Source organism: Eucalyptus grandis, chromosome 9 (assembly GCF_016545825.1).
Source record: "Eucalyptus grandis isolate ANBG69807.140 chromosome 9, ASM1654582v1, whole genome shotgun sequence".
NCBI lineage: Eukaryota > Viridiplantae > Streptophyta > Magnoliopsida > Myrtales > Myrtaceae > Eucalyptus > Eucalyptus grandis.
In genome coordinates, this window is record NC_052620.1 from 13397270 (window position 1) to 13469358 (window position 72089).

At 38.8% G+C, this 72089-nt stretch overlaps 3 protein-coding genes and 1 pseudogene across 3 annotated transcripts; 3 read left to right on the plus strand and 1 right to left on the minus strand.

Moving 5' to 3' along the window:
• The first annotated feature begins 28367 nt into the window (after positions 1-28367).
• LOC104418347 (probable mannitol dehydrogenase) lies at positions 28368-31569 on the plus strand. Its single transcript, XM_010029671.2, has 5 exons — positions 28368-28550; positions 28677-28790; positions 30276-30789; positions 30936-31089; positions 31271-31569. The coding sequence occupies exons 1-5, from the start codon at positions 28453-28455 to the stop codon at positions 31471-31473; spliced, it is 1083 nt and encodes a 360-aa protein (XP_010027973.1). The 5' UTR covers positions 28368-28452; the 3' UTR covers positions 31474-31569.
• A 2892-nt stretch (positions 31570-34461) lies between these two features.
• Positions 34462-40100, minus strand: LOC104418349 (rhamnogalacturonate lyase B). The gene is made up of 17 exons (XM_010029672.3): positions 39722-40100; positions 39478-39628; positions 38733-38802; positions 38417-38538; positions 38259-38309; positions 38048-38167; positions 37830-37949; positions 37570-37705; positions 36913-37083; positions 36553-36708; positions 36329-36435; positions 36004-36094; positions 35723-35864; positions 35428-35587; positions 35217-35333; positions 35011-35137; positions 34462-34850 (listed from the first exon to the last, which is right to left on the minus strand). The coding sequence occupies exons 1-17, from the start codon at positions 39732-39734 to the stop codon at positions 34611-34613; spliced, it is 2094 nt and encodes a 697-aa protein (XP_010027974.2). The 5' UTR covers positions 39735-40100; the 3' UTR covers positions 34462-34610.
• A 24367-nt stretch (positions 40101-64467) lies between these two features.
• LOC104418350 (protein SRG1) lies at positions 64468-67762 on the plus strand. Its single transcript, XM_010029673.3, has 4 exons — positions 64468-64914; positions 65534-65781; positions 65997-66321; positions 67259-67762. The coding sequence occupies exons 1-4, from the start codon at positions 64648-64650 to the stop codon at positions 67511-67513; spliced, it is 1095 nt and encodes a 364-aa protein (XP_010027975.2). The 5' UTR covers positions 64468-64647; the 3' UTR covers positions 67514-67762.
• A 2116-nt stretch (positions 67763-69878) lies between these two features.
• Positions 69879-72089, plus strand: part of LOC104420298 — a 5198-nt pseudogene continuing 2987 nt past the window's right edge.

Genomic DNA, 72089 nt, shown 5'->3' on the forward strand with positions numbered 1-72089 from the left:
TTTTAATATGAACTTCCATAATAGTGGTGTGGATTTGTATTTGGATACAAATTATTATGGTTGTGGTTATTTTCTAGATAGTTTCATTATATTAAATATTAACTATGGTAATGCCAATGTTTGTTATTCCTTTTTCACGTCCCATAATTTATATGATAATTATGTGAATGTGTGGCATGCTAGACTTGGTTATATTGGTCAACAACGTATGAATAGACTAGCCACAGAGGGCTTGTTAGGCAACATTGAAAAATCGATTTGTCTATGTGTGATCATTACCTAGTAGAGAAAACGACAAGGAAACCATTTGGAAAATGTAAAGAGCTTAATTTCCTTTGCATTTAATCCATTCTGATGTCTGTGGTCCAATGAATGTGAGAGGAAGGCATGGGGCTGTTTATTTCATTACATTTATAGATGATTATACTCGATTCGGATATGTCTATTTGATTTCTCATAAATCTGAAGTATTGAGTTGTTTCAAAAGGTTTATGAACTTGGTAGAAAATCAATTAGACAAGAAAATAAAAGTATTGAAATCCAATCGAGATCGAGAATATTTGTCTGATGAGTTCAAAAAGTTATGTGATGAAAAAGGAATAGAAAGACAATTGTCTATTCCATATACTCCTCAACAAAATGGTGTTACGTAGAGAAGGAACAGAACTCTATTGGAAATGGTTAGGTCCATGATGGCGCATGCTAACTTACCTATCATTTTTTGGAGTGATGCGTTGTTAACTGCTGCCTATATACTTAATCGAGTGCCTTCCAAATAAGTTATTTCCACTCCATATGAGCTATGGACAGACAGAAAACCGGACTTAAGTTTTCTTAAACCATAGGGTTACGCTGCCTATACTCATGAGCCCTCTCACAAGTTTGGGAAATTGGGCCCTAGAGGAAAGAATAGTATTTTCATAAGATACTTTGAATACTCGAAAGGGTATGTGTTCATAGGTTGTCGTGACCCGATCTCGCCGCCCCTCTCGAAAAGTATCCAAGGTTGGGAAAGGTCGGGTTTAGGGATACTTGATCTCGAGAGTTTCCTCATGAGATCGCGAGCTCTCCCAAGCTCGTACCCCGCGTGACAGTAGGTTTATTTATGCGATCTAGTTGTTTATAACAACCTAAAAATATACAGGAGTCGCCACTAGCCTCATTTTCGGAGGTCAGCTAGAAACCCAATTGAGGGTTGGGAATGTTCCCTCGATTTCTACGCAACCAGATATCTAGGTTCGGGGACTTGGGTTACGCTAATATTGCTATTAGCGCCCTTTCGGTACCTAAACAATATGTTGTGTGTTTCCTAATATGTCAATGCGTTTCTTTTTACATTTTCAGGATCATCAATTCCTAGACTAAGTGATCATGCATGGTTGATCATTTTCATGCTATTCTATTTCTAAAAAAAAAGAAAGGAAAACAACCAATGAAATTAAAATTGCAAGACATGAAGTAAACAATCAAGAAAAGCAGTAAATCTATCATGCAAACCTAAAAGAAAGTATAAAAGAAATATATGGGAAAAAGAGAGAAAAACCCGCAACTCGTCGGGTTTTATACAACAAACGAATCCCGAGACATATGTCGGGAAAGTGGGTATTACATGAAAATGGTTGGAATGGACATCGACCTCCACCATCTTCACGCCTTCTCCATCTTCAAGGTCCTAATCTAAACCTAATCTAAGAAATTTATGACTAGGTGCATACAAATGAAAGAAACAATCATCACAACTAAGATCAAAGCAATTGGGGTAGAACCCATGTATGATTGGCTCTAAGAAAAAAGCACAGAAATCAATGCACTTTATAAAGAGCAACTTTCATGAATGGAATCTCCTGAGGTGTATCGAGTTCAAGTAAAGTCAAATTCATGGCCGAAAAGCAACAATTGCTAAAGCATGCAAATCAATCATAAGCAAATCAAAGAATGATGCATGACAACAGACTTACCAAGTCATCTAATCAATGCATGAAAATCATGAAATTTGAACATGACGTAGGGTTAAATGTGAAGAAAAAGTTTGATTTAGACATTCAACCCTAAATCTATGTGCAAAAGGTCACACAAATCCATTAACATTGATATGTGACTTGTCATTTAGAAGCAAAATGCATGACAATTTCAGTTGTGGTATACCGAGTTGATGCATGGTTTTTACATGGTCAATGATCTTCAAATGAGATATGCCATGTATCATTGCGAAGCTTATGATATGCTCTAAGTATGTCTAGAAAGCATCAAGCATCAAGTATGCTCTTAAGGAACTTGATTGAAGACATTTTCATAGAAACGCAATCAATTAAAATCACAGCAGGGATTGCACAAAACATGGATGACATTCATTGAAATGAAGACATAAAGAAAATTCATGAAAGTCCAAGTATATAGAAGGAAATTTCCCAATCATCTATCATGAGACATCGAAGTCCTACATTGTTCACAAAAATCTATATGAAAAAACAGAAAAGAAACAGGGCAAAAATCCAACATTACAGATTGCAGCAACTCAAACGTGACTTTATGGAAGTCATTGACCTTGCTAACGATGATCACTTGATTCAAGCTATACCTTGTTAGAAATTTTATGAAATTTCCAATGACTTTCATGAAAGATTCAACTCCAGAAAAGCATGTTCACTAACTCAAATTTGAGCACACGCATCAGGTCTTAAACATGACAGATTCTGGACTGAAATTTGGACATGTGAAAACCATATCAAATGAGATTCAATCAAGGCATTCTACAGCTCATTGGAAAGATATTCGAACCATCTTCAACTTTCATGAAGACTTTGAACACAGAAAAACACGATAATCAGCTCATATCAAGTTATTTGCACAGAAGGTCAGATCAGCGAAAGAAACAGAACACATCAGCAGATTAGTGCTCTTCGCAAGAAGCATCAGGCAGGGCAAATGATGGCCAAATTGCACATATAATATTTCTATGGAAAGCTTGAGAAGTCTATTACAAATCTCTAGAAGACATCAAATCCTAATAACATCATCTACCAGCTCAGTCCAGTTTAAACAACAAATCGCAGAACAGCAAATCAACCTAAAATTACTGCAGAATTGACAGATTCTGTAGGTGTTTTTCAGTTACCAAATGACGTCTGTTCAGGGCATACAACATATCAAATCGAAGCTCTAGAAGTGTATTTTATATGTCTAGAGGGGCTCGAAGTCAAAAAACCTTATCTAACACCTCGTTTCAGCCAAAACAGAAAGTTGCAGTAAGTCAAAACAGCAAACACACAGAATTGACACAATTCACAACACGGCTCATCACACATCGGTACAAACACAACAAGGTGACCACAATGTAACATGTATATTCGCGGCGAACTAGACAATCATAGATAGCAGCAAGCACAGTGATACAAACAATGCTGGTTCTTCATGTCTTACATCGAGACTATATAACATTCATGCATTACATATACACCTCATTTACACAAATCAAATCGAAAGAGGCACAAAAAGAAATGAACAAATCACGATTGGTGATACACACAACCAAATCAAAAAATTGCAGCTTGCCTACCATGCGAATGCCATTTATGGCCACGAATACCACCAACCTTCAACTTTGACAGCTGAGAACCAGTTACGCAGAAGCATAGCATGCGCACAAAAGACATCGAAACAAAAACATACAAAGCAAAAAGAGGCGGTAGACATCTATCAGAACTTATCTGACAAACTATGAACCCAGAAACACATAGAGGACTAAGAACAAAAGCGTAGATTTTACTCAGGCATTTCCCCAAACATGTGATATGCATTTCCATCAAGGAGTTTATACAAGAATATGAATCGACGATTCACTTTTATTTCCATCACAACAACATCAGAGCAAGCTTATTTTAGGTCGATCATGCTATTTGAGCACATCCTAATCTACGCCATCAGAATCGTTCAAACAGAGCACAGAAACACGTACCTCGAAAGTGTAGATGTCGAGTGATGGGATTGAAGAATGTATATCCCGGAATCGTCAATGCCACCGTTGTCGACACGAATCTAAGCCCTGTACTTTGAGCGACCGCCCAACGAGTCAGATCCGGCGCACGAGAGAGCAATTGAGAGGGAGAGACACCGATCCGGCCGGTCAAATCCGGCGAGAGAATCCCCGATCGAGAGAGTCACCGATTGAACTCCAGAGAGAGAGCGAGAGCCAGAACATGAGAGAAAACCTCCTTTGATCGAGCAATCCTACCTTCAATCGACTTCCAGAGAGCGAGCGATTGAGAGAAAAAGAGGGATCTGCCGAGTGAGAACCAGTAGAACGAGAACGAAACTAAACTTCTCTTGCAATCCCCGACTGCCAACCTTCGATCTCCGATCTTCGTTAATGAGAGAAAACTCTAGCCTTCGACTCGCTCAACGGAGAAACACTGGAGACAGAGGCGGAAGCTTCCTCTGGTGGACGGCACGCGAGGCCGGGATTTTGCCCGAGGAATGGTGGATTTCTACCGAGATTGCCCGAGGCTAGGGTTTCGAGATCTCCATGGAAGTTCCATCCATCAGTTACAGAGAGAGGGAGGAGCGAGAGAATCCCCCCATCCAGAGAATGAGAGAGTCTGTTCGGCCAAAAAACCCCCCGAGAGAGAGCCTCCGTGCAAGAGAAATCCCCGAGAGGAGAGAGAGAGACCGAAAAAGAAAGCCCCACGTGAATGGCCTCCTTTTTCTCTTTTCTATTATTTTTTTCTCTTTTATTTTACTTTTTCTCTCCTTTTTTTTTCTTTTTCGTTTTCCTTATTTCTTTCTCTCTCTCTTTTTTTTCTTTTCATTTCACTTCATTTTTTTCTTCTTGTTTTGTTTTTTTATTTTTCTTTTGTTTTCTTCTTTTTTTTCTTCTTTTTTTTTTTTTTTTTCTTGGCTCTTTATTTTTCTATATTTTTGCAAAATGGATGATTAAAATGTTAACAAAAAATTTCAAGTGTCAACATAGGTGAACAGGAAAGTGGAAGTATAACTGAATTCGAATCACGAGATGTCATATTCCTGGAGAATGAATTTTCTAAGAATGGCGAAATAGGTGAGGATCACTCCCTATTTGAAACCTTGGATTTATATAATGAATTTAGTGGAGTTCGTCTAAGTGGGAGTAACACGAGAAGTGATGAATTTAATTTAACTCACTCTCAATTACAACCATATGGTGAGACAACATCATTATTATCTAATCCGAGTGGGAGCATAAATGGGAATGATGTGTAAAGTGTACAATCTCCCATACGACGAACAAGTTGCAAAAGTATTCCCTGTCGACGCTTTGACATTGAAGGGGAAACTTTTATAATTGCTCCACGAGATGAAAATGAGCCAAGAAATGTTAATGAGGTTCTAAATTACCCTAGTAAGGAAAAATGGATACATGCAATGGAAGAGGAGATGGAGTCAATAAAGTCAAACCATGTTTGGAAACTGGTTGATCTTCCAAAAGACGCAAAGCTATTAAGAACAAGTGGGTTGTAGCACCCCCGAAATGGCCCTCGATCCGTTAGGGTCTCCATAGCCCACTTACCTTTCCTTTTACCCTAATAACATGCCATTTTGATACCGTAGAATTATAATGGATCCATAAATCCTAGGGGTTTATATCATTTAAATCGGTCCCAACGCAATTCATATAGCGGAAGCATATTCAAATTTCCCTATCCCACACATCTTATATAAGTTAGAGCTGAACACTTTTATTTACATAACTTTGATGAACATCATGAGTCGATACATCAAAAGGCCAAGGCTTTTCTAAGTTAGGCTATAACCAAAAGTACCCGACTCCCCAGCAGTCATGTACATCGGTCCATCATCCAGTGTCGGCGGTCAAAAAAGATTCATCCTCCCTCCATCGCGCTCAGTCACACCCAACTTGGTCCATCAACTAGCGGCGGCAATAGCATCCCCAGCATAACCCCATCGTGACGGACATGTACGGACAAGAACTCCTTAATAACAGGGCCAACAGGTGATCCAACATCGTACAAAACCAGAACTCACACACGAACAAAAACTAACCCCCGTATCTCGGGGTGATGATGCTCCGAACACTCAACCTCGACGTCGATCGATATGCCGTAGAAAGTACCGGGGGTGACTAGCGACAAAGACATAACTCCTAGTCTGAAATGTTAGTCCCAAAAAGGGGTGAGTATAACCACTCAGTAGTAAAAGATCCATCGAACTACACAATGCAACAAGCAATATAACCAAGATTTCATGTGAAATGCACATATCATCCATGCAATCATGCATATATCTCCATGAGATCCATTCAATGCCTTAATGACCACATTTTCAATGCCAAATAGTACCAACTCATATTCATAAACAATTCATGCACCATGACATATGCACACACATGCGCATGATTCATTTCCCATTTTGATATTCAAAAGGATCTCATTTTCCTAGGAACCAATCTTTGCATCCCTCCTGACTCTCACACCCAACCTAGCATCGCGAGACCTCCGGCACACACTTTCCGAGCATCCCGCACCCCAACTGGCATCACGAGACTTCCGACATATACCTTCGGGCATCTGGCACACACCCCCGAGCATCCGGCACACACCTCCGGACATCTCGACACTCCCGGGGCATCGTTGACTTAGCCATCCGACGGTATAATCAACATCACAATATATACATATATGTCTCACTTTAAAAACAACATTTGATGCAATACAATCATAAGTTTCAATGAGTTTACAAAGCCTCATCAATTTCATTTTTGATGTCATATGATATGCTAAATGTCACCACATATGCTGTCTAAATAACAACCCAAGATATCACATCTCATAGAGCAATCCATTTGTTCTTGAAAATAAAACAATTTTTGGATAAAACAAAATGCACTCCTTTAATTAAAATTCTGGAACAATTAGTAAACGATCTTAGTAAATTCTGAGCATTTAACATGTTATAAACGAGATCTAGAGAAATTTTTTTTATGAAGAACACCATGTCAAGAGAACTTCGTACGAGTCGCTATGGTCCATACATCACAGCCATTAAACTTCAAACATCACTATTGCATAATTTTAATAACAAATTCGCTATAACCCCTAAATAAACTCAGAAAATTTTGAAATTTTGATATGTTATAGAAAAAACCTAGATAATCACTATAACTCTCCCTAACCCTCGGTAACGATTTCCAGATTTAACACTTTCAAAGAAAAATCGTTTCACTGACCAATACTTGTCCGTTTCTTCTCAAATTTTAGTATGTTACTCCTCAAGATGTCATCTACAACTTTTATCAAGGACACAAAGTCAAATTTCAACTAGATAATTGCATAAAATTCATGGAGTCGCCAAAGGTCCAGCTGTTTTTCCATGAAATAATTTACTAGTCCTAAGGAACTACTTCCATCCTTTCGAATTTCCAACATCCAGCATCTCCAAAAACTATTGCTCTTCACACACAACCACAGCAAGCATCATGTATATCAATGGAGTTTACTTGCCTTAAATCCAACGCAACCACATCAAGCAAAATAGCAACTTGAGGACTTCGGGCGCGGTTCAATCGACGGCGAAACTAGGCGGCGTCAACGGCGACAGCAGGTGCACGCACGGCAGGGCTGGTCTCCTTCTTCCCCTCACTAATGCTCCCTCACAACTCTCTTTCTTCCAGACTTTCTCTCAGTCACTCTCCCTTTCTCTCGATCACTCCCTCGTTCACTCCGCCCCCTTCTCTTTTTCTTTTATTCTCATGATTAGCTAGTAATCATGAGGTTTTGCATGGAAAACCTCCGGTGAAGCAAGGTGTGGTGACACCTCATGAAGTCCCCCCGCCACTTGTTGATTCCATGCAATTGATAGGGCCTCATTTGGCCGGGCCTTGGTCGACCGATCCAAGAGGAAACGTGGGCTGGTTTGGGCATTTTGGGCCTTAAGAAATCAGCCCACATCTACTCCTAATATCTCACTTTAATCTCCACTTATAATTACATAATCACTAAGATTTGCACAGCTATAAATATTGCAACAATACACAAGGATAGTTCGGTTCGTAGAGTACACTGCCAAAAATTTCTTACCAACCCATCTTATAGTACAATCTCGATCTCTCAAGACCATATGATACATTTCCAACAAAGCAATAGCACATTCAATGTTCGGCCTTGTTTAATTGTAATTCATTGGTCTAAGGATTATAATATAGTCCGATGGCACTTCCATCACCTATTCATGGGTCGTAGTGCATTTAGATATTGTTATGAAATTTTAGGATACCACATGGGTTCTCAAAATAAAGTGTAAAACTGATAGCTCAATAGAAAGGCATAAAGCTCACCTTGTAGTGAAAGGGTATAATCAACAAGAATGAATTGATTATGAAAAAACATTTTATCCTGTAGTGAAATTTACCTCGATTCACATTATTCTGGTAATAATGGCTAGTATGGATCTTAAGTTACATCAAATGGATGTAAAGACTACTTTCCTCAATGGAGAATTAGAATAATAAATATATATGGAACAACATGTTGGTTTCATTATGGAAGGCCAAGAATGAAATGTATGTCGACTTTTGAGATCGATATATGGCCTTAAGCAATCGTCGAGACAATGGTATATACGTTTTTATAATGCCATAATAGCATATGATTTTACAATAATAGATGAGGATCATTGTGTATATATCAAAAGATCCAAATATCATTTTGTGATCATATCATTATATGTTGATGATATACTAATTGTCGAAAACCATATGGACTTTGTTAATACTGTTAAGAGTTAGTTATCTTCAACTTTGAGATGAAAGATATGGGTGAGGCTGCATACATTCTTGGAGTTAAGATTTCAAGAGATCGTTTGAAGAGGTCATTATCTCTTTCGCAAGAAACATATATAAATAATGTTCTTGAACGATTTCGTATGTAAGATTGTAAACTCATAGATACTCCAATTGCAAAAGGTGAATGATTAAGCCATAGACTGTGTCTAAGGACTCCATAAGAAAATGAACAAATGAAACATGTTCTTTATGCTAATGCTATGGGATGCTTAATGTACACTATGATGTGTACAAGACCTGACATATGTTTTACAATTAAAATAATGAGTAAATATCAATCCAATCCAAGTCAAGTACATTGGAAAGCCATTAAAAGAATACTGAGGTATCTGAAGAGAACTGTTGATTACAAGCTAAATTACTAAAGAAATGATATGTGACTTGAAGGCTATTCAGATGCTGATTGGGGAGGAGATTTAGATGAAATGAAATATACCTCTGGTTTTGCTTTCTTACTGAATAATGGCGCCATATCTTGGAACAGTAAGAAGCAAACGTGTATAGTCTTGTCCATGATGGAAGCTGAGTTTGTGGCATTATCAGCAGCAATACAAGAAGGTGTTTGGCTTAAGAGATTTTTGGATCATTTAGATGTTATTGGATATGTTGCAAATCCATTATTGGTTAACTCTTATAGCCAAGTAGCTATAGCGTACACCAAAGATCCAAAATATCATGGCAAGACCAAACATATAGATACCAAGTATAATTTTGTCAAGGATATGGTTGCACGAAAAGATATGAACTTACAGTACATATCTATGCATAGAATGATAGCAGATCTTATGACAAAGCCAATACCTAGAGATGTGTTTTGTGGTCATGTAAAATCTCTAGAACTGTGTAGAGGCTGATGTACTAAATATTGTAAATTCCCTAAAGTGTTCACATTTAATGAATTTGTATTTTTCATCATTAATGCCTATGAATCTTTGTTTGACGTTTATGCATCTTAATGCTCAATGTATTATATTAAGTTGAGAAAGTATGTCAGACAGATAAAAGATTAGCCCACTCACATGGGTAATCGCCTCAATTTACTGTGCGATAAATAGAGATGAGACGGTTTTTAAGCTTATTATCTAGATATAATCGAGAGCTCAAGCTTAAAATATATGTCACCTTAACTGAGTGTTAAGATGAAGAAATGATATTAACTATGTCTGAAAGTAAAATAACCAACATATTTTACTTTATCTGTCTATAATGCCATATGTGATTTTTGATGAATTCTATGAATGAGTAGATATGTGAACTCAAGTTAGACATTAGATATGTCAAAACTATCATCTATATGGTATTGATGGTATAGACGTACGCTCCATGGGAAATGAGTAAATACCGTTATACGTATTTCATACTACGTATGCATGAGATGATCAATAAGAGTGGCAAAAGTTTGATCTAAACTTTTATGTCATGTGAGACTCTTGAGGAAAAGAGTTCCCCAATTCAGTGCCCTCATGACTCTTACTTATTCTTAAAATTTCTATTCAGTGTTTGCTATATTAGGATCATGAATTGATTCGATTTAATGAGACATTTCTAGAAAAGTAAGCTGAACTGAAATTGGGAGTTTGAAGAAAAGAGGAAGATTGAATTTGGATAATCACATTCTAGTTTTGTATTCACTGGTCGACCAATTATGATTATTTTTTGAGATAATCATAATTGTGAATACAACATATCACTGTTTAAAAGGAGATCAAGAGAGAGATATAAATGTGATCGATCGATCAAGGGTACTGCATACTAAATCTACTCAGAGTGTGATGTCCATTATAAGCTGCTATATATTCCTAACAGATGTATGGCAACGAGCTCTCAAAGTATGCTAGTCACACGGATTATTCACCAGTATGAATGTTGCAGAGAGGTAAAGAGGATCATGTTTAGCCCACCATGTGCGAGTGGGAGATGATGGTTTTATCTATGTGTTGATGGGCCTAAGTGGGCTCGTCTGCCCATGTTGGGCCTAAAAGCCCAGCCCGCAAGATAAGGGCCCATGGAGGAACGGTTGCGATGTGAAAGGCTACATTGTTTAGAATGAGGAGTTGTCTTTTGGGGGAATGTTTTACGTTGAAGAGTTACGTCTATTAGAGAAAACGTAAGAGAGAAAAGAAAAGGGAACGTACCCCTTTAACGTACGCACGTTGTTTTAGTTTCTCTCTCCCTCCAAGAAGCGTAAGACGCTACGCTTCCAAAAACAACGTTTTTCCCCCCTTACAGCAATACGCTCCTCAGTAGAATGGGATTAGGATTTTTTCTCGAACTTCAGCATTGGTATTTAATCTGTGGACAATAAGGTACGCTCGATTCCGTGGTGTATCTTTGATCAGTAATACATGTGATTCATGGGCTCGTCTTCCGCATTTGTTTTAGGGGTTCGATTGAGCATCGGACCGGTTTTAGGGAATCCGTTATTCCCAACAGAAACTTTTTGGAGACGTAAGATCGTGTCGTTAGGTTGGATGGATGGAAGGATGGCAGTAAGGAGTTTGTCGGGGCAAGGTTAGGGAGATAGGCACTTTTTAGAGTTCTCCTAATTAGCTTCGCTCTTTTGATGTACTTTCCAATGCCCGATGTATATATGAATATGTAAATAATGAAAGCTTGATTCCCCCTAATATAGATTCTCTTGTGGCGCGTTTATAATTTATGTTATAAATGCTAACTTTCATAAAAGACTTCCACTTGTGTAATAACTATAAGTAATTGCTAGAATAAGGATTAGTGTACGACAGACTAAGACATCACATAAGATGAGTTCATTAAGTAGCCCTAATTATCATGTAAATGACAGATATGTTCATGCGAAAATAAGTGGATAAATAATCCTGACCATTGCTCTTAAGATTATGATTATACGATGGATGTACCAAAATAACTAACGAAAAATATGTATAAGCCTTCCTCTTTAAAAACACATGAAAATATGTTCATTGCCCTTAAGAGTATTCTAAGACCCTCATGAAAAGCCTAGAGCCCAAGACAATTAAAGTCTTGCCAATCATATGAGCCACCTCTTTAGTCACTCTGGTTTTGAAACCCCAATCCGTGACAATCTCCCTCACCCAATTGAGTGACACCCTTAGCGCTCTTAACCTAGAGTCTTTTGCTTACCCGGATGCATCCTTCCTTTGGAATGTTGATTTCCTCATACGTTGGCGATTCTTCCATTTCCAACGCCACTTGGTCTTTCCACTTTTGACTTGTCGGCTACACAACTATTGAATCCCAACTCATTCCACAAGCAATTCCTTCTTTGGTCTAGCCATTTCCATGTCACTCGACAAGTTCTCCAATTTTGGAAAAAGCATATGGATCAGCATCTCACTTTGAGTTGGTGTAGGTTGCCTTCCCCCTTTCGCTCCTCCAAAGGTTGTGGCTTCGCATTCTCAGCTACAAGTTGCTCAAATTCCTTTCATCCATGAGTTGTATCATGGAGATGCCCTTGTCTCTATTAAACCAAAAATCATTGGGCACTACCAATGGATATTTGAAGTCAATGATGATGATTGACTTGGTTCTCATATTGATCATGGCGTTCACACCATTAAAGAATTCCAAACCCAAAATAATATCAAATTTGACAAGCAAAATTACCTTGATAAAGAATTTTCCTTTCAAATCACCTATTTGTGGTTCCACATTCCGAGCAATGCCAATAGTCAGTACATCATCCGAGTTAACCACCTTGAACTAATGTTCAATTGGTTTCACTTGAAGTCTCAAATTATTCGCCACTTCGCTTAACAATAACATGTTTAATGGACCCATGTCAACCAAAGTATAGAGTTTGGTGTTACTATGGCACCTGAAAATTTCGACAACCCTCGGATATGTGATGACCGTGACTGATTATGGAAGTACAGGCGAATGGTGTCATTGGCATCATGTGTGAACACCGTTTTATTTCATTAATGGACCGATACCTCACATTTAGAAAATAGTCCGATTGTGGGATAGACTAGAGTATTGTCAAAAGCCTATTTACATAAGGTTATTAGTGAGACCAATCTCACCCATATTTTGCCGATCTTAGAAGGAAAAAAAATGAATGATGATGAAACGTCATGGATTGATGAAGCTACTATTGGAATTCGTCATTGTTAGTACTACATTCAATCTTATTGAGTTGTGCAAATTGCTTTGATGATGCTACACAATTGTACCACCAAAATGTATACGAAATGAGAGGGAAATTTTGGACTTCTATTAATTAAAATTCTGAGCCGAAGAAAAAGAATTCAGCCGTGCATGAGGGACATGCACACCCATGCGGAAAAGGAGGAATCGTCCGCGCCCAAAAGCTGCCCCAACCTCTCTCCATTTGGTTGACAATCTAGTCAACTATGAGAGGAAATTTTTTTACCATTGATGCCGCATTGCTTTCTCGTGGTCGGCCAGCAAATTGGGATTAAGAAAAGAATTAATTAAATGGCTGAAGACACGTTGCAAGAGAGGAGCAAGGTGTCGAAGGAAGAGAAGCATGCTGGACACGTACGGATCCAGCTGCCCTTCATGCAGCCAAACCATGGAAAAATGTTTTCTTAGTTGACTGGTTTTGGTGAAAAACCAGCGACTAATCAGCTCGCTTGTACTAACTAGAGAGAAAAGAATTCGGACAGAGAGAGAAGGAGGAACCGAGTGAGAAAAACTGTGAGTGAGCCGCGAGGGAGAGAGAGGAGGTTAGCCCCGCCGTGAGCACACCTGCTGCCGCCGTCTACACCGCCGATCCCCGTCGCCGATTGAGCTGCGTTTGAAGTCCCAAGTCTCTGTTTTTGGTTGCCAAGCAAGCTAGGTGTTGAGGCAAGTGAAAGTTCATCGATCTATATTTTGCTTGCTGTAATTATCTAGTGAAGGGCTGGTAGATGAGAGAAAATGCAGAATTTGGAGCTGCATGTGATTTTAGATGAATGAGATGAAGCTGAACTAAGAAACTGAGCAAAAACAGAGTATGTTCTATGGATTTCGGTTTTTGAATTGAAATAAGAACTCAAGGATCTAGCTATGGTGGATTTTTGGAAGTGAAGAGGCTGTAAGATGGTGTAATACATTTGTAAATGCTTGGCCGTGGATGTTGGATGCCGAGATTCAAGGATAGGAATATTTCTCTTTAGGTTAGTAAACTGTTTTTGCAAGAACAGTATGACCTCCGGTGATTTCTCGATTTTTCTGAAATTTTCTAGCCAAATTTTGACTTTGAATCCTTAATGAAAGTTGGAGAGAACATCTGTAAGAGTAACATATAAAAAATTTAGCATAAATGGACAATATTTGGTCGACGAAATGATTTTTATACGGAAATATTAAATCTGGAAATTTTACAGAACGTTAGTAAGGAATACCGGAATTTTTACTCTCGATACATAAGGAATTTGACTTGGTATTCTTCATGAAACTTTTTCCTTAGGGTCTCATTGATAACTTTTCAAAAATTCACAAATTTTCGAGCTCATGTAGTATTTATTTTGAAATATTTACCAGAACTGTGCATGGTAAAATCGGGTTGCTCTATTTTCGAATTTTCACAAAATGTCCCAAAGGTGAATATGTTTGAAATGGTTATGTGATATGATGGTACTGGTTGTGGATATTTGTGCAATTTTGAGATTGGATAGTGAATGCATGAAATGGATTGTTCTTGGCATTTGAAAGTATTATGGTAAATCTAAGATGTTAATGTTGCCGTTGGACCCTCGGATCAATGATGCCCCGATAGTCGGGATGCCCAGAGGTTCGAATGAGTCGATACCCTTTGAATGCCTGGTTGTATTATGAATACATGCCTAGAGGTTTTTCCCCGGGAGTGTCGGGATGCCCGGTTGTATTATGATACATGCCCGGAGGGTGAGGGGTTGTATTATGATGCATGCCCGGAGGGTAGGGGTAACCATTTTCATGGCGAGGCCCGACGATTCCTCGTGATGCCAAGTGAGGTGCGAGATGCCGAGAGGTTCGAATGAGTCGATGCCCTTTGGATGCCCGGTTGTATTTTGAATACATACCCGGAGGTTTCCGCGACGCTAGGGATGGGTGTGGAATCCCAGAAGGATGCAAACATTGGTCCTCTGGGGGATGAAACCTTTTGAATGTTAAAACTTATGGTTCCACTAAGTTTGTGTGGGGTCTGGTTATAGGACTAAATTGTATGGCATGGAATGGGACGTGTCATTACAGTTTGGTCCTATGATCGGGACTTGTGTGACTGGACATGATGCATCTTATTGGTTAAAAATGCACTAGTCATTGCATTGAAGAGTTATATGGTTTGGATGCATACTCATTCATTGATTGTCTATCTTGTCTATCTTGCATGAATCTAAATATCGATGGTACTACATGATATAGCTTAATGAATCTTTTATTGCTAAGTGGTTGTACTCACTACTTTTAGGGACTAACATTTCAAACTAGACAACATACCTCTGCTGCCACTGCCACCAGCAGATGGACTGAGTAGTTGGACATGGCCGTGAGGAGGAGGACAGCAGGGGAAGGAACTTTTGGACGCCGACACTGATCGATGGACTTTAAGTATACAACTGTTGGAAAAGATGTCGGTCATCTTTTGAAGTATAGCCGATAGACTATGGCATTTTGGTGTACCAACTAAAGATGTCCATCTAGTTTTGTGTAAATAAAAGTGTTCGGCTTATTACCTATAAATGTGTTTAGTTGGTGTGCATCGTTTTAATTTGTGAAATGGGAGTTGATGGATGTGCTTCCGCTATATAAACTACGCAGGGACCGATCTAAATGATATAAACCCCCAAGACTTATGGATCTATTATAATTCTATGGTATCATAGTGATATATTATCAGGACAACTAAAAGGAAATCGAACTGTGGCGACCCTAATGGATTGGGGGCCATTCGGGGGGTGCCACAGTTACAAACCTTTGACTTCCACAAATGGCAAAGTTGCACTTGGAGGCTTCTTGGGCAATCAATGCTAGAGTCTTTATAGAGTTGAGAATCTTTACGATTCCAAGATGCACTTTTCTCTTCTCCTGCTTTGCATTCCTCTTTCTTAATGGTGGGCAATGTTGTGAGTTTGTTCCTCTTTGGACAATCTCAGGACCAGTGGGGACCATTACAAAAGAAGCAAAGGGATATGGTGGCTTCTCCTTTTCTCTGTGGGAGTCACCTTGGGGTTGGTTTCACTTTTTGTTGGGTAGTTGGGAAGAGCCTTCTCCCCCTACTCTTCCCCATTGATCTCTTGGATCATGGGTAACTCTACCTTCTTTGTCTATGTCATGGTGGTGATCCATTTTTCCACCCATTTCATATGGACTTGGAAGATTCAGGTTTGATGAAGTTAGCAAGAGAGTTCGTTATGATGAGTGCCTTTGAGATACTTCAAATATCTCGTCTTTTAGGGAGAAGTATATCAAAAGTGCCTTAACTTGTATACAATGCTTACTTTAATGCCACAACTTTTTGTCGACTCACTTAAGTGCCACTTTAAAAAAAATAATAATAATTGATCACTTAGGTTGCGCATGATAAAATTTCTGTTTCTTGATTTCTCTATTTCTCTGTTCCACGGAACAGGTTTGGAACAGAAATCCGTTTGGAAACGCAATTTGATTTCTCTATTTCTGAAATAGATTTCTATTCCAGAAAGTGACTTTGAGGAGAAATCAGAAGCTAGAAATTGTAGCTTCTTTGTTTCTGAAATAGAAACATAAATTATTTCCTTTTCTCCATCCTTCAGAAATAGAATTTTTGTTCTCAAATTGGCAAAAGAGGTTATCATACCACCTTCATTTGTTGTTGTCCCACAAGAGATTTTATGGATCCTAAGCATAAACGTTACTTCAAGGTAGAATTCTCATATATTCCTTTACACCATCAATTTTATTTTGTTGATAATCTTGTATAATACTAGTTTTGATAAAATGATAGGGTTGTATAGGCGCTATTGATGGCACTCATGTTCACGCTTCTATACTTGTGTCGAAACAAATCCCATTTAGAGATAGGAAAGGCACCACCACTTGGAATGTGATGTGTATTTGTTCATTTGATATGAAATTTACTTTTGTATATGCTAGTTGGGAAGGTTCTGCCAACAATTGTTGAGTGCTTGCGGCAGCACTGGAGACTCCTCAATTGGAATTTCCTTGGCCGCCACTAGGTATTTGTTTGTCATTTAAGGAGTAATTTTCTTTATGATCATATTTATAGTTATAAATTACGACCAATGTATGAATACATTGTTGTAGGCAAATACTATGTCATGGATTATGGTTATGCAGCAACTTCGGGATTTTTAACTCATTTTAGAGATGACCGGTATCATTTAAATGAGTATAGGGGTAGAGCGAGACGGCCAACAACTGTAAGAGAATTGTTCAACTATAGGAATTCTTCTTTAAGGAATGTCATTGAAAGATCATTTGGGGCATTGAAGAATTGCTCTTTCATTTTGAGACACATGCCCTCATTTGCAATTCGAAAGCAAGCACATATCGTAATTGCATGTTGTGTCATCCATAATTACATCCGTGATCAAGACAAGATGGATAAGAACTTTTCCTTATATAGAGATCCGATGTACTTGGCTGAACCTACGCAAGATGAGCTTACAAACATTTAGTTGACCGAAGAGGGAAATCAAATAAATACGCTTAGGAAAACCATTGCAATAAAATGGCAAGGGATAATAATATGCCGGAAATTCCATAAAATTGTATTTTCAACTTTTGTAATGTACTAGTATTATTTCGAATATTATTTTGTATTTGAGAATTTCCTATGTTGTTATCTATCCAATTTTTATTCCTAGAAATAGAAATTTTATTCTGTTATCAAATGGATTTTTGTTCCAGAAATAGAAATTTTGAGTTGTTATCAAACGGGTTTCTTTACTCAGAAACTTGGTTGGGGAATAAAAATTGAGAAATCAATTTCTTGCCATAAATCAATTTTTATTCCAGAAATTTTATCATGTGCAGCCTTAAGTACTAACTCCGATCTAAGTTGCTAAAAATCTGATGTGGCAATATTTTATTAAATTCTCAATCCTCTATGGCTTGTCGGCGTGCCTAGCGAGCATATAATCTCTAAATGGCATCGTGTAGCAAGTTAATAATAATAATAATAATAATAATAATAATAATAATAATAATAATAATAATAATGATAAGTGATCACTTCAGTGGCAATCATTATAAAAAAAAATGATCACTTATGTGCTAATTGTTGTTAAAAGTAATCACTTCAATATCAATCTTAATGAAAAAGTGATCACTTCAGTGCAAAAAAAAAAAAAAAAAAACCTAAACAACGTCGTATTATAAGTTAAGAAGTGATCACTTCAGTGTTAATCATTGTAATGCTAATCATTATTAAAAAGTGATCACCTTAGTGCCAAAAAAAAGCCACATACTAGCCAGATTTTTTGCCAAAAGTATTGAAGTGGTCATTTTTCTTTGGTTTTGGCACCTAAGTGAGCCGATGAAAAGTTGTGGAACTAAAGTGAGCGTTGTACACAAGTTAAAGCACTTCTAGTGTACTTGTCCCCCGTCTTTTAAGCTCGAGTTGGGCCCAAGGCTTCAAACCATCCATAAATGCCCCAAGAGGTTCCTCCCCTCCTAAGTTGGAAATTTGGAGTTTAAATTCAAAGAATTCGTATATGTACCTCTAGATTGTGCCTTTTGTTCAAGGCGCTAGAGTTTGCTATGGCCTTTTGTTGGGCGAACTCAAGGAAGAAATTATACCAAAATTCTTTGAGAAAATCATCCCACGTGTTGATGGGATCAACATCTCGCTTGGTCTCATCAAACCTATCACGCCAACAAAGCATGACATAATCGGTTATGAACATAGTGATGGTTTTTACATTGGCCATCTCATCTTGAATGTCAACGGCACCAAAGTATAATTCCATGCTCCAAATGCAGTTGTCCAGTTCTTTAGTAGATCAATTGTCATTTAACTCCTTGGGTTTTGACACATCCACATTGCATCCCACTTGAATGGGTACGGCACCGTTCATAATACTAGTCTTGAACAAAACTAGTTGTGAGCTCTTGCACCTCTAACTTCAAACCTAGGACTTCCAACTTCAAAGCCTCACTTGTTGCTTCAAGGAATTCGTCCTTTAAGTGCAAGGGGCCATGGATTTATCCACAATGGTCATGATTTTGAGGTGAAGCTTCTCTTTGACCTTGTCAATTCACACTTTCATCTCATCGATTATGTCCACAGACTCTATTAGGGTAGCGTTCATTCTAACAAACATTTCCTTGAGAGCAGGCATGGCATCCATTGGAACATCCCTCTTATTGGCTCTACCGCAAGTCTCCTATGGGACGACCTTTTCTTGGGGAACCTTACCACCAATGGCAACATAGGCTATTTCTTGGTTTGACATTCTCTATACTACTTGTTGTGCTCCTTGATCTCTTTGAACAAGCTCTCTTCTACCTAGCTCTGATACCACTTGTCACCACCAATACTTGAGATTGAGATGCGACAACTTATGCTTCATTTGGTTTGTTGGGTCGCCTAAGCTAAGCTTTTTTTCCAAGGATCGATTACTCGCTTACTAACTCCTGGATTGTAGAGAGAGAAAGTGTTTAGAGAGAAAAGTTTTGGGAGAAAATCTACTTCTATTGCTCAAATGTTTGATGTTACAAATGAGAGAGAGAACACCCCTATTTAAACACAAGGCCTTTCAATTATTATTGCTCAAACTACTATTATTCCTATTAAATATAAAATTTTCATCCACCTCGTTATACAAAAGAAATATCTTGAATGCAAATATATATTTTACCTATCGTTTTTAAGAGTGTTTTAGAATTCTCATGAAAATCGTAGAGTCCAAGACACTTAAAGTCCTGCCGATCATATGGGGCCGTCTCTTCGGTTGCTTGGATCTTGAAACTTCTAGTCCATGACACGTAGAGACGGCCCGCACGCAAGCCTTTAGGTGTCTTGGATCTTGAAACTTCTGCTCCAAGCACGTAGCTCATTCGCGTAAATTATGCGGCCCTAGCGTGCTGGCCCGAACGCACAGCTCATGGGCCAGTCACCCATGTGTGGGCATGTGTATGGATTGTTCTGGTACTTCTTCTCTATTTTTCCACCACGATCGATACATTTGTGTGCTTAAAACATGGCAACGAAAATCGCGGGAAGTAATAAAATGTTCGACGAAGAGAACATTAATCATCGAAAAATCTCTTGAAGCTTGTTTGCACGAATCAACTCAGTTGTTATGTTAATAAGATCATAGACGGGTTTCATGGATCCTACAATCACAAAATTTAAATGCAAATCTTGTCACAGATGGGATACATCGTCTTGACCTTTTAACCATATGCACATTTAAAAATGACCTATGAATCTCTAGACTCAAAAGTGCATAAAACTTTTTTGCCGTGGAAAATTTCTAGAAATGCAATCCCCATTTTTGGAAGCATTGCTGGATGCCTAACTCCTAAATAATCTAAAATACGAGAATGTAACATTTAATAAATAAATATTTTTAAAAGGAAAACAATTTCCAAATTTTCAAAAGCATTTTCTGACTTTCAGAAAATTATTTAGATGTCTACATCTGCAAAAACATCTGATGCTTTGAGAGTTCCAGGGATTACATAGATTAGAAAGTATCCGGTCATTCCTTCCTATCAAGGGTTTCAATGAAACAAATGTTCGCCTAGATATCAACTGGAGTTAGCATCAAACTAGAAATATGGAAGGAAAAATTAATGTAAGGAACCGGGAATAAAGTATTTAAGCAGCAGTACAGGCACAACTCACCTATGCCATGTCAATATTCAAAATCGATTGGTAAGGATAAAAGGAAGGGGGATATAGGGTTGGAGACTCTGTTGAGCTTTAACAAAGCCATACTTCCTAAGACATCTTGGATTGTAGCTTCCTGTCCTAATAATAATACTTCATGCAACAAGATTTTAAAAGGAATCTTACTTATACATACTCTTGGCGCGTAGCCAAACGGGCATCGAGCATCCTAGGAATGGGAATATCTACTGTGGGCGGAGATACCTTTTAAACCTTCTGTTTAGGTGGAAGGTGGGGAAAGGGGAGCAGGATCGATCTAGAGGGTCTTGTTCTATGGACGGTGTTGAAGAAGATGATCCCAGGTTCATATCTGAATTAATGAATCAAGTGCAGAACGCAGAATCGACCTGGAGAAGACAGTTGACTTCAGGAGGGTCTTTTTCTATGGACGGTGTTAAAGAAGATGATCCTGAGTTCTTTTCTGAATTAATTAATCAGGTGCACAACGATTTTGAGGATGGTATGGCAGTAGACATTCAAGCTGTTCCTCTCAGTCAACATCGGACGACCGACACCTCAACCTGGATACCTTAAATAAATGGAGTTTCTTAGGAAAAGTATGTTGTCAATATTATCATGTCCTACGACCAAAAAAAAGAAAATATTGCCATGTCCAAAATATATGTTTAAAATGCATTGAATTTTTTAAAATGAAATAACTGAGCTTTCATAAAAAAAAAAATTATAAAATAAAAAAGCAAAGAGGGTGCCCCTGAAACTAGTATATGAAATGTGTGAATGGAAAATATTTAATTTTATTATGCTCGAGAGCTGGAGGCCGAATTATATTTACGATCTCATCACAAGCCATCGAGTAAAGTTCAGCTCAAGTATCTAGATTTTTCATCGAAGTCAAACTTGAACAAACTTTTAGTATTCGCTCAATCTCAAGCAAAGTTTCGAGCGGTGAGTTTGTGAGACAAGTCAAGCTCGATCTTGAAATTATTTTCCTGCCCAAATCGATTACGCCCTTAATTACTATAAAGGATGCGATCAATTTTCATGATTTCAATCCACCATATCATTTGTTACAATAAAGCGAAAAAAAAGAGAAATTCTGTATATTTATGTGTTTATAATACTGATGATACAAGAGCTTATTTATAGGTTATTCTAGATAACTATCTAAAGTAATAAAATCAACTAGAACCAATTAGGGAGGATCACTGTCTCTAACATCCCCCCTCAAACTCAATGTGACTTAGAAGAAATCAATTGGAGTTTGGAGAAAAGATCTTTAAAATGCCTAGGTGGATGTGCCTTGGTGAAAACATTAGCCATTTGATCAACTGACGAGGTGGTAACAAGACAAACAACACCACAAAGCACATGAGAGTGTATGAAATGATAGTCTATTTCAATGTGCTTAATATACTCATGGAAAACATCATTATGGGATAATTGGATAGCACTCTTATTATCGTAATGAATGATCATTCCACCATGATGATGAATTCCATGTCTTCTAATAACCATCGCAACCATAGTAATTCCAAAGTTGTATCAGCAAGAGCACAATATTCCGCTTCTGTACTCAATCGAGTGACACTAGTCTGTTCCTTGCTCTACCAATAAAAAAGGGACTTCCCTAAGAAGAAGCAGTAGCCTATGTAGTATAGCGACAATCAAGAGGATCACTAGCCCAATCAGCATTAGAATAAGCCATCAACTCTAAGGTTGAATTAGCAAAATAGTGAAGACCATGAAATATGGTACTCTTGATATAGTGAAGAATTCAAAGAACAATGGCAAAGTGAGTCGTTCGCATAATGGTCATGAATTGACTTACAATATGACCAGTATAAGTGATGTCAAGATGAGTATTAGTGAGGTATACCAAACTGCTAACCAATTGTTGATATAGTGTAGGGTTTAGAAGAGGAGTCCTATCTTTTTCATCAAATTTGGCATTATTTTCGATGGGAGTGATAGCAATCTTGTTATTAGTAAGTTTGGTCCAAGAAAGAAGATTAGTGATATATTTCATTTGAGAAAGATAATAGCCAAAGGAATCTAAAGCAACCTCCAATCTAGAAAATAACTAAGCTACTTGAGATATTTCATTTCAAACTGTTGACTCAAATACTACTATAGTTTTGTAATTCCATTATGATCATCACCAACAATAACTATGTCATCCACATATAACAATAGCATAATACTCCCATAAGATGTCCGTTGAACAAAGAGAGTATTACCATAGGGGCTGGACATAAATCCAAGGTGCTCCATGGTAGAACTACACTTAGAATACCATATAGAGGAGCCTTCTTCATTCCACATAATGCTTGGTGTAGTCAATGCACTTTACTAGGAGTATGAATGTATCCAAGAGGTGGCTCCATATATAGTTATTCAATGAGATTCCCATTAAGGAATGTATTTTTGACATCCATTTGAAACAGAGGTCATCGTTTAGTAGTAATGATAGTAAGGAGGCTACAAACAAAAGTAAGATGTGCAACTGGAGCAAACATCTCATCATAGTCAATACCATATTCCTGAGTAAAGCCTTTTGCTACTAGCTTAGCTTTGTAGTGTTCCATTGAACCACTTAACTTGGTTTTGATCTTGTACACCCATTTACAACCTATAGCTGACTTTTCAAGAGGTAAATCAACAAAATCCCAAGGATGAGATTTTTCTAGTGCTTGCAACTCATCCATCATTGCTTGCTACCAAAGAGGATTACTATGAGCTTCTCTATATGTGCGAGGCTCTTGAAAAGAGGCAATTGTAGAATGATAGTGAAATTCACGAAGCTGAACAAAAGGTTGACTTACACCGGTGGAACGAAGAACAGAAGAAGATAGAATATCCAAGGGTGGTGAATCTGCGGATGGCACATACATATTAGGAGCTATCGAAATACCTACATCAAGATAAGGAGAGGACAATTCCAAAGAGGAAGATGCGAGGATGTCATCTTTAGGAAATAGATTGATAGGAGGATTGGTGAAAAAGTGAATAGTTGGAACAGTAGGAGAGGTTGCAAAAGGACATAGAGGTGAGAACATCTTATGTTCCCAGAAGGTAACATGACAAGACACACAAAGTTGATTGGAGAAAGGATCCCAACTTCTATACCCTTTTATACTCAACACCAAATCCAACGAAATAACATGGATAAGCACGAGGTTCTAACTTCGCGTGTTCATTTGAGAGAAGATATACAAAATATGTACCTCCAAAGACTCAAAGTATACTGTAATTAGGAACACTATCACACAAGCGCTCGTAAGAAGAAATGTTGCCTATAGTAGGTTATGGAATATGATTGATAGTATATACAGCAATATGACTAGCCTCCCCTCAAAACTATTCTAGACAATATGCTTAGATTAGGAGAAGGCATATAATATTTAAAATATTCCTATGTTTACACTCTACTTGACCATTTCGTTGGGAAGTTCCTAGACAAGAACAATGAATGATGGTACTGTTCTGAGAAAGAATTCTAATAGACTCTCTATCCCTATATTCCACGGCTTTATTGGTACAAAAAACTTTAATATCTCAAGAAAATTGTGTTTTAATCAAGGCAAAAAAAAAAAAAAAAAAAAACCATAGATATGAGTAAGTTCATATTGATTTTTCATAAGATAAAGCCATGAATAACAAGAAAAATCATCCACAAAAATCACAAAATAACGAGATCCTCCCATAGTGGGAGTAGAGATGGTCCCCCAAATATTCGATTGAATTCAATCGAAAGGAGCATAAGAGATAGATTCATTGATATTGAACGGTAAGCATGATGTTTTGCCAACTTACAAGGTAGATAATCAAAAGTTTTATTTTCAACAGTACCAAGATGAGCACCTAAAAGCAAAGGACTTAATCTAGAAAAATAAGGATGATGAAACGAGAATGACAAATTTCAGATGAGACTGTGGCGCCACAACCAGTGAAAGATTTGGGAAGCTTTAACAAAACAAGCTCAAACAAACGTCATACTTTACGATGTATCCCAACTGTCTATCTCATCCATGGATCTTACACAGGACAACCATTCAAAGAGAAATGAATGCCAAAACCAAGCTCTCATAGCTAAACAATAGATACCAAGTTTAGTGAGAGTTTGGGAACCAAATATGTATCAGGCAAGGACAATTTGGATATTGCAACATTCCCTAGATGACTAACTATCATTCGTGAGTTATCAGCTGTGTGAATAATAAGTATTTGTGGAGTGTATGATTTTGAATTGAATAAATTGGAATTGGAGGTCATGTGATCACAATAGGCAGAATCAAAAAACCATGAATCATGAGTACTTAGGGCAATTGACAGAACAAAATGGCTAGAAGTATTAATTTCTTAAATAATGAAACGAATTGTGGACCAATGATCATCTAATGATATTGTGACAAATGAACTATTAGAGAAATCCTCTATGGCAACAGCAACAGTGGATGGGTGGCGTGCAAGTAGACCTTTGAACCGGGGTTGGCTGTTTGTTCTTGTGGGTTGCTTAGATTGTAGTTGATAACAATTTGATGCATGATGACTGGGCCGGCGACAAGGCTTGCACCATGAGTAGGAACTAGAAGTGGCAAGCATTACATCTGTAGAAATGGAGACTAATGGAGTAGAATATTATGCCTTTAATGTCACAAGTCGAGTTTCCTCAGTCAATAATTCCAAGACAACTACCTCAAGATGAAGTAAAGGATCCCAATGCAGAAGTGAGGCTTGCACAAGTTCAAACTTATCATTAAGAGCCATCAGAAATTGCATACCACACATATGATCACGATGTTGAGCAAACTTATGAGCATCAGTAGTCAAATCCCATTTTGGTTTAGATAAAGCTAGTTGATCCCATAGTATTCATGGAAGAGAGAAAGTCGTTAATAGGTTGACCTATCTCCTAATGCATGTAATATAAGTTTCCTAATAGTTGATATGGATGAGCAATATCTGATGTGGAATAATGACTACCAAGAAGATCATAAGCTTCCTTTTCTGCATTTAGGCGATCAAACTAAAGTTTGATAAATGGAATCGAAGTGTTTCGAAACCATGTGGGTATCTGATGATTCTTGCTCTCCCACTCCTCCAAACAGTCGGCAAATTTATTAGCATCCTCAATGGGATAGGTCGATTCGACAGGGGTATGTGATTAGTGTGTGGGTGATTCCACCTAATTACAAAATTCTCGTCAAACGACACTAAACCGATGTTTATGTTATTTCTGTACCTTGTGCCCGTATTTGAAACCTCGAGATTTTCACAACAACCAAGAGTCGCCAATGAGTCGAAAATGTACAATGTGGTTCGAAAATAATCGACCACGAGTCAATTGCACTAACAATTTTCTAAAAGCTACCCGGTAGGTTAGGTCACGCTAAAATCGCACCCGGTTGAAATTTACCGCGAATTTAAACCCAATTTAAGTTCTGTCATGCCACGATTCATTTTAGAAACGTCGACTCATCCTCACTCAAGATTTCAACGAAATTTCAAAGTAAGGCTATTTTGGACCGGGAAAATTAGAGAGCCGTTTTTTGTTGCATTTTTTGTCATTGAGTTGGATCAATTGACGAGGAGAAATCATGAGATGGACGATGGCATCTCAGCTAAATTTATGAGAACCTAATAGAGCCCAATTGATGAGAAATTGAATGAAATTTGGAGGGAAATTGTCCAAATTCGTAACCAATGGGGTGCAGCCACTTTTGGGCCATTTCAATGGCTTGTTGGGGAAGCCTTAGGTGTGCAAATGGTTGATGTTTAAGGCTGAAGAGGTGGGGGGCAAGCAATGAGCAATTGGGATATTTTCTTGGACTTTTGAGGCAATTGGGTTCCCTTCAAGCTTCAGCTGGCTTCTTCTTCTTCATTGAGCTTGCTTTATTCCTTGTTGAGAGTTTTGAGAGCTCAAAATTCCAGAGAGAACGAAAGAAGAACCCCACTACCGTCGATCATCTCCCTTGCCGTCGTAGTGCACCGTCGCGCCGCCCGAGCCTCACACGCCATCCTGCGCGTCTGCACGCCCATCTACCTATGTCCAAGCCTTCCAGCCACATCCTGAGCTACCTTGGTCACCATCACAGCCTCGCCAGAGCTCCACCATTGCCGTCCAGCCAACCGTCAAGCACTATTGTCACCCACTGCAGCCTCTGCCTCCTGTCCCATGCCGTTTCAATCACTCAGCCCAACTCTCTCGGTCCAGAGCAGAAGTCGAAGCTTAGCCCCTAGTTGAGGCTTTGTGGCCCGTTTTTAGGCCCGTCCAGACTTCCGTTGGTGTCGCTGCAGGCTCTAGTGTTGCTCACCTCTACGTCGCTGTCACCATGGACTCACCGGCCTGCTAAACCAGTGAGTTTACTTGCTAAACTCTGCTAATGGAGTTAATGATGCTTAGTGGATAATCAGTTTAGGCTAAGTGTAGATTAGGTAGTTAGTTAGTTTGGATTAGTGATTTAATTATTTAATTATGCATGTTAGGTGGTTAGAATAGACTAATTAAGGGCTAGATAGATTGTACTTTTTATCTAGATAGGTTCGGAAATTTTCTAGGCCCGTTTAGGTGGTTAGATTAGTGTTTCCGGCCTAAGTTAGTATTTATTGTATTTAATTTGCTTTATTTAATTATTTTTGTAATTTTTGTAATTATTTATTATTTTCCAAAAATTATACCGGGATAGCCGATGACCAGAATTTCGTGTTGTTTGTTGTCAGGGGATTTGTATATTACTTTCCGCATGTGCAATAAAATGAATAGGTTGGCGATGCGTCTTGGGACGTCACAATTTTCATCGACCACTGAGGGACGTGTGCACGCTCGAGGTTCGGGGCGTGACAGCTAATGTGGAGGATGACGTCACTTGCTCACGGACAAGGTGAATCACGTGCGAGGCACGTGGAGAGTGGATCTCACGCGCAGAAGACCTCAGTGGTGCGTAAGGTCGCATGAGTCATTTTTCGGCGATGTTCATTGCTGTTTTGGACTCGCCAGACAATGAAGAACCTATTTCCGGTAATTTGTTTGGAAAAATTCCAAGTAATGACTTCAAAAAATTCACTCACGAGTGACAGTATTGGTGGACTTGTCACGTGGTGGTGCGTGGTGATGCATGTAGCGACTTCCCGAGCCTATTGGTGATGAATTTTCAGAGTCTAACTCGTTTAAGGTAGTCGAGTCAAATAACGATGTTTAACTTTCGAAATAAGCAACGAAACTATCTAGGTAAAAATCAAGCACTACAGTTCGGTGATTAATGGATACTGACATAGCTACGACAATGTTGCTATAACACCGTGGTCCCTTCTTCAAACAAAACTTGGCTCTAATACCATGTTGTAATAAAGCGCAAAAAAGAATTTGTGTGTATTTCTATGTATATAATACTAATGATACAAAAGCCTATTTAGAGAAGGTTCTAGAAAACTATTTAAAGTAATAAAATATTATAATATCAAATAAAGTCAATTGGAATCGATAAGGAAGATCACTATCTCTAACATCATTCATGAAAGTATTTTTAACAAGTGTGTTGTCTCTTCAGTGACATCCAATGAAATTTCTATTCACAAGTATATTTTAAGACTGATTATCTCACAAGATAAGACTTTGATTTATATGGACATTGTCTCGCTTACGTTGATAATCTTTTCTTAATCGAGAATGCTGAGCTGAGTGTTTACCCAGTCCCCCTGACTTTCTTCTATATAATCTCTAAAAAGTCGAACTGACTCCTCGCCACCACCGCAGCATTTTCCTTCTGCAAACCCTTTTCCCGGGAAAACAGGGGAGAGAAAGAAACTCTCGCTTTGCATCAGAGAAAAGATGATGAAGTCGCCAGACCAAGAACACCCGGAGGAGGCTCTTGGCTGGGCTGCGAGAGACGCCTCTGGCCTTCTCTCTCCCTTCAAGTTCTCCCGCAGGTTATTTCCCTTTCCATTCTCAGACGGTGGAATCTCCATACTCTACTTTATAGATTATCTTTGAGGGGACAGAAAAGGTGGTGATCATTTATTTGCTTTTGACATATTGTTTCGATCCGAAATTAGGGCGACTGGAGAGAAAGACGTGAAGCTCAAAGTGCTATTCTGCGGGATCTGCCACACCGACCTCCACAGCGTGAGGAATGACTGGGGATTTTCTACCTATCCTCTTGTTCCTGGGTATCCGCCTTTTCCCTTTCCGGGTCACCTTTTTCCTTTGCTCTTTTTATTTTCATGGTACTTTCGAGGTGTCGCGAGACAGAAAGACTCCATCACGATGATCTAGTGGTAAAAAAACTGGCCAATTTCACGAATCCCCAGTCGAGCTCCGACAATGGCGTCATCCGGTTCCATTATTCTACTCAACGGTATTTACAGAACAATTGTTAGGGGCCAATTATCCAATGAAAACCCACCATCCCCTTTCATTTATATTATATTTGGGCTAATACTATGAAGAACCCCAAATTGATACACTTATGATAAATTTAACATTCATTAGTTTCCGTTAAATTTTTTAGTTGCATAACACATGACAGTTGATGGAAGTACCAATTTGGGGTTTAACTCTCCATTTATCACAAATGTATCAATTTATGATTTTTACAATATTAATCCAAGTTAACAAAAACTAACAGATGATAAATTTATATCAAATATATCAATTTAAGAATTTTAGTGGTCACAAAATTAAGTTTGAGTAAATTTATCATAGGTATACCAATTTGAGGTTTTTCATAATATTAATTACAAGTAAGTGGTTCTAAATTCCATACAAGTTTCACCTAAAACCTTAAACTTATATGCTAGAATAGGTTCTTCATTTTTTTGGAACTTGTAATATACTCTACATTCCTTGGAACGCGGAACCTGTCCTATCACAAATTCCAAGGTCGGTTCTAAGGTTTAGTTAAATTCTACCTATATTATTAATTAAAAAATTGCAGTGAATCATCACCTTTAACGAGCACCATTTGCTATCATAATCCACTAACCACAACTTTTATTTAAACACACGAAATATATTAATAAGTTAATAAGTTAAAAGTCTCAGTCATAGAATAGAAGCTCGAACTAGTTATTCTAGATTACATACTAATTATTGTACGTTATGGAATACCATAGTATTGCGAGAAGATATAGACTAAGGAAAATACAAAAATTTGTTTTAGGTTTTAAGTTTCAAGTTCCACCTATCCAGAATTTGAAACTTACCCGTTGAAACAGGTTTCCAAATTTTTAGAACGTAGAACCCGCCATGCATACCTTGGAATTGGTATGATACTTAAGTTATAGGTTTTACCCTGAAACCATAATCGCCCCTAGTATTAACCTTTTAGATTTTTGTTTGACCGATGGAATTATTTCAAATTACGATTAGAATAAGCAAAGGGGCCACAATAGAAGAACCAGTTTCTGTTGTTAAGATGGAGTTTTTCTGCATCAGCGAGTTCACTCACGTGTCCAACTTCCGAAGTTCACCTTCAACTGTTAAATTCAATCAAGGCGATGCCTTTAGACGCACAACCAACTTTAACCAGACATAACATGTAGAATCCCAACTGCGCATCGATCACAAACTCTTACAAATATCGAACATATCTAAAACTTTTGGCTGTTAATTTGTCTAAACTTCATGCATATCTTGACCTATTTGATATGCAGCCACGAGATCGCCGGCGAAGTCGTGGAGGTCGGAAGCAAGGTGGAGAAGTTGAAGGTGGGAGACAAAGTGGGAGTGGGTTGCTTGGTCGGATCGTGCGGCTCCTGCGATAGTTGCCACGACCATCTCGAGAATTACTGCCCCAAAATGATTCAGACTTATGGTGCCACGTACCATGATGGGACGATGACCTACGGAGGATACTCCAACATGATGGTGGTGGATGAGCACTTCGCCATCAAATTCCCGCAGAACATGCCTCTCGACGCCGGCGCTCCTCTGCTTTGTGCCGGCATCACTGTTTACAGCCCAATGAGGTTCTTCGGGCTCGACCGCCCAGGGGACCACTTGGGCGTGGCGGGTCTCGGTGGATTAGGCCATGTAGCCGTGAAATTCGCGAAGGCGATGGGGGTCAAGGTGACCGTGATCAGCTCCTCCCCCGGCAAGAGGGAGGAAGCGCTCCAGCGTCTTGGTGCCGATGCATTCCTTGTTAGCAGCGACATCAATCAAGTCGAGGTGATTTCTGGATCGAAGCATTGCTATTTCTTGTTTTTTCTTTTCTTTTTTTGGTGAAGATGAGGAACTCAGTTTAAGTGAGCGTATTCTAATTTCGTGAAGATTATGTGATTTGAGTTTGTGTCGGAACTTCTTTTTTTTAACAGGCTGCTAAGGGAACGATGGATGGTATAATCGACACGGTTTCGGCTGTGCACTTGATATCGCCCTTAATTGATTTGCTTAAAAATAATGGTAAACTTGTCTTCGTCGGTGCTCCTAATCGGCCTCTTGAGTTACCTGTCTTGTCCTTGCTCACCAGTAAGAATCTCTGTCGTTCTCCTTAGCCGCAAAAAATAAATAAATAAATAAAAATAAAATAAATAAAATAAAAAATGTTGAATTAACTAACAAACCGATTTAATGTCATAGAAGTGCCCAATATCTTGTTTAGCTAAACGAAAATTGATAAATTATTTTACTCAATTGTTTGTGGTTTTAGTGAGGAAGATTGTGGCTGGGAGTTGCATTGGTGGATTGAAGGAAACTCAGGAGATGATTGATTTTGCTGCAAAGCACAACATAACTGCTGATATCGAGGTCATTCCAATCGACTATTTGAACACGGCAATGGAACGCCTTGCCAAGGGTGATGTCAAGTATCGGTTTGTGATAGACATTGGCAACACCTTAAAAGAAGCATGAGGTTCCCGAAGGCTCTTGAGTAGATTGCCTATGATGATGTCATGTAAAAACTTTGGAGTTCAAATAAAACTTTGATCGAGAGAGTTTCACGTGGAATGCCTACCTAAATTTGTTTTGTTGGAAAAAGAATTACAAGATTGATAAGATGAGTTCGTTAAGTAGCCCGATTATAAATTAAATAAAAGATATGTTTACGTGAAAATAAATGGATACATAATCTCGACCACTGCTCTTAAGATTATGATTAAATAATGAATGTACCGAAATAACCGATGAAACATATGGATAACCCGTCCTCTCTCTTCCTTTGGATCAACACAATAAAATTTCGTTGGAATCGCGATGTTAAGGAAAGGGATTAGAGAGATAAATTGATTTTCTTCCGGATTCAACAATGGCCTCATCTTCCACGCATTCAAGTAATTTTTTTTTTACACGACCAAAAAAAGTAATTTTTTGTTGTTTTTTCCCATGAGATGTGAGAAGAAACTAAATGCATTTAAATGGTTTTTATATTGTATTCTTTTTTATGAAATGATTTGAATAAGAAAATGCTAAATCTAAATACTGCAAATATAAAAAAGTGTAATGAGACATCGAAATCGTTTAAACTCCGGCAAGGAAATAATGTTGGCGAAACCGGAGTGGGCATCTCAGCCATTGCTGCGTGAGTTTGGAGACTGATAGCGTATCAGTCGCCAACTTGGTTGTGGGCTCTTACCCAGGCCCGTGGGATTTGCGGGCTGTTATAAAGGATTGCAGGGAGAGGTTGGAGGTGTGCAGTTTCAAGATCAATCGTGGCGATCCTACTCGGATATTAGTCATTTTAAATGATTTTTATCATTTTCAATTTTCTTCTTCTTCTTTTTTTTCAAATAATTTTTATTCAAAAAAAACAATAAAATATATATATTTAAAAAACTAAAATTCATTTTAAAAAGAAAAACTGTTAAAAAAAGTAGTTGTTCCAGCTTTGATTTTTTATTTTTCGTTTTTTAAAATAATTTTTTATTCAATTTTAAAATATATATATTTAAAAACAAAATCATTTTAAAAAACTGCGACTTTGGACCCAAAGTCGGCCTCAAATTGCGTTCCAGCTTAGATGAGCAGGTACTCGTCGTTTTTGCGAAGCCATGTGTGCTTGACGGCCCTATTCTAGACGAGCACTCTGTCTGGTTCGGTGCTAGCCTTTAAAACTACACTTCCCGATGGCTTTTCTTCCTCTCCTTTTTACACATTTATGACCTATGTAGCAGGCACATTCTCCGGAAGGCTTCGTGTGTGTTCGACACTCCACACGTGCCCGACACGCTCCGACACGTCCAAACACGCTCAACGAAATGTATCGAAAATCCAACATGTGGTCAACTCTTTTGACACGCTCCGACACACGAGTCCAGAATTTCGACACGCGATTCCAACACGCACGGGGTCAATTTTAAAATTTCTAATACTTGAGGGGTCAAAATGTAAATATACACAAAAAAAGTAATAAAAGAAGAAATAAAATTGCTATAAATATACACGCACGGGGTCAATTTTTTTCAGTTTTGTTTTTTTAGAATTGTTTTATTTTTTTAAAAGTCTTTTACTATGTTTATTATTATTTATTTATGTATTTATATATAAAAATATATTTAATATATAACGTGTCAAAGGTGTTACGTATTTTTAATAAATGACGTGTCGGTCTGCTGTCATAATTTATGACTGAGGTGTCAATGCACTCTCCTCCAAAATTTGGATCAAATCGATGATCGACGAGCGCGCCGTTGTCGTTTCTGTACAATTACGCAACCCGCCCTATATTACCCGAGAAAAGCCTCTAATGCTTTTGTCCGTCTGAGCCAAAAACGAGCACTCCGCTGTCTCTCCCTTTCCCCAATCATTGGCTTTATCTCGTCAACCCTCTCTCTCTCGATCCCGGCGAACTATCTTAATTTCATCCATACGTTGGCTGAGATTAAGCTCTCAAATCTTCCTTTATTTTCTTTACTCATTCACTTTCCCTAGCCTAGGAATCTTCAGGAGTTTTCCGTAAACGCGGCATCATTCGATCCGAAAGAGAATCGAACCACATCATGACATTCCTTTCTTGGGTCCGTGAGAGAGAAACAGCAGAGATCGAGAGGGAAGGACGGACTGAGTTTTACATGAGGACCTCAGACTGAACTAGGATTTCGTTAAGTCTTTTTACACAACCATGTTCACTCGAGATTCTCGTTTAAGTTCAGCACAAAAAGGAAAAAAGACTAAAAAGGATTCGAATCAGGTCGAGTCACATAACAAAGTTCGTAAAAGTTCGGGATCTCTCTCAAATCCATGAAGTGCATGAAATCCTCAAACCAAAATGTTCTTAATTTCTAAATGCGAATGCAGAACTAATTCCGACATTATCGTGTGATTCTGATCCCCAAATTTTTCTTGAAATGTGAACGAAACCTTTCGAACGAAATTTTTAGATGTCTGACATTTTGGAGAGTGTTAAGGGGTGGGGTGTTCTATTTGAGAACAGGGCTTTTGGGTATCTCTTTTTCTTCCTTCCTACCCTCATTCTCCTTCTCAGCATTCCTCCCAGAATGAGTGTCCATTTACAAATCAACGCTTTCCAATTCCAAGTATAGATTGAGACTCAGGGACATATCTCCCTCAGCATTTAGTCGTATTAGCTTTACAGACTTAATGAAAATGTGAAGATAGGCTCTCACAAAGCAGAGAGAATTATCTGGATCACTGCCAGTTTGGCTTGAAACTATTTTATTTCCTTGAAAGAATTAGTTCTGGATGCACACATAGTTCTAGCCTATCCTGTCTGTTTAGTACCTTGGCAAAATTAAGATGTCTGCAATCAAGTTGACGTCGAGTCAACTTCACAAAATCTATGTCGAGGTGATGAGTAATTCTGTGTCAATTTATCTGGATCTCAATTCTGAAATCCAAGATCCATGAGGACAATGAATTTGATCATTTGGGGAAGCCCAGAGCTATTCTAAAATAGATTTATTATGATCAAATATTCAAATTCCACAGTTCTTAAGCTAATAAATGCTCAATGTAATAACCCAATATGTGAGAAACTAATATTGACGCTTCCCTTTCTGCTAGTACTTTGTAACCTGTAAGACTATATCTATTCACAACTCTGGAGGCCCTTCGAGTCGAATGTAATCGTACATGACTCCCTGATAAGGGTTTATGGCCCAGGCCTGAGTCAAAAAGATTGTGTTGCTTCCCCTGCGAAGTTGCGAGCTTGGCACCGGAATGCTGTACAACCAGTATAAACCATGAATGCCATGTCTCGCTATTGCATTGTCCTGTCCAATTCTCCCTGTGGCGAAGAGTGGGGGCTCCATGGTCGGGTCGTTGAACCGTACCTAAGGATCATCAGTAACTCTTATAATCTGCATTTGACAAATCCCGAAACAGGGAATATGGTTGCTGGTTTGAACTATATTCATCCGTGATGTAGTTGAACAACCTCGATCTAGCTCATATGAACTGTTCAATATAATGTTCTACAAGTTGTGCCAGTACCTGCAAGTCAGATTCAGTAACAGATGCCAAGGCCAGTTGCAGGACGTAACCGGCTGTCTTTTTCACTGTCTCGAGTTCAAACACAATCTGCCATGTCGTCGCTGCGAATGTGTAATTATATAAATTCCTGCACTTAGAGAGAAGCTTAATCAACAAAGAAGAAATCGAGCAAATTGTGTAGCGGACAGAGAGGAGACGACACAGACCTAGTGACCTGTGCAAAGAACCAATCTTTACGATAATCATCGACGCCCACATGGAAGACAAGATCACTTCTGGGGTATAAGTCTGCATATCGCTCCCATAAGCCATATTGCCTAAATCTGCTCAACTTAACAAGATCAACACGAGATACTAACCGGTATATGAGTGGTTATTGGCTAAGAAACATGAAGTTTGTGCTTTATTGAGGCAAACCTGTATTGTCTGTTGTTAGCATACAAATTATTCATGAGGGTTGGGTAAGGTTGGGGCACGTAGAACTCAGAAGCCGTACGGTCGGGGACGCCAATCTCCCATAGAGTAGGGCCGTGTCTCGGCGGCTCGTAGACGAGCATCCCCAAGTTGATCGCAGAACCTGCATTTTGAAACTGTATTAAGTCCATTTCCCTATTGACAATGGATGCTAAAGTGATGTCCCTGTACATGGAATTGCAATTTCAGACAAAAGTTGCAGAGTTTGGTTTCAATAAACAGAAGCAGAACTTCATACCTGGTGTGATAGTGACAATGCCTTTATACTTGTAATCTCCGATAGTACCAGGAACCCATCCATATAAATTATATTCGCCGGCTCGAATGTTGTTGATTATGAAATTTCCCTTCCTGTCTGCTCGATGCCAAAACTGATAACCCTGGAAATCAAACGACATTTACAAAAGAAAAATCAAATTCAATCATTTTTCTCCTAGGCCGAATTGAAACTATTGATAAGTATGACTCATCGCGCGCTAATTTCAGCTTATGAAAATAAAAGCCAGCGGCTTTATCAACCTTGTTCTCTCTTTGCCACGACCCGGCCTGTCCCGGAGATGCTAGGCCGACATAGGCAAATTCCCCCCACAGGTATCTCTTACTTACATATCTGGAAAAAAAGGAAAGAAAACGAAGGAGCACAGCAAAATTAAAATGATGTGATCACGTGAACATGTTTTATCATCATACGGCGGTCTATCTTACACGATAACTTCACACGTACCAGGTCTACCGATGTGAACTTTGATCACACTTTATCGCAAAAAAAGCAAACGAAGACATGAGACTAGTCCAGATTTCATCATGAGAAAAAGAACCTTCGGTTATGGAGCTACTTAGGTACCTGTCGCGAACAAGTAACTGGCCAACAACCATTCCTCGCTCCTTCGAAGAAGGGAAGTCCTCCGACTCGGCGAAACCGTAAGGCCAGGTCTTTGATTCCATATACATCTAACAATCATCAAACCCGACAATGACGAAAGAATTACCAATTGTTGGTCATAGCCTAGATAGAAGACCGACTAATCGAAACTGAGCAGAGGAGAGGAAACGGTATATGCAGACAACCTTCTCTTTGGCATTTTGCCAGAGAGTGCTCGTGTCTTCCTCCGGGGGAACTGAGTTAAGATAGATCAGAACAGGGCCAAAGACCTTCTTCCAGGGCCGTCCACCCTGGAACTTCATGCCCACTTCTTTCCCAGCATAGTGGGTGCTCACGAACATCTGCACTGTTTCCTCTGAGTACTTGAGCACAACTTTTTGTACTTTAACAAGAACAAACCAAGAAAATCTGGGGTCCTAAGCGTATTACAATGCCTGCTCATTTCTCCATTGACAGTTCGATGATTCTTTGACAGAACTCACCATTGCCATTGTGTCAAGATCAAGCAAATTCAGAAAAAAGAAAAAATTGTACAGAAGACTCACGGAGAGGGTGATTGGGCCGACGTGGGAAGTGAGGTCCTGCTTGACGGGCCCGGCGGTGCGGAACTCGTTGCTGGGCGTGATCAACCAGAAGCCCACCGGCGGGTCGCCGCAGATCCAGCCGTGCACATTGTTGTACTGGTTCTCGCATGAGTACTGGTACTTGTCGTCCACCTGCAGCTCCGGTCGCCGGAACCCACTTGTCACGTGACTTGCAGATAAAGTGCCATAAAGTTTAAAACCCTAAGTAAAGAAAACTAGAGCTCAGGGTAATTTCAATTTTTTGGACATTCTTACGGTTTAATATCGTTTAATATTGTGCGGCACGATATTGACTATCAATTGTTGGATAGCACTATTTGATAAAAAGAATCAAGTAATTGATGGATCTCAATCGTAAGATGACGATCATGGACCGTAAAATATTTTACCTTAAAAATTCACTTTATTTCTTTTAGATTTTTTGTATAAATATTAATTTTCAATTCACTCCATTTTAGAGCAATAAAATGTCCGAACAAAAAAATTTACCCCAGTAAGTAGAAAGAGATAACATGCACATAAAGTCCATATAAACCCAGAAAATAAGAGATTAGGATAGATTTAGTTTAGAGCGTAACGAGATTTATTATGTATGGCATTCGAAACTTTTAAGGTTACCTCTCCTCTGAGTTCCGGGTTGATTGGATCGGTTAAGAGAACCGCTTCCGGGTAGGCCAGTGGCTGGCCCGTGATCCGGTCCTCCGGCATCGGCATGACTCTCTGCCTATCATCCGACAAAGCCATGAAATGAAACCTGAACAATAAAGTCGAAGTCCCAAGTAATTAGCATGTAACAACACTTAGAAACTAAATTACATTGAAGTGCAATTCCAGAAAAGGGAAATGACGAGAACAATTACGAACTGATACTCCATTACTTTTTGTTCTGGAGCCTGTAAACGATCCTGACTTGATCCATTTCGATGTCCGGCAATCCTTCCGGTCGCTCGAAAATGCCGTAAGCATAAAATCCCGAGGTTCCACGGCGCACTATGTACCTGCGGAGTTCCAGCCATCGTTACCTATCATTGCCTAAGTAAAGTTTAATCTTCAAACGCCATAATCTTTATGCTCTCGTCGGAAGCTCCGATCGCACCTCTTGTCGATGTGCAGCGGGACCACGGTGTGGTTGGCCGAGGGGCTCCATTTTCTGACAAACGACATCTCTATTTGGTCTTCATTTTGTGTCACGACCCTGTATATTGTTCCTTGTATCCTGCCATTAATCAGTCGCATACTGTGAGAATCGGCAAAAAGAATTCGATTAAAGAACTCGATATGCACTTGCTCGGGGAATCAACATTCACCTGTCGTATTTGATCGGTTCTCCGGGCCAGTTCCAAACAACATCCCAGTACCTAAAATTGCCAAACGAGATCCCATTTTCATTGAAATCGCAGATCACCCAAGAACGCAACGAAACGGACAAATTAAGAGCTAGATTGGGCATTAATACATTACATACCCTCTGTTGTTTTCTTCATTGAGGCCTTCGAGCAAGTTATCGATGCCATTGTACCGAATGCCTATGACATCTCCATCTGGAATCGATAGGGTTACTTGGACAAGCCCGTTGTCTATCAGAACCTGAAATATAATCAAGAAGAAAACTTAGAACCTGAAATTTTAGCTAGTTAAATTACACAACTGTGTTATCATGTACCAAATTTGCCTGGTAAAACCTAAAGAGTAATCTTGATTATGCTTTAACTAAAGAATAATTGAACAAATTCTGAGCCTAATAATTGTCGAATTGAGAGCAGCAGGTGAAGCCTAGTTACCTGCCCCGGGTCGTGCAAACTGAGCTGGACCCCAAGAGGAGGCTTGGGTTTTCTGCCCCCTGGAAAATGGCTTCAACAATAGACCGAAAGAGGGGGCAAACTTTTAGTCAATACCATTACCCAAAAAAATAAAAACACAAAAAAGTCATGTAGTAATTATTTGTATCGTTGAAAGAAAGGGACCACATGAGCACATGATCTGCTTTTTTGACTTGCCCAATGGGCTCTTTCCAAGCTATATGGTCTACTTTTTTCACCTTTTCTAATTTTGTTTTTGCAGACAGGGGCCTGTGAAAAGTATTTATCTCGGATAATTAGAATAATATTTAATGTAAAAGAGCACCGGTGTGTGGTTGTGCTTAGACAAGAATCTCTCGTGAAACACTTCAGATGGTACGAAACACTGTCGAAATGGAAAACAGGAAAAAAGACAAAAGCAATGGGTTCATGTGAAATGAAGTGAAGTGAAAGGGCGAAGTCTCACTGGGAAGCATTGCTCGGATTCTCTGCAATTACTTTATTGCACTGTACGAACTTCACGGGCATGCGCGGATGAAAAGAAAAGCATTACATGGATTTTGCTGCTGTGGCCACAGCCACAGAACGACCTAAGACAGCAGTACCTCCCTACCCTCCCTCTTTTCTCTCTCTGGACCGTGTCTGATGCGGAGCTTTCTCCCATGGTTGTCGCGCATTTATCAAATAATTACAGGTTGAGAGAGAGAGAGGGATAGAAGAACCTAACTGGGTCGACGCAGAACGGACAATGCAGCACCACAGCAGCAGCAGATGAACCATCGCGGCTCCCTGCCGCCGGCCGCCGGGGCCGAGCGGACTCCATTGCGGCCGCCAGTAGCTCATCTTCTCGCCAGCCACGAGAAAATAACCCAACCACGCTAGAAGGAGAAGATAGAAGGAGATGAGGGAGGGCCCAAAGGCGGGTTACCAGGAATCAAGAAAATGTGTGGACCTATTTCTTGGCATTTCACCTCGACAGAGCATCGGAAACCGATGCGGGCACGCGCGACAGAAGGACTTCCCGTCAATTTCCCTTAACCGGACAAGGAAGAGAGGGAGAGGACATGTGCAATTTATGATGGTGGCGCTTTGTTTCCATGGGAATTGTAATTGACAAACATTAATGGCCTCCACAGCCGTAGTACAGATAGAGAAAGAGAGCAGCGCAAAACGCTAACAAGTGAGAAAGCGATTCCTATATAAGTTGACGAGGAGTAAAGCTTTCTCCTAGGCAAGGGCAGATTCGTCCTCCCCCGCAAGGGTATCACATGGGCTGAAGAGGGACAAAACCTCCAACGTCGTAGGTTTTTCGTAGGTTCTTTCTGGCATTAAGTACGAATGGAAGGATTCCAGATGATTTATGCCGATGCCTTTGGCGAATTCGATCATCTTTAGCCCCGTGCATCGAATAAATAGTCGGGCTATAGTCCTTGAGACTGTCAGATGCTACATTTTCTTTATGTTATCAGCTCGTTTTGCGGGGTGTTGTTCATCTTTTTCTTATAGTGGTTGGTCGGCCTCGCTTTTCTTCCTACTCTTAATTGTCCACTACAGCTCTCTCCGCTTCCATTGGTAGTTCTTTAATAAGTGTTGATGTTAGGTGGCATCAAAGGCCCGTTTGATATGGTTTTTATCCATGCACGGTCAGGGAGAACGACTGCTATGGTTTTTAACAACGACGTACTTGGAAAATTGCACACTATTGGAACATTACCAAGTCTCTGAAACTTGAGAATCTCTTATTATTAAGAGGAATAAGGCGAACTCTCACGTCTTACTTAAACTCCTAATCGGCCTAGTTCAAGTTGGTGGAGGCTTGTAAAGTCAAAATAAACGAAACGACTAATGAGAAAATCAAATTGCAAGTAGGGATTGGCGTGCAAGAGGGATCATTCGCATCTAATTAGCAATTCATCTAACTCTGTTTTGGGAGCCAACCGCACTCAATTCTGTGTTGCTACCGTTTTAGATATATATATTACCTAATCCACAAATTACAACGACTTTACAGCTTGGCATAATTACAACAGTACAAAACTGATGTTGAAATTTATTTAAAGAGAACCCCTTCCTTGCCCCCCTTGATTTCGCTAATAATTGGTTTATCCATGGCAATTAAATAATTGAGGAGGAGGCAGTGTCCGTCATCTTCACGAACCGGCCAAAAAGCAGAGTATGCCCTTTTCTTTTTGTGAGCAAAAAGAAAGGATTTTTTATCCTATGAAAGAGATAAAGGCAAAGTATACGCCATTATAAAACTTGCAATTGCTCAAGCAAAGTTAATAGATTACTAAAGCAAAGACTTAACCCATAGTAATCATAGGGGAGTCACCACTAATCTTTTTTCACTATTTTCAAAAATATTATGAAAGCATTGTCGGTCAATTTTAAGCCTCAAGCCACTAATACACAATGGTGATCATGTAGGTACGTAAGCAATAATTTAACACTAAATAATCAAAACTTATAGATAAATTGCTAGACATGGGACAATAACCTCAATGCATTAAGCAAAACATGAATTCATTATGATAATGCCCCAAGCATTCTGCAAGATTGTTAATTAAAAAACAAATGTATGCATCACCTAAACATGATTTCTAGAAGCATAGACATTTGATTATTTTTGTGTATTTCTTCTTTTTATAAAATTAAACTATACGCAATGGATGAGCTATGATTTTAATCTAGCTTATGTCCGTATGATCCTTATTTAACTAATGGCATGTGACATAAACTTACGTGCCGCCCCTGCAACCGAAATCTAACAACAGACAAAAGAATTAGTCTAATTTGCCATGCAATCTAATTTATATGAGCCTAAGTGTGTAATCACTAAATGACATGGATATTACGACATAAAAATGATGACATAGCGATTTGACAACGTGGTAGAGATGATATGGTAATGCAACTAATAATATATGATATATGCATGTTATTTTTTATTTCTCTTATAGTTAAAATAGGAAATTACCTAAAATATGTGATTGGCTAATTTAAAATAGGAAATAATTTATAATAAACTTTTGAAGGTAATTAATCATGCAATTATATAATAGAAAAGTTTCCTAAATTAATAACATGCATTAGATAAACCCACGTAATTAAATATTCACCACATCCAAAATTGGAAATCAAGCTTATCGGAGATCCAATCTTAGGTCTCAAAAATTGAAATTCCAATTATCATAAATACGCATGACTCAAAAATAATATGAAATTTCCTATTTGGGTGAGTCCTATAATCTCACATCAAATCTAATTAGAATCAAATAATCCAAATTAGTTAAACAAATATTCAAATTGGACTTTGTTAAAGAGATTACCTAAATTGGACTTTGATCCGATGATGATCTACAGGAAAGTTTGACAACAATGGCCGTGAAGGGTAGGTGGCGATACCGTGGTGAGGGACCATGCGCTCCATAAATTTTGTGCATGATTTAACGGTTGACAAATGTGTACTCGTCAATTTCATAAAACTATGCCCTGGAATTTTTTTGGCTACCAAGGAAGGAGGCTAATGCCAATTTGATCCTAAACATTTTGTCTAATGCCAATTCAATCTTAAATCTTTTAACCTAGTGACAATTCAATCTTCCCAACTAATTTTGGCCCAGTATTGTTTTTTTTTTTTTTTTTTTTTGGCCAAAAAACCCGTGCACGTCCGGTAGTTGGCGGGCAAACCCTGGGGCCACCCGAGGGAACCACCATTCCATGCAAGCAGTTAAGGCACCAAGTGCCTCCACTGAATTTCGAACCCCTCACTTGAGGGCAAGGATCAATGGAGCATTATCCAACGGAGCCACCGCGACGGGTGGTTGGCCCAACATTGTTAACGTGGACATTGCTCAACTAACATGGTAGAGTTAATATTGACGTAGACAATTTTAAATAATATTTTAATTTTTTTTGAATTATTTTTCTTTTTCTTTTCTTTTTTTCCTTCTCCTCCTTCTTCCTCTAGATGACAAAGTTGACCTAGTCGACCTTTGGTAGGGCTTGAGCCCTCGTAGGCATGACCTCGCTGGCCATCACCTTTGGCCAATTGCCTTCGACAAATGGTTCGAGGAAGGAGGAGGAGAAAGAAAAAAAAATATTATTAAAAATTGTCCAATCAATGCCGGCCATGTCAAATTAGCTAATTGGCATCAACGTCAGTAATATTCGGCAAAAATTAGTTAGAATGACTAAATTGACACTGGATCAAAAGATTTAGAACTAAATTAGTAAATTGGCACCAATAAAAAGTTTATGACTAAATTGTAAACATAAATCAGAACTAAATATTGCTCAATTTGTACATGCCTAGACAAGGTGGACCCGAGAGAGACGCTTGTCTTATAGAGAATCATGCTATTATAGAAGTAGGAAGATGCCTCATGCATCTACAACAACAGGTAGCACTAAAATGTGGAGAAATAAGTCGGTCATCATAGTATGTCTTTTCAATTTCCCACATGTATATTCGAAAGAATGTAAATATCTAAGTGACAATTTCGACGGGAAAGATAGATAATTGGGATCAAAGACAAGCAATTAGGATTCTGGAGGCGAATTTTACTAGCGGGAATGTAATCAATCTACAAACTCATTGACCCGCAATGTATTTAGACTTGAGTAGAATGTAAAGATATTTTGAGTCCGATGTCATTGACGACTTAACCTTAATTCCACTTCCCTCTCGTCCTCAGTTCTGGCTTAAATTAGAGTTCCCGCTCTTATTCTTCACCAAATAATGGAGTTTCATGGACGAATGTTTATGGAGTGTGATAACTAAGATTCCGAACCAAACTGTAACTAATTAAGCTTCCTTTATTTTGTAGAAAATAAATTATTTGAAAAATATTTTTTTAAAAATGATTATTTGTTTTACTTACGTTTTGAATAAACGGAAAATATTTTCATCATTCATAAAAATGTAATAAAAATATTTTTTATTAGCTAATCATTTCAAGTACTACAAAAAATTATTTTTAAATTATTTATTTTTCATTAATCAATCGGAACAGAAGGCATCTCTGGATACGAGGATATCTCATCAGACTCTCAAGTACTATGACAAAAGTTTACACAGTACTATCTAGGGGATTACTAATTGGCCGTTCATATAGGTGGTCGACTTTAAAAGATATTAAGGCAAGGCATGAGCTGGTAGGAACGCAGGTACGAAGGTACAAATTAACTATAACTCTCTAATGAATGAACGAATTTTCCTGAGCAAATCCTTTTACTATATATAGATTGCTATTTTTTTGAATTTGATGTGTGTCGTGCATACATTTGTTTACATTGTCACATGAAAGAAAAGAATAGGGTTCCGCGATTATTGCTATTTTGATTAGCCGATTTTGTTTCGCTTGTCAAGACCTAAATTTGTGGAATATTCAAAAGTTTCATATGAGGTTGATGTTGCCATAACTCTAGTGAAGTCAGAGACTAAAATATCATGTCTCATTTGTTTCGCGGAAAATCAATATATTCATAAATGTTTTTCAAAAAACTATTGGATGTATTGCTTGCAAAAATAAATAAACAGAAAATATTTTCATTATTAAAGAGAATATTAAGGCATGGACTATTATTGATAAAAATGGAAATATTTTTTGAATTATTTATATTGTGTGAAATAAAATGCACAAAACTCAATTTCTTGACCCAACAAACATAGATATAGAAATAAAAAGCTCAACTTATTTAAAAACAAAAAAAAGGAAAAGAAAAAAGAAAAAGAGGAATGAGGGCAACTGCAAAATAGTCCAAGCATGTGGCACTCACCGCCGGAGTCCGGACAAAAGGGGGCGAATGAAAGGAGCAGCTTTAACTTTCATGTGACCTTGGATTATCTTGTGGGATAAGCAAAGCACATCTCAGAAATTCAGAATCCCAGCGAGCTCGTCCCGTGACATTTGCTTCGCCATCTTTCCATGGATTCTTCCGACTCGGAGCAAAGAAATATTCTCTTCCGACACATTTCCTAACGTCGCTGTTATTCACGAGAAGAAGGTTTTGTATGGACAGACGCGTGAAAGGGTGTGGTGGATATTGGATTAAAGCAATTGCAACGGCTTTGCAATGTCCTGCTGATTGGCTTCCTAATCTTGAAATTCATAAACGTTTGGAAACTATGTTCTTTTCATTGCCACCTAGAGTGTTTCTTCATGTGTTTATTAGGTTGTAAAATAGGGGTAGTAGATTTACTACGTTAAACTTTTGTATTCAAGTTCGACCATTTTTCATTAAAAAAAAAGTTAATGTACTCAATTCTTTTTTAAAGAGACCCAGCATGGATCCCATAAATTCTCGAAATATGATTGACTTGATCTAATAGACTTATGATTTGTTTGGTAAAAGCAAAAGCTCAAGCACTATATATTGAATTGTGTAATAGTTGAAAATAGAAACAAAAGACTGTTTGATAATAACTGAAAATTAGCGAGGAAAGGACAATCAAATGATTCAAAATAATAAAAATGACTGGATAAATCCTCCCAAAACTATGTGCGGGCTTGGCTTTTCTTAGGAAACTTTGCCAGCACACTTGAGTCTCCTTTCGGTACACGTCCTTGCACCAATAAAATAATCTTGGGAACACGATTCCTCCAAAAAGTTGGAGAAATCCATTGAAGGTAAGGAAACTATAACTGAACTTAACCACTAAAAAGCATGGGGAAATAGTTGTCAATTCGGCATTGCCCACGCAAAAAATTCACATAGGATTTTAATGTCTTGTAGAATATCGTCTATTTATTAAAATCCAACTTCACCGTGGCCTTTTGCACAATATGTTGGAAATTTGAAAATCGATGCTAGAAACCCTAAAATTATTTTGATGATTACATAACATTATTAAAGTATTTAATGAGTGCTTTGAGTAGATGCAGAAAAGTATTGCATGTTTACCCCATGCCAAGGCTAGGGCATACCACAAGTCTAGAAGGTCTTAGAGTTGATTTATAGGCATACCACAAATCTAGAAGGTTTTGAAATGAATTTACATATTCAAAGGGGACTACCAGCAGCATGACTCGAGCCTAGTTGAGTCTGCCCCATTTTAGCATCATGAGTTGGGTCTTAGATGTATCATATATCAACACAATAATCATGAGCTGAGTCTTCTACACCATTAACATATGTCTTGTTTACTTCTAATTGATATTTGGGGTATATCGAAGTGAATTGTCCAAAGAATCCAATGGCCTGTTTGGTAATATGCCAAATAGTGACTAATTCTATTCTTTCATTCCTAGGAAATTAAAAAAAGAAAAAAAAAAGAAAGGTAAATTCGTTTGATAACTTTTTTGTTCTTGAAAATAGATTTAAAACAAAATCAAAAAGTAGAAAAATTGTTTATTTGTTCCAAGGAATAACTCCAAAATCAAGCCAAAACATGTTCTCTCTCTTTTTTTTTTTTTTCCTTTTTTTTTTTTCTTTCCTCTTCTTCTTCCTCTAGCCGCAAAAAATATAATAAAATAATATAATGAAATTATTAAAAAATTAAAAGAAATTTTTTAAAAAATGATAAAATTATAGCATAAAATTATATTTAAAAATATAAAAAATTAGATAATAAAATTATATTAAAAATATGATAAAATAATTAAAAATTAAATTAAATTAAATAATAAATTTATTAAAAAATTAAAAGAGAAAATATAATAAAAAGTATTTAAAAATTAAAAAGAATTTGAAGTAAAAAAAAAAAAAAAAAACCTTTTGATCATACTAAACGTATTTCTATTACGAGAATAGAAAATTTGGATAGTTACGAAAAGTCTTCAAATGTTCGAAATTTGTTTAGGAAACATAATAAAAAAGAATAATTTTTAATACAAATTATTCTAAAAAACAGAATAATTATCAAACACGCCCTAAACATATTTCATTTTTGCTAATTCAATTCTATGCTTTTTTATTTTATTTTGTCAACTGAGTCTATTAGGCTAATTTTGGCCGGACTGACTTGAAAGCTAGCCAACTGGTGTAACGTCCATTGTCACAAGTCTATTAGATGATCAAAGCTGATGTTGGCAATTTTTAATGACATTTTAATATTTTATTCATCTCTCTCTCTCTCCACCCACCCCACTAGGCTAGTGTAGTCCATTGACAAGGGTCACGGCACTTGTCTCTAGGTGAGACAATCACAGCCACCATGACCATGAATCCCAAGCTCGGGCTCAAGCAACCATAGCTATCACCCAAATAAAGTTGGATTTGAGCTTGTTGGAGGAGGGCGGGAGGTGGATGATTAGAGTTTTGAAGTGGGAGGGGTCAGGGCCGAGGGCCATTGTGAACTATGCTTGCTGGAGCTAGGTGGATTGGAGATCCATGGCGATGGTGGAATTAGGGTTTTATTTTTGGCCACATCCCTCTTTTCCTTTTTACTTGTGGCTGCCCAGTCTCGAGCTTGCAGCTGCCATGGCCACTTGAGCTCGAGGTCGGATTTGTGGCCATAGTGACCGTGATGGCCTCCCCCATATTTGGGCAAGGCTAGGCAAGGAAAATGACTCTCTCCAGGGGCCGTTGAGGGTGGTTGGACCCTCATTGGGCGCAAGTAGAGAGAGAGAGGAGAAATATTATTAAAAATTATCGAGAGAGAAATTAGCCGAATAGATAATTAAAAGGTCGATGATTAGATTGACAAAAATGTAATATGTTTAGGACTTTTTGGATAATTTTCCCATAATTATTATTTTTTTCAATAATAATTCGATGACTATATCACCTAAAAAATAAATATCTCCATTTGATTTCTCCATAGATACAAAACATAGCGAGAAAACATAAATTTGTGGAGCATCTTCCCCTCCTCCTAATATTTTTCGTAAAATAAAAAGAAGACCCAGTTCATGGTTATTATTCTGATATATCATATATCATAGCAAACCAAATTTCCATGAAAATATTCCATGATTTTATCAGATTGATTGCTAATTAAAGATCATGAAATATATTTCCAAAAAGTAGAAGATTTTCTGAAGGCTGGACGGACAACTGAATAGATTGAAAGAATTTTTTATTTTTTTATTTTTTTATAGCTGATATTGTGGATTAACGACTAGATTGGTCAAGGAAATTCAAGATTTGACATAACGGATATTCATTCAAGTTGCAAAGTTTGATTTGGATGTCTACGAATGCTAGAAACGAAGCTGATAGCACAAGAGGATAAACTACAGCATATGCGTGAATTTGCAAATACACATTCATACTCATTAACTCGAGTTTATGATTATCACCCTAGTGGAAATTTTTTCTTTCTAAAATGAACACTTGTATTACTTGAAATAATTAATCAATAGGAAATATTTTCATTGCTAATAATAATATATATCTAAACATTTTTGTGGATGATGAAAAATTCCTTCAATTCATTTTTATAAATGATATAAGTTATCATTTTTGAAAAAAAAAATTAAATTATTTATTTTTGCGAAATAAATGGAGCTTAAAACATTTGTTATTGTTTTACACGCATGAGAAAAAGGCAGGGATTTTAATTTCAAGTGTTCGCAGAAGCTGTTTGTTTCGCAAACGGAGGGAATTGTGGTGTGAAAGCTCCAGTACTCTTGTGGGGCATTTGCAAAAAGAAAGGGTTGGTTCTGTTGTGGGTAACGACAGAGAAACAAGTCTTGGAGAAGGTGAACTGCACTGGAAATAGGTTAACACGTGTAGGTTGCTAGAAGTGGGAGAGTAGAGTTGGCAGAAGGAAAGTCAAACTGCTATAAAATCTACCTCTTGATATTCTCAATCCCTATCTCTTCTATTATTGCACTTACCCGTTTGAGATTGTCTTTATTGCTGCGTTTACACAGTTTATAGAATATTCAAAGTTTACAGTTTGTAAAAACTCTAAAAATTTGCACCTGCCAAATTTGAAAAATCGGACATTATTACCAATTCACTCCCTTTTAATTGCTATATCGGAACCTAAAATAATAGACTAAAGCTGTGTTTAGTTCAGCATTTGTAGCCTAAGCATCTTCCCTGACGTCCGTTTAGCCATGTTGAGCTTCTTTCCCTCGCTTGTCTTTGTGGCCGCCTCCTTTTCGCATTTATGTTTTTACCCCCACGGCTTTGTGCCGTTGCCACCATAATCTCTGTCTGGAGTTCATTGCCCTCTCTTCCTCTCTCCCTGGAGTTCTCCACTTTCTTCATCCCCCTTTCAGGTTCAACCCGGGTGGCCCCACCGTGGGCCTTGTTGCTATAATCTTAGCCCCAGTTCTAACGCGGAAGCATCGCGTTTGGTGGAACAACTCTTATGTACAACAAAATTTCATCGATTCATCCGCTCAAGTATTAATGATGCAAGCAAAAACAAGTTTCGGCGACAACTTGATTTAATGGATTTGAAAATTGAAGTTGCCAATTTACCAACTATTTGTCGACGTCAAGGTTGTTACTCAACTACCTAACAATTGAAGACTGTTATGGATTTTTGTCACTGTCAATAATCTTTCAAGGTGGCTATTTGGCACATGAATTTGAAAGGTCTAATCCTAATTATTACGCATATGAACCTAGCTAAATGCATTTACTTCTACTTAATATGCATCTTAATACTATTGATGATTTCAAATCTCAATTGTCTAAGAGTTATACGTGTGTTGACAATTCAATAATCATAATTACATAATAGTGTAAGAGTCATAGCTAAGTAATTTTCATTTGCTTAGTAAAGTCCTTTGTGAATAGAGGTGCAATTTACAATAGAAGACTTAAATATGACGAATACACAAGATTTTCCTGAAGTGAGTGAATATATATGTTTGGTTCTTTATCAAATTTCATTGGTGTTGAATAAAAAATTATTTAAGCCATGATGGTAAACTTTATGTATCCCGAACTCTTTTATTAAGATATATGTTTGGTTCTTTATCAAATTTCATTGGTGTTGAATAAAAATGATCAAAAATCATTGGTGTTGAATCAAATATGACGAATACACAAGATTTTCCTGAAGTGAGTGAATATATATGTTTGGTTCTTTATCAAATTTCATTGGTGTTGAATAAAAAATTATCAAAAATCATTAGCTGGTGGTGTGTTTTATTATGCCATGGCGGTAACCTTGATCAACCTCTTGGCTCACAACTTTCTTGGGATTTCATTGTGTCTCTCTCAGTCGTGCAAATATTTATAATGCCTTCTTTTTCCCTTTTTTTTTTTTTTTTTTGAACAAGGCCTTCTTTTTCGGTTTACTGATATTTTTTCCTCTTTACTTTTTGCTCTCTTTGGTCAGAAAATCATTGTCACACTCACAGCCGGTGCGCGCCAGTTCACGCACACCTCTCCTCACGCGACGAGTCCCCCCCGACACGGCAAACGAAAGTCAGCCCCACCGAAAAAGCGAGCTCGTAAATTTTGACTTGCTAACATGGTAAATAAATTTTGACTCGCCAACATGGTAAATAAGAAGAATTTCTGCCGCAAAAGGTCTAAAGAAAAGATATGCGAATCATTAGTGGATCGTACATGGGTAGGGAAAATTAGGATGTATTTGGTCACGTATTAGATAATGTCTAATTCTATTTTTTTCTTCAAAAGAAAATAGAAATCTGTTTGACACCTACTTTGCTCCCGCAAAAAAAAAAAAAAAAGGAATAGAATAAAGAAATATAAAAAATTTACATTTTTATTCTTGAAATTAATTTTAGAATCAAGTCATTTCATTTTTTTTTTTTTATCTCCTCTGTTATTCTTTTCTTTTCTCTCATTTTCTCTTCTTCTTCCTCTAGCCAATCACCAACCATTGCCATAGCTGGTGACCAGCTAGAGGAAGAAACAAGGAGAAGGAAAAAGGAAAAAGATAAAATTATTAAAAGGTTAAAAGAAATTATAAGTCACAAAAAATTTAAGGATTTTCCCAAATGCATTTTTATTTAGAAAATAGAAATTTTGAGCGGTTATCAAACACATTTAAATACTCAAAAACTTATTTACATAATGAAAAAAAATTGTTTTTCAACGTAATTTGTTCTCAAAAAGAGAATGCTTACCAAATGCACTCTTAGTTTCTAACTTGCCAACGAATTTATCTTCGTCTCTTGTACATATGAAGTCAAAGTTCTTGAACAAAGAGAGCTCTAAAGGTTTGATACCTTATTCTAATCATCGTTCAGGGTATGATCAATAATTCAAATATCAAAATATATTTTTTGAAGGGGCGCTTAATAAGTACCTATTGTATTCATAAAAAAATACTCAAAAAGAAATACTTCTTTCCTTTTTTCACTCATACACATTTGTTTAAAACCTTTCCATTAAACACTCGTCCATACATTTAGCCTAGAAAACGAATTTCTGAATCACTCAATCCCATCACGCATTGAACTCTATTTTCATCATTTGCCTCTTGCTGCATGTTAAAGTTTTGGAAAATTGTGCAAAGAGTTTAAAACCTATTGTATTTTTGACAATTAAATAATTTTGACAATTGAATCATAAATTTTTTCACGTTTTGTCAATCCGGTCAAATTTAATTGGAAATCACTAATATGAAAGCCAGCCATTTCACGAGGTACGACCGATGTTGATGTGGACATTTTTTAATAATATTTTTAATTTTAATTTTAATTTTTCATTTTTTTTTCTAATCATAAGCCAACAAGCCTCACCTAATTTGGGTGAGGGTGCCGTTGCCCTCACTTGGCTTGGGCGAGGGCCTTTGTGCCCTTGTTGGCCATAGGCGAGGCAATAGGGCAAGCAAGGGTTGCAACTCCCTTGTTTAGATCTAGGCAAGGGTTGACACTCTTGCCTATAGGCATAGAGGCCCTTTCTCGTGATCGACAAGCGTAAAGGTGCCCTCACCCAAACTAGTTGAGGATCACTAGCCCTCACCTATGGGCAGCAACCTCCCTAGCCTAAGGTTAAATATATATATATATATAAATTTAAAAAAAGTAAAAAAATACTAAAAAATTTATCCACATCAAAGTCGGTTATATCACATAGGATGGCTAGTAATTACATTAATCGATTTCTAGTTAAAATTAATTGAATGGATTCATTTGATAAAACACATGAAAGATTATAACTTAATTGCCAAAATTAAAAAATTTAGAACTAAATTGACAAAGTACAATATATTTAGAACTTTTTGAACAATTTTCTCCCAAAGCTATGCTATCATGGCTACCACTTTGGCGGTATTGTTGGAAGATATCCGGCGATTGCTCATGATATTTGAAGGAAGATTTGATCTTATTACGATTGTACACATATCAATTAAAGATTAGATTTAGATTTAGATTGATTCATAGGATCCTTAACTTCCATTTATTGTGTACATCTTGTATTATATCTACAAAAGGCTGTACATTAGAGATTATTGAAGAGAAAATACAAAAAATTCTTTTCCTTCATTTACGATTTCCCTGCGATCTTCAACTTCATTCATGGTATTAGAGCGGTGAAGCTCCTGACTTAGCTTCCATTCATCTATCTCAACCTCTACCAAGGATCTCCAACCCTGCGTAGAAGGATCAACTCTTCAGTAAAGGATTTTTTTATTTTATTTTATCATGACTCAAAACTTACCTTCAGCCTCCGACGAGCATCCACAAGAGACAAATCCATCGCAAACTCCAGAGAACTAGGATGCGTCTCTTCCTGTTAACGTCACTAGACCTCAAGAACAAATTACTCGGGCCCAAGATATCCAATCTCTTCTAGCTCAGACAAGTCTGGGGCAACCCATCTCAGGCCAACCCATTCTGGGCCATCCTTACTAGTGGCTACCATTTCAGATACAGCCCAACCCATGGTTGTATGGGCCAAGCCCAAGTGCATCATTGCCAGGGATTCAAGGCCAACAAATTTCCCTTCAACCTGATGGTAGCCCACCAACCAAGAACAGGGCAAGCTCGACCATCGAGTTGGATCCAGCAAATATGGGGCAGTTGATAGTATCAGACTAACCGGGTATTGGAATAAATCCATACCCGACTCTTTTCAATGCGGGTTATGGGACCGGGTCGAGTAATCTGGGTATGGGAACAAATCCCTACCCGGGATTCTCAATCGGACTTCTACCGTATCCAGTGGTGGCCTTCACTGGATGGCCAGAATCCGGTGTGGCATCCCAAAATTTCATGACAATTTTTGGAGGCATTACGACCTATGGAAAAATGAATGGTTGTGTCGTTGAAGTATATTGTGGCCTCTAGACCGAAACATTGTGATGGATTAAGGCCGAACACTTTAATGGAAAGATATCTTATGTTCTTGGGTTATCAAAGTTGGTACTATAGGATAATTTGATAATGAGAATTTTGTTCTTGGCTATGCACTTTATGGATTTAATTTTTATGGATTAATGTTGCAAGTTTTTGGCCATATTATTTTGTGATTAGGTATTTATTTAAGTAGGAAATTCAGGTGGGATTATAAGGAATGATGGTGGGCTGGATAATTAAGGACCAAACCAGCCCATAGCCCCACCATTCAGCCCTTTTGGCCTGGCCTGCGAAGCCCAAAGGAAAGGGTTGCCGTCCGACGGCCCAAGGAGCCTAATGGGCTGTCGATCGAAGGGGAGAGGCCGGCCCAAACCAGCCCATCCTCTTGCATGGCAATTAACAAGTGGCCTAGGGGACTTACCAAGTGTCATATGCATGCAAAGTAATGATTACATGCTAATCATGAAGGGGAAGAAAAGAAGAAGGGGCGGATTGAGCAAGGGGGGGTGTCGCACGAGAGAAAAGGGGAAAGAGAGAGAGTGACCATCCGAGAGAAAGAGAGGAAGAGGGAAAGAGAGTGAGTGAGCGAGAGAAGAAGGGGAAGAGGGAGGCCTTCGCTGCCGTTCGTCGCCGCCGTCGAGCTGCTGAGTCCCGCCTTGCCCCGCCATCTTTACTTGATGCGTTGTGCTCGGATTAGAGGCAAGTGGAGTCCATTAATCTACCTTTGCTTGCTGTGTTATCTGTGTGATGCATGGTAAACTTTGGTTGTGGTAGAAGTGAAGAAATTCGAAGTTTTGGGGAAGAACATGGTAGCCTTACATTCTGTTTTCTAGAAAGGCAGTCCGACCTTTGATGAATTTGAGAGCTTCATGTGAATTTTTAGTTGGAATTTCATTTCAACTTCTTGATGAAAGTTGTAGAGAACTTCTTAGAGAGTAACATATCAAAATTTTAGAAGAAATGAACAAGTATAGACCGGCGAAACTATTTTTCTTTAAATAAGTTAGATCTGGAAATCGTAATGCTGACCTAGAATGATTCTGTAAATTTTATAAAATTCTCCTGTTGTAATTCGATCTAGTGTTCTGAATGAAATTTGAAGATAACATGTTAAAGAGTAACATAATAAAAATTTATAGTAAATGGATGAGTTTAGATTGGTAAAATTTGTTTTATTCAAAATGGTTAGAACTGGAATTCGGTGCCGAGGGTTATGGACGGTTATGGTTATTATAGTTTTTAATATATCTCGAATATGGTTTTGAGTTCTTCATGAAATATTTACTTCTGGATTTATTATATAATATATAAAAATTTCAGAATTTTTGGAGTTGATTTAGGATTTTTATTGAACTTGTGAATAAAACTGTATATGGCAATATTCTGAAATTATAAAGACTATGATGTGTGGACTGTACCGAATTGTATGATGTTCTTTTGATATGGTGTTCTTCAAAGAATATTTTCCTCTAGATCTTATATATAACATGCCAAATTTTTAGAATTTATTAAGGCTGTTTACTAATTTTTCAAGAATTATGACCAAAGGAGTGCAATCTGTTTTTATCCGAAATTGCTGTATTTTCAAAAATAAATGAAATTGCTCCATGTGATATAATGTCATGAGTGGTTGATTATGCTGCATATGTGGTGACATATGGCATGTTATATGACATCAAAAGCTGGTTGAAACCCTTGATATTGTTGCATCAAATGCCATGTTGAAATTGAGATGCAAGTGTGAACATGAATTGAGACAATAACAAGACCGTCGGAGGTGTGAACCGATGTGCCCCGGGAGTATTGGGATGCCCGGAGTGTGTGTGCCGGATGTCCTCGGGAGTTTCGAGATGCCCGGAGTGTGTGTGCTAGAAGCCTTGGAGTTGTGTGCCGGGGGGTGCCTCGTGATGTTAGTTGGGTACGAGATGCCCGAAGTGTGTGTGCCAAATGCCCGGAGGTGTGTGCTGGAGGCCCTCACGATGCTAGGTTGGATGCGAGCGATAAATTGTGGGATGCAAACATTGGTCCCTTGATGGAAAAATAATGAGATCCTTGTGAAAGACAAGAACTGAAATTGAATCATGTGCATGGGTATGCATATGGCATGATGCATGATCTGCTTATGAAAGTAAATTGGTGCTATTTGATACTGAAAATGCAATCATGAAGGCGTGAATGGATCTCATGGTGATGTATGCTTGATGATACATATATGAGTGCATGGTGGTATATGCATGTCGCATGGTGATATATGCATGGCTGTAAGGTGAGGTATGCTTGAATGCATGAATGCTATGTGTTTTATTCATGATAGTTTGATTGTTCTGTTTGACGCATTGTGTAGTTTGGTGGATCTTTACTGCTGAGTGGTTGTACTCACCCCTTTTGGGGATTAACATTTCAGATTAGAAAGATACCGTTGCTACCAGTCGCACGCGGTACTTATTATGAATTGCCATATGATGTCGAGGTGGAGTGCACGGAGCATTCCTGCGTTAGTTTGCCTGGTCTGGTGTATGTCTGAGTCCATGTCTTAGTGATGTACGGTGTGGATCTTGCTGATGGCCCGGTTATCTTTGAGTTTTTGTCTGGTCATGTCTGGCGTGGTGGAGTGATGCTAGGGATGTTACCACCGCCCCCGCCTGATGCACCGAGTTGGGTGTGATGCACGTATGACTGGTGGGAGCTGATACTTTTTGGGGATAGCTGACACTTGTTGATGGAGGGGTGTACATGTTTGATGTAAGGTTGAGTTCTCTTTTGAGTTATAGCCAAGTATAGTTAAAAATCTTGGCATTTTTGCTGTACCGACCCAAAATATCCATCGTGAAAATATAAATAAAAGTGACTCGACTTTGTCTTTTTATTTGGAGCGTAGGTGGTGTGCATTGCATTATTGTTATTGAAGTGAGGGATGGTGAGACTCGTTTATGCTTCCGTTGATGAGCTGCGCTAGGACCTTTACAAAGAGAAAAAAAATGGGAGAAGAATTTTATTGATCAACCCCTATGAACTATGGTTTCACTTTAATTAAAGAAGTTTGTATGATTGGTATGTAGTAGGATAAGTGACAAGTACTTGTGGTGACCTTAACGGATTAGGGGCCGTTGAGGGGTTCCACACCCGTTGACCGGGGTGCCATCAACCAACAACCGACAAAAATTACCCTGTTCGTTTCCACCTTAATAATGAAGGACAAAGGACCGAGAATTATGGCCTCTTGATCAACCAACAAGCCCGGCTCGGCTAGAAAATTACCCCCCATTTATTTTATTACGGTGGTCGCAATAAAATACGGGATAGGAGTTCCCATAATTCAACATAATTACAAAATGGTCGCACCTTAATAAAGTCGAAGGACAAAGAAAGAAAGCTATCCTCGACGGAATTGTTCAACGTTCCTCTTGATGAGCGCCTGGCCACATCACACGAAGACTTACCTCGCCTCGGCCTTTATCTACAGGTTAGCACAATTTATATAAACCAACCACGTGAGGCCAAGTGCCAATCACATCATCGTAACAATTCAACCACTTGGACGGCCTCACCGGGCACGACCTCACATGTGGTCCATCCCTTTAGCCTCGCCGGCACGACCTCTCATAGGTGGTCCATCACGGCCTCACTAGGCACGCACCTCTAATGTGGTGGTCAATCACGCGCCCCATTAGGCACGGCCTCTCTTAGGTGGTTCATCGCGCCCTATTAGGCACGACCTCTCATAGGTGGTTCATCACGGCCTCACTAGACGACCTCCAATCGGTGGTTAATCATGGCCTCACTAGGCACGACCTCTAATAGGTGGTTAATCACGACCAATCTCCCATCAATTTCTACACTTAGGATATCGTAAAGAATCCCTATAAATCGAATCACACTCAATTCATCACAACCAATCATCAATTTCAAATTTACTAAGACAAAGAACGATCTAAGACGAAATTCGAAAGCAAATAAGGTCCCAATGAAAATTTTCGAATTTAATAAATAATTAAATTTATTCCGAAAATAATTAAATAATAATATCCATAGTTTTCGAAATCCACACTCAATTTATAATATCCAATCATCAATTTCAAAATCCGACTACACAAGAATGAATGGCCACGAAATTCTGAGTAATTTAAGGTCTCGGCAAAATTTTCGAATTTAATAAATAATTTAATTTATTCCGAAAATAATTAAATAATAATATTTTAAAATTTTCGAATATTAAAATATTATTCAATTATTCAATAATTTCGAGATATTTAAATAAATCAAAAATAGATTCCTTTATGTCACATCAAAGTTTATATTAATATAAACACCACTTAACTTTAAATTAAACACAATTTAAGCTAATTAAACACATTAATATAATCCACACTTAAATAAATCAAACTAACCACCTAATCACACTTAACATAAACTAAGCACCCATAAAAGCATCATTAACCGTCTAATCAAGGTTTAGTGAGCTAAACTCACCGGATTAGCGAGCCGAGCGGACCAAAACGACGGGGACGACGCGAGGATCGACTTTCCTCACAGCGGGCCAAGCATCCGGGCTCGGGAAGGCGGCCAAAACGGCCCACGAAGGGGCTACCATACCCATTTTCTGGGTTACTGATCGGGGCCGAGATGGGGCGGATCCGGCGCCGGTTCGGGCGGCCAAGGGCGGCGGAGGCAAGGCGAAGCTCCCGGCGGGCTAGGGCGGAGGTCGACGGCGGTGGGGACGAGCTCCGGTAGCTCTTGCACGAGATGAACAGCAGCTTGATGCCGGCCAAGCGCGGGCAAGCGCGGGCGGAGCGAGACGCGAGCGGACCGGCGAGCGGCGTGCGGGCGAGCGGTCGAACGGCGGCGAGCTGCGACGGCGAGGAGCTCCGGCTGGCGGCGTGGACTGGCTGCTGCTTAAGCGATCTCAGATCTGCCCGCGGGTTCAAGCAACAACTAGGGAAGAAGAAGACAGCAAGAGAGAGAGGGAGGCGGAGGTGCTCGCGGGGCTGAGCGACGGCGAGCGGGTGGCCGACGGTGGAGGCGTGAGGTCCGGCAGCTTGCTGGTCAATCTTCCTTGTGGCTGGCGTCCGAAGAAGAAGATGAAGAAGATGGAGATGGAGGAGTCGCACGGTAGAGAGGAAGAAGAGGGGAGGAGAGAGAAGAAGGATGGGACCATTCCCTTTTCTTTTTCCTTTTTTTTTTTTAATCAACAAATTACCACCACATGACCTCACGTGACATCACACTCCACCTCACCCAATCCCCCACAACCTTTCCAAGTGGGTTCGGCTCACTGCATTTCACGCCAGTCCAATTTTGAACAACAACTTCTTCAATCCCACTGATTCTCTTCCAATTGAATCAAATGAAATCCATAAAATTAATCCAATGTCACCACACTTCAATTCACATATTCAATTGTCCATAACCAACTTAGTCCCAAAAGCGCGACCAAAGCGGCTACTAATTTCTCGAGCCAAATTAGCTATTTCTTGATTATTTTCTTTGAAAAGCTCGGCACACGAAAAATCTTCCCAAAGATGATTCAATGATCTTAAAATGATTTGTGACACACCCGACTTCCATTCGAATTTCATCTCAATTCCACTTAATTTCACTTTGGCACGATCTTAGCTACGGCGGCCTCCGGGTAAGCATTTAGAAATTTTCATGCATTTGACTGTGGTTGATCATCTCAAGCCACAATGTACATCTTTGAAACATTGGCGGCTTTCGGTTGTCGGGTAATCTCGAGGTTTCAAATACGAACACAAAAGGGTACCCAATCGATGAAAAGTCGGTCCGCATCGATCGACAAGAATTGTGCGATCTGGTGGAATCACCCACACTGATCACATGCCTGCTCGAGTCAACCTATCTCCGATCTCTAATCGATTTTAATTGTGCCGTAATGACCCTGGCGCATTAACCGGTCGAAAGATCGCTTCCCGGGTCAAATTCTCGAGTCGATGCATTAGAAACTCTTAACAGCTTCACCCGATAGACTAGCTTTCACATGAGTGGCCGACTCGGGAAAAAAGAACTATATGCGTGCCAACGAAATGCCCGTCTCAATTTATTGAAAATAGAATCGGAAAATCGGGATGTCACAAGTGCAATCAACTCGTCCGTACCTGGATTGAAAATTGCATATCCCCAGAAGTTGCGGCCGGACTTCCACCAACAGAGGACGCTAAAAATATGTGGGAGAACATCAAAGAGATGTACGGTAAACTAGACCAAGTGAAGATCCTTAACCTCATGCAGGAACTTAGTGAGCTCAAGCAAGGGAACATGACAGTTATGGCTTGCTTCAACAAGCTATCGTCATTGTGGAATGACCTTGAAGCAGCCGAAGAAAAACTTGAGGGACCAGAATCAACGATCAAACAGTACATATCTATCAAAGAGAAGGAGAAAGCCACTCGCTTTCTGTTGATTTTAAACGAGTCATATCTTACCTTTTGTTCGCAGATCCTCACTATGGATCCAGTGCCACCGATCGGACGAATTTTCCAACTGGCTGTATAAGAGGAGAGCCAGTGGCTCGCGTCACCGGAACATGCAAAAAGCCGTGAAAGCATAGCCCTTGCAGCTCGTGGTGAACAGCAAGATGGGGCTAACAAAACCCTAAATCGAGAAAGGGAGAAAGGGGGCATGCTAGGGTTCAGCGGAGGAGGAGACGCACGTTTCCTTAAAAAGGAGGAACGAATCGCCTAGATCGAGTGCAAGGATTGGATGGCTTGTAGGGGTTCGAAGTTATCAACGGATCAGACGACGGACAGGAGTCCGCAATCAAAGGAATGGACGATTAGATTTTCACCATGCTATCAAGGAATTTTGGGCAAAATTTCAAAGGAAAGGGTAAATTGTTTTGTGAATATTGCAAACGCTCTAACCATATGATTGACAGCTGTTGGAAATTGCATGGAAAACCAGAAGAAAAAGGAAAAAAAAATCGGCAACTTATCAAGTCAGTGGACCCATTGGCCAAAATGCTGATCAACCCATCACTTACGGACAATATCAACAGCTGATGCAGGCACTACAAAAATTGGATACTTCCAACAAAGGAGGGAGTTTTTCAAGTATCACACATTGCTTGATTAATTCCATATCAAGGAAGGCATGGATTATTGATTCGGGGGCAAGCGATCATCTTATATGTGACAAATGATTTTTCTCGAGTATAAATGAAGGATTGAATTTCCCTATTTCTGTACAATTACCCAATGGAAATATATCACTCACATCAGTGTGACAGGAACAATCAATCTCAATCCTCAGATTACTCTTCAAAATGTCCTTTATGTCCCAAAATTCCAATTTAATCTTACTTATGTGTCAAGAGTCTGCAGAGAAAATTCATGTCAGGTATACTTTGATGCTGACACCTATTTCTTTCAAGCTCTTTCAACTGGCAAACTGATGGGCTGGGGTAGCCTTTTTGAATGACTATTTTTCTAGTCAAGTTTTCCCAGTAATTTTGATTTATCCTGCACTTCCTTGACTAAACCATCTTTATGTAATTTGAGCACCCGTGACAAAAATTTCATTATGCATTTGAGATTGGGTCACAGTGCCTCCTTTCCTTGTCCTCAATGTCCCATATGTCCTCTTGTAAAATAGTCTTGTACGCCCTTTTCCATTTGGTAACTCCCGTGTTGATGAAATTTTTTTATTGACCATGTGGATATTTGGGGACCTTACCATACGGTAAATCATGATGGATCTCATTACTTCCTTACAATAGTAGATGATTATTCTCATCCGACATGGATTTTTTTGATGCAGTGTAAAAGTCAAGCTCACTCTCATTTAAAAACATTCATTGCACTATCCAAGAATCAATTCAGAAAATCCATTTAGTGGATTCATACTAAAAACGGGGTAGAGTTCTTTAGCCATAATTGCTCCTCACTTTTTTCATCTCATGGCATCCAACATGAGAGCTCATGCGTCTATACACCACAACAAAATGGAGTGGTTGAACGCAAGCATCGCCACCTTTTGGAAGTCACACGTGCTTTAAAGTTTTAGGCATCGGTTCCGGATAATTATTGGGGAGATTGTGTCATCATAGCAGCTTATTTAATCAACCGCATGCCCACTTGGATACTCATTGGGTGAATGCCTTTTGAACTACTATTTGGGAAGAAATCGGAGCTAAAACATCTCAAAGCTTTTGGATGTCTATATTATGTCGCAACAGTAAGTCCTTGCGACAAGTTGAGTCCCCGCGCTCGGTGTTGCATATTTATGGGATATCCCAATCTACAAAAGGGGTATCGGGTTCTTGAGATATCCACAAAGGAATTCTTGGTTAGTAGAGATGTTATCTTTCACGAGAACATCTTTCCATTCAGTGAGAAGACATCTCCAGAAGAAGACTCAGGGATAATATCCAATCCTCGTGGTTTCTTATCTAATGAGGCATTACCTCGAGATTCTAGTTATGTACCACTAGTACAACCGAGGAATGTTTCTTCTGCTCCTACTTTTATTCCAACAACAACACCAACTTCAGATGAGAATTCGATCTCAAAAACTATTTTGGGGAACAGACTAAAAGACCCCACTGCTAATGAGGAAATTTAGGATACCTCATTAACACCCTCCAGTGAGACAATCCCTTCTCCTCCGAGAGTCGATCCTCCAAGATGTTCTGGTCGGGCTACATGACCTCCAACTTGGACCAAAGATTATGTCTATGCCACTCTCAATTTACCAGGTATTTAATATCCAATCTCATCCTATGTTTCCTTTCATAGATGATCACCGAAACATAGATGTTGCATTAGTCACCTATCAGAAGACAATGAACCATCTAGCTATGATGAGGCATCTACTGATCCACGATGGCAAAAGGCAATTGAGGCAGAACTACAGGTGCTGATTGATAATCAAATATGGGATCTTGTCTCATTGCCACCTAATCGTAAACCGATTGGTTGCAAATGGGTGTACAAGATTAAATATCGTGCTGATGGCTCCATTGAACGGTACAAGGCACGATTAGTGGCCAAGGACTTCACCCAATGAGAAGGCTTTGACTATCACGAGACATTGTCTCTGGTAGCGAAAGATGTCACAGTTCGTTCCTTCTTAGCAGTTCCTGCAATTAATGACTGGCCTCTACATCAAATGGGCGTGCACAATGCCTTCCTTTATAGTGATCTAGATGAAAAAATCTATATGGATATTCCTCAGGGCTTACGGAGATAGGGGGAGAATAAAGTATGTCGTCTCCACAAATCCCTTTATGGGTTGAAACAAGCATCCAAATAGTGGTACGCAAAATTTGCAAATGCTCTTATCACAACAGGCTTCAAGCAATCCAAACATGACTATGCTTTATTCACATGGACTAAAGGTATGTTATCTATTTATTTGTTGATATATGTCGATGACATTCTTGTTATGAGAAATGATAAAGTTGCCATAGAAAGTTTCAAGAAATATTTGCATGCCACTTTCCACATTAAAGACTTAGGAGCACCTAAATATTTCTTTGGAATTGAAATTGCCCAATCTGAACATGGGATTTCCCTTAGTCAATGTAAGTTTATATTGGAGATCATATCAGAAGTAGGTCTATCAGGATGCAGGCCTGCCGTCATTCCCATCGAGCAGAATACTAAGCTAACTACCGCAAATTATGATAAGGGCATATCTCAAAATGATGATCCCATACTCAAAGATCCATCAGGCTATCAAAGACTTGTTGGGAAACTCATATATTTGACTATGACTAGGCTTATATTTCCTATATGGTACAGACACTTAGCCAGTTCATGCATAATCCAAAGCAATCCCATATGGATGTTGCCTTGAAAGTCGTGAATTATTTAAAGAAGTGTCCAGGACTTGGGATACTCCTATCCAAGAAATGCAACATGGAAATGACAACATACTGTGATGCAGACTATGCAACTTGTCCCATGAGTCGAATATTGATCACTGGAGATTGCATCAAATTGGGAGAATCACTACTCTCATGAAAGACCAAGAAACAACCCACTGTGTCTTTATCTTTAGCCAAAGCAGAGTATCGAGCTATGGCTAAAACCACCTGCTAGATAATGTGGATGTGAAATCTACTTAAAGATCTCGGAGTACAAGTGCAAGGGACAACGAAGCTATTTTGTGACAATGATGTGGCTCTCAAACATGCAGCAAATCCTATAGTGCACAAGAGAACCAAGCATATAGAAGTGGATTGTCACTTTACACGAGAAAAAAATTCAAGAAGGAGTAATTGAGACAAGAGGAATTGGGATGACAGAACATCTAGTAGACATCTTCACCAAACCCTTGTGTCAAAAACAGCACGCATATCTATTAAGCAAGCTACGTGTCTTAGACATTTACAAGCCACTAGCTTGAGGGGGAGTGTTAGAAGATATGCGGCAATTGCTCGTGATATTCAAAGGAAGATTTAATTTGATTACGATTGTACACATATCAATTAAAGATTAGATTTAGATTGATTCATAGGATCCTTTACTTCCATTCATTGTGTACATCTTGTATTATATCTACAGGTTGCTGTACATTAGAGATTATTGAAGAGAAAATGCAAAAAATTATTTTCCTTCATTTATGATTTCCTTGCGATCTTCAACTTCTTTTAGGTATGATTGAATCACTTGCATCCATCTCTTATTAAATCTCATGGATTTGTACTTTCATACATGGTTAAGCACTTTCTCAATGGATCATATGATCTAATATCATATTATTGTTAACTCATTCATCCATCCAAATATTGCGCTCGCTTGAACCCATTCAAAGATCTGTAACACTAAGGGTGATTAGTTCCCAATTTGGTCCAGTTCCACCTAGGAATCAAGAACTAGACCAAGAGGATCGATTCCCAATTTTTGGGACCGAGGACTTGACTGGACAGTCCTAGGACTGCGAACTGACTAGACCAACCGGTTCTGTCCCATTTACTTACCCAAAAAAAAAAATTTAAAAAAATACTAGAGTTGACTAGATAGTCCTAGGACTGCGAACTGGACTGGACCAACTGGTTCTTTCCCATAAAGTCGATTACTTACCCAAAAAAAAAATTAAAAAATTAAAAAAAATACTAGGGTTGTTACTATTTTTAATTATTTAGGATTTATTGTTATTTTTAAGAAATTAAAAAATATATTCTTAAATAAAAGAGTCAATCTGGTTCAGTCCGATGTCCCCAAGAATTGAGACCGGATCGACAATCACCGGTCCCATTTCTATGGAATTAGGAATCGGACCGATCCTTCCGGAAACTTGATCACATTAGCCGATTTGGTCTAGTCCGGGCGATTCTCAATTTAGGTAGTTGAACATGCTCACTCCTATACAACACCCGGTTCAACGAGATTGAGGAGCAATTGTCGAAGCAAGAGATAAGATGTGACTCTTGAAAGTCTTCTAGCATGGCTTAGGGGACCACACCAAACACGACAAATTTTAAGCTAGAAAATATCGGTAATTGTAAAAGAGATAAGGATTGAGAATATCAAGAAGTAGATTTAGCATGAGAAACTTAAATTTTTAAATGAGAAAACATCGCTAATTGTAAATCGAATGACAAATCCGTGGGGCTCCAAACGCAACGGGGTAAAGAAGATAATATAGAGCTGAGCTTAGAAAGCCACGGTCGTACCGTCAAACGTGGGTGGCGTGCTCGTCTCGGTCGGCTCGACTACAAGGAACCCCTGATCAGTCCTACCGGCGAAGAAGGGATGGAGAAGGACGAGTCGCCAGAGTCAACGGCTACGGTTGCGGTCAACTTCGGGAGGTCAATCATAGTACCCAGCGTGCAGGAGCTGGCGAGGAAGCCCATCGTCAACCTCCCGCCCCGATACGTGCGCTGCTCCGATGATGAGGACCCTGTCTCCGGCGATGCTTCTGAGTCCGTCCCCGTCGTCGACGTTCAACGCTTGGCTCGCGGAGATCCGGTCGAGCTGGAGAAATTGCACTTCGCTTGCAAAGACTGGGGATTCTTCCAGGTACACCAGAATTCTCCTTCGTTTCTTTTTAAATTTTATTTTTCTATTGATGGTAAGACACAGGTGCGTATGTGTGTATGTATGGATGTATGTATAATATGCTGTAGAAGTTGATAAGTTGATGTGACATAAAAGAAGTAGGAAGAAAAGTAATTTAGAAAGAAGGGGTAAGTCTCTCCAGGAAGAGTCTTGAGACCTTGTAAATGGTCATAGGCATTTAGTCAATGAGATGCTGTCTAAGCTCACATTGGATAAAGAGGGCCGGAAAAGGAAGAAACCTTTTTTTCCAAGTCTGTTGGATGATTGATGATTGCAGATTCAGTGTTAGAACTACATCTGACCTGAACATATATCACTAATCCAGAGGAGTCAGCCAATCTAAGATGTACAACAAATTAGGATATTCACTTGTTAACGATTGTTTCACTGCATGGCCGGGAATTATTAGTTCTATAGTTATTAGCTCATAGTAGGGATTGAGCTACCAAACTGCTCTACCCTGTGATGAAGATAAGAATTTTTGCATTTGACCTTAGAGTGGAATTTAGAATTAAGATGCTCATTTCTGTTTGGATGTCCTTCTTGAGTACTTCACTAATTTGTGCATGGTTAAGCGTAGGTTGTAAATCATGGAGTTAGCGTGCTGTTGCTGGAGGAATTCAAACGGGAAATCAAGAGTTTCTTCGACCTTCCTTATGAAGAAAAGCAAAAGCTGTGGCAGCAACCGGAGAACCATGAAGGGTTTGGGCAGCTCCTCGTGGTGTCGGAGGAGCAGAAGCTAGACTGGTCGGACATGTTCTACATAACCACCCTGCCACTTGGTCTGCGGAAGGCCGATCTATTTGAGAAGCTCCCTGAGAATCTCAGGTAGAGTCTCATGCTTGGCCTGCTGTGCATGGCGCATGTGGTTTTTGCATAATGACGATGATGATGAGCAGAAAATTTATTTGACAGGGATGTTGAATTGAGTGACTGAGTGCCAATATGAAGCACCTACTGTGAATCCTTTTAGTTGTGCTGAAATAACTGCTAATTCAGCTAAGTCCGTCTGATATATACATTTGCGGCTGTTGTTGCCACAGGAACAAGTTAGAAGAGTATTCGTTGGAAGTGAAAAAGTTAGCCCTATTGATCTTAGGTCACATGGCGAGAGCTCTGAAGATGGAAGCCGAGGAGATCAGAGAAATGTTCGGTGACGGTGTTCAATCCATGAGGATGAATTACTATCCTCCATGTCCAGAGCCAGACATGACCATTGGTTTCACTCCTCACTCTGATGCTGTTGCGCTGACGATCCTTTTTCAGCTCAATGAAACAGTAGGCTTGCAAATCAAAAGGGAAGGGAGATGGGTACCCGTAAAACCGCTTCATAATGCCTTTGTTGTCAACATTGGTGACATTATGGAGGTAATAATGTTTGTTCTTTTCTGGCATGGTGTATTTGAGAGTTATATCTGGAAAATGGGAAGCAGAAACAGAGAAGCTATGATCCTGGTGTGATAGCTCAGTTGAGAATTCAACTAGGAAGAGCTTAAAATGATGCATTTTTTGTTTTGTCTTCTTATACATATGCAATAATGTCTAAGTAAGTAGCATTGCTAAAACCTGAAGATTGAAAAGGTTTTTATATCTGTGGACATCAGTAAACATAGCATGTGGCATGTGCTAATCATGAGAGCGAGTTGTACAACTATACAGTCAATAGCGCAGAGGAAATACTGTTTGAAATTGTAAAATGATGACGTATGATTGTTGTAGTCAGCTAATGTTTATTTTGCTGCCATTTAATACTTTCTTCAGTATATGTACTATCATAGAGAAAGTGTTTCTCCGTCTGCTATGTTGGCTTTGCATTCTTTTATTGTTTTTACCACTATGATGACTGCCTTCGTTCTCTGTCGCACATACTACAAGCTGACGGATAGTTCAGGTACCGATGAAAGTATAAATCATGGTTTAGGACTGCTGTTTTTACGCTCTTCTAAATGCCACTTGACAAGGTCTTGATGGAAGTTCATAAGAGTTGCTCATTTTCTTGCTTAGCAGGTGCTGCTCCCTGCTCATTCTGTCATGTACTTCAAGATAAGCCATTGAGTTTGTAATAGAAATGTCACTGTTTAGACTCATTCTATCATCATTGTGACGGACAAAGTCACAGAGAGTATGGAAAACACCAAAGTCTGTGTGTTATTTTTAAGTGGTTTCAGTGTGGTTCCCACATGTAATTGAAACTTTGGTGATCTGGCGACTACTGCCTCAGGTTATGAGAACATACACATAGTCGGCTATGGATTACGCTCCAAATGAATCTGCTAACCTTTGTCTCTTTGGTTCCGTCATGCAGATTTTCAGCAATGGCATATATCGGAGCATTGAGCATCGGGCCACCGTGAATTCCACTAAAGAGAGGCTCTCTGTAGCCACATTTTACAGTTGCAGGCTAGATACTGTCTTGGGACCGGCACCTAGCCTTATTAGCTGCGATAACCCCGCCATTTTCCGACGAGTCCCTTTGGAGGCATATTTCAAGGAATTTTTCAGTCGGAAATTGAATGGAAAGTCATACCTAGATTTCATGAGAATTGCTGGTGCATTGTAGGATATAAAAGGTTTTCATATCTGGGGACGTCAGCAAATATTGTATGTAGCATGTGGTAATGATAGGTACAGAATGTACAACCATACAGCCGATAGTGTGGTGGAAATACTGTTTGAAATTGTAAAATAGTGAAGTACAAAGAAGATGAGCTTGTCGAAGTTGGTTAATGTTTTATTTTGCTGTCATTCAGCACTTTCTTCAGTATGTGCACTATCAGAGAGCAAGTGTTCGTCCCTCTGTTATCTTTTCTCTGCATTCTTTTATTTTTCACACTATGATGACTGTCTTCGTGCTCTGTTACACATTCTACTAGTTGACTGGTAGTTCTTGTATTTTGGTTTAGTATTGCTGTTTTTAAGCTGTTCCGCAGGCCACACAAACAAGGTGTTGATGGAAATGGATAAGAGTTGCTCATTTTCTTGCTTAGCCAATATCGTTCGCTGCTCATTCTGCCATGTAATTCAAGATAGGCCATTGAATTCGTGATAAATATCAGGTTAGAAATGTCACTGAATAGACTGATTTTATCATCAACGTGATGGACAAAGTCAGAGAGTACATAACTTGTTTCTTAGCATGCAACGGCTTTGGACTTCTTGGGCTGCTTAATATTGCAATCACTTTCATATTCATTGATGATGCCTGGGAGCTTCAGGTCCTTTGCGCGGTTGCTGGCGTCAAGGATGGCGTCTGCCTCAATTTTGGCAAGGGACAAAAGGGTCAAACGCCCTGACTTGGGGATTTTAGTTGCAATTTAAATTGATCACAACCACTCAATTTTTCTCCTAATCTTATCCGATTGTGTCCTTGAGATAGCAAATCTAGATGAGAAAGTAACAATTTCTTTTTCTGACCATTATTTTAGGAAGGATCTTGTATACCGGAGAAATTTTTCAGCTTCGAAGGCATTGAGTTCTCATGTTATGCGGGATTAATGCTTGGAAATTGATTTTTTGAAACTAAATGTGCTTAACAAGTGCCTCAAGATGCTCGTTAATGATAAATTTATAAAATTTGCTCTAACCCTTGTCTGAAAATTCCTACACTAATTTATAGTACGAAGAAATGAATGCGATAAATATCACTGGTGGAAATCCTAGTCAAATGATTAACGTGGTGAACGAAAGGCCCGAATTGTACTTTTTATGTTCATAATTTTCAGTAAGTGATTCTATTAGGATTTAATTAATAAATAATTTCCCTTGGATCTGTTTTCTTTAGAGCGGTTATGAAACATGGATCACCACATTGGTTGTTAACGAAAGCTAATACACTCCAAGATTTCATATCAGAGGAGTGATAGGTTGGAAATTTATTGAGTTTAGTGGGTTCAAAATATTTTTCTGACTAAACGATGTTAAAAACAGACATTAAGAATGCATTTGATAACAATTTTGTTTTCAAAAACAATTTTTGCTTAAAAATGATTTTTTTTTAAATTTTGTTTATTGTACGAGTTTCTAAGTATTTGAAGGCATTTGGTAACTGTTCAAAAATTTTATTCTCGAGATAGAAATACATTTGATAAAATCTCAAATTCTTTTGTGGATTAGAATTTCTTTTAATTTTTTGATACTTTAATTATACTTTTCTCTCTTTTTTTTTGCTTTTTTTTTCTCTCTTTTTCCTTTTCCTTTTTCTATCGCTCTTCTTCTTCTCTAGTTGGTTGCTAGCCATGGCAATGGTCGACGATTAGTTGGGCAAGGTTGAGTTCGGCCGGTGGCCAAGGGAGCTCGCCCGGCCACGACAAGGCTGAGCCTTCCCGGGCCTTGCTAGCGAGGCTCCGGCGAGCTCGTCGACCACGTGGCCGATGACGGCAATAAGCAAGAAAACGAGAAAAGGAAAGAAAAGAAAATGAAAAAAAGAAAAGAGAGAAAAAAAGAAAACTTAGCTTGATTCCGAGAATTGTTCTCGAAAACAAAGAAATAACTTTTTTTTCTACTTTTTGATTATATTTTAATTTATACTTATGAACAAATTTATTCTCACGAACAAAAAAGTTACTAAATAAATTTATGTTCTTTTTTTGTTTCGAGGAATAGAAGAATAGAATTAGATATTATTTGGGCAATTAACAACATATTGTAAGGGTACATTTGGTAGTCATTATGTTTCCGAAAGTAATTTTTACTCATAAATGATTTTTTTTTAAAATTCTATTCTTTAGACGAGTTTTTTAACATTTGAATATATTTGATAACTATCCAAATTTTCAATTTTTTTTTTTTTGTAACTTAGAATTTCTTTTATTTTTTAATAATTTTATTGCATTTTTCTCTTTTCTCTTTTCTCTCTTGTTTCTTTTCTATTTTTTTCTTTTTCCTTCTCCTCTTCTTCTTTCTCTAGTCGGTCACTGGTCACGGCGATGGTAGACAACCTGCTAGATGAGATTCGGCAAGGTTGCTAGCCTCAAGGAGCCTCGCCTAACCATTAGCGATAGGGGTGAGCGTGGTTCCTAGGTAGAACCGGGAACTAGAGAACCGGACCGGAGGGTCCAATTTGGTTCCCGGTTCTAAAGGAACCGGTTCCGGTTCTCGTTCCTTTTTTCTAGGAGCTGGCTGTTCTGGTTCCGGTTCCAGTTCTGATTGGTTGGAATCAAAACCGGTTAGGGCAAATAGAAAATGCCCCAAATCAATTTCACACTTTCACCTTTTGACACTCATAGTTCTCTGTCTCTCCCGTTCTCTGCCTCTACCCACCACCAATGCCACTCGCCCTCGACGCCGCCGCCAGATGCCCTAACCCTCAATGCCGCCACCGAACACCGCTGGATGCCCATCACCCCGCTCTCATCTCACCCTTGCCTCTTTCTCCCTCGACGCTGTCACCCCTTGCTTGCCTCGCTGCTCAGCCGCTAGCTGTCGATGCCACCAGTGGATGTTGCTCGTCCCCTCGGTGGAGGCTACTCACCACTCGCGCAGCTGCCCCTAACGCTGCTCGCTCGGTCGCCCTCGACATTGCTCACCCCTGACGTTGCTTGGCCAGCCGCCCAAAACATCGCTAGCCCAGTTAGCCCTTGACGCTGCTCACCAGTCGACGACGCTTGTCTCTCGCTCGAGATGGCCCTTGACTTTGCTCGCCAGCCGACGACGCTCGCTACTCGCAAGCCGACGACGCTTGCTAAGGAAGGGGAAGACTATGTCTGAAGTGACCAACAACAAGAAAGTAATCAAAAAGATTCTCAAGGAAGGGGAAGGGTATGAGAGGCCTAACGAAAGGAGCTGTAGTTGAAAGTACTTATTTTTGTGCCCAAACATTTCTTACATCCTATGGACAAGATGATCCACGTCTTTATCTGAGTAACTTAAGAATCTTAGTGTAAAATGAAAGTGACTTATATATGATTTGCTCAATGGCCTCTGTGGTTGTTGATGTGTGTGATTCTGAGTTTACAGTGAAATTGATTGGGAAGTTGCAAGATGGCACAATATTTGTGAAGAAGGGCCATGATGATAGTAAGGAGTTATTTGAGTTCAAGACCGACGAAGGTGATTGAACTTGTTGGATGTGTTACTTGTCTTTTTTACTGTAGTCTATTGGTTAGCTAAAGATTATTCTTTGGACAGAACAAGTAGTCGACGGGCTTGACAAAGCTGTGATAAACATGAAAAAGGGAGAGGTTGCTTTGTTGACTGTTGCACCTAAGTATGCTTTCGAATCTTTTGAGTCTAAGTAGGATCTGGCTATGGTACCTCCTGTTGGAGAAAACTTCCTTATTTGTTCTAAAGTTGACAAAACATTTCCATCGGTCTAGTTTAAAGACTTGTAGACTCTATCGTCAAAGTCTAAAGACCTCCAAACTCAAGATTCAAAGTCTACCCTCACCGATAGCTTCTAGACCAACAAAGAAAAGATTTATTCGATTAATAAGACTTATCCAAATGCGAGTACATCTTTAAGGTTGGTTCGTACGGTTGAAGAAGATCCCACGGTTAGAGATAACATCTCGTGATCAATTATTCTTATTAAAATTAATACGGATAATTAGATCTATTGATTGGTGAAGTATACTTGGAAGGTTCTACTTAAGGAAACCTAGATCCTGATTGTATGGGCGAGTATAATTGGTGGGCTATCATCACATTCCTTAAATAAACTTGAGATCTCCCTAATTGATTCTGTCCAATGGATAAATTGGAAGAACTCCTTTGGAAGGTGCCAACGGTTATAATGGCATGGAGGAGTATATAAGGAAGACGCTCAAGTTATTTGAGTGTGTGCGTGAAAGAAAAATTTCAAAGTTTGAAACTCCTAGTTCTTTGTTGATTCAATCACTGAGCTTAAGTTATACTCAAAAGAGAGATTAAATACTAGTGAGACCTTAAGGAAGTGTAGTAGAGTCTCTACACTGTGGAATCAATGACGTGAGACTATAAAATTTCTTTTGGTTCTTAGTGGAATCTAACCAGTGGGCTGTTAGTGTGGAAGAGTGGACGTAGGCTTGGTCTAAGTCGAACCACTATAAACTTTGCGTTCAATTCTCTTTCCCTAAACTTTTTACTTTAATTCGTAGTCTTATATATCTGTTTACTGTCTTTTACATCTGCAGTCTATTATTCTCAAAAGATGAATTAAG

Coding starts and splice junctions, on each gene's coding strand:
- LOC104418350 (XM_010029673.3), top strand. CDS start 64,648: ATGGAGAAGGACGAGTCGCCAGAGTCAACGGCTACGGTTGCGGTCAAC. Junction 64,915..65,533: donor AAGACTGGGGATTCTTCCAG/GTACACCAGAAT, acceptor GGTTAAGCGTAG/GTTGTAAATCATGGAGTTAG. Junction 66,322..67,258: donor ACATTGGTGACATTATGGAG/GTAATAATGTTT, acceptor TCCGTCATGCAG/ATTTTCAGCAATGGCATATA.
- LOC104418349 (XM_010029672.3), bottom strand. Junction 36,709..36,912: donor TCGGCCCAATCACCCTCTCC/GTGAGTCTTCTG, acceptor GAAACAGTGCAG/ATGTTCGTGAGCACCCACTA. Junction 35,588..35,722: donor CATTGTCACTATCACACCAG/GTATGAAGTTCT, acceptor TTCAAAATGCAG/GTTCTGCGATCAACTTGGGG.
- LOC104418347 (XM_010029671.2), top strand. CDS start 28,453: ATGATGAAGTCGCCAGACCAAGAACACCCGGAGGAGGCTCTTGGCTGG. Junction 28,551..28,676: donor CCCTTCAAGTTCTCCCGCAG/GTTATTTCCCTT, acceptor ATCCGAAATTAG/GGCGACTGGAGAGAAAGACG. Junction 28,791..30,275: donor ACCTATCCTCTTGTTCCTGG/GTATCCGCCTTT, acceptor TTTGATATGCAG/CCACGAGATCGCCGGCGAAG.